The following is a 72,089-nucleotide window of genomic DNA, read 5'->3' on the forward strand; positions in this document are numbered from 1 at the left end:
TTAGCAAGCGTCGCGGATAAAAGCGGCTGTCTCACGACCGCGATTTGTGGTTCGCTCAAAGCTTTCCAAAGAGGGTGGGAGGGGGGGGGGGGATTGTACTGCAAGCTGTAAGCAGAGGAGGAGGGTGGGCTGGGCAAGGGAAAAAAGAAAATCCCGGTTGACCACAATGAGACTCACGCTTTCCGGCGGTCCGCCAACCTTTTTCTAGGGCTCTCTTCTTCGCCCACGGGTTTCGGGCATGAATTTATCATTTTACGAGCAGTGTGGGGAGGGGCGCCAGCGGGGGGGAGGGTGACCGATGGGCGAAACCTTGTGTGCAACATCGGTTAGTCACTCCATTCGAGCGAAATATATTTATGAGCGCCCATTTGCGATGTTGGGTGGGAAATTAATTTATCCAATCCAAAATGGTGGGGAGTGGGGGTGAGCATTAAGAGCAGATCAGCTATGCAGATCATGAACCTCTTCCTGGGTGGTTCGCATTTCACAACTCCTCCCCCCCCCGTCCCCTTTCTCCATCCCACTGTTCTTTTGCTTGGGGGAGGGAGGCCTGGACACGGAAAATCGTACGACAATGGCCGACGGCGACGACGATGGAGGATGTGGTTGAGCGTGCGAGGGAGGAGAAGGAGGGGAAACTTCGGTTTAGTTGCCAACTTTTCGTCGTCCGCTTGGCCCGGGATCAAAGCTCGGGCCTCTGATTGCCGGGTTTGTTGAAAAGCATCTTTCGGCTCCGGAGCACGGAGCACGGAGTTTTCCCTCGGAAAAATCGTGCAAGGTGCGGGCGGGGGGCACCTTGGGGAGTCGTGCTGGGTTGGCATGGCACCACCCTGGCGATGGTCAAAGGGGTCGGTTTTTGGGGTCAAAATATCGTCGTCCAGCAAAAGGGGGTTATTTTTTCGAGCACACATTTTTTTCATTTTTGGTTTTCCCTTTTTCGTATCCCGGGGGGGGCCCCCCCCCTCCGGTCCGGGGGAGTTTGAGGCTTCGTGCCTCAGGTGTGGTGAGGCCGGGTGGACATGCGAATCGAGCCGGGTGGGGACACGGGGACCTAAGACGAGTGCTCTTACGCGACAAATCCTCCCGGCAACAAACAACTTCCGCATTGCAGATGCGAGACGGAGTTTCCTTGCGGTTTTGCACCGAGAGCCTTTGGGAGGAAACCCGATAGCCACCGGCGAAAAGGGACGAGAAGAAGCAGACGAAACTACACCTCAGGCGCACTCCTCTCGCTCCCTCTCTCATTGACGTGCGGACGGCCTGCAGGATGGTAGGGATCGATGTAGCTGTCGATGAGAGATCACGTCACCGAGACCGAGACCCAGACCGAGGCCCCACGTACCACGTTGCAACACGGTCGACACATCAAACGGTTTGCGGCCTCGGCCTCGTGGCCGGAACGAGCTGTATTTATTTTATTTTATTATTTCTCGGAATGTCAGTTTTGATCCCCCCCTCTTCAACGCGAACACCCCGTCGTCCTGCGGCTGACCGTAGGTTGTTTAGCAATAATTCCCCCCCCCCCCGGTTGACAACACGACTGACTCTTTGGACGACTCTGGGGCGATGATGATGATGAGCGGCATGATTTGTTAGACGTTCGTTCGTTCATTATGGATGGTCGGTTGCGTTGCAGCCTCAAACCATTGCCACCGTATCGTCATGTGCGGATGCTGGCAAATTTCGCCCGAAGAGAAGGACAGGAAAGAAAAAACAACACATTACCATTTGTAGATTTGTTCCTCGCATCGTACGTACAGTCGTTGCCGTTAAACTTTCTCACGAAAGCAGGAGGAGAATTATCTTGAAGTCACATTTTTTCCCAACCACTTTTGTCCCAAAAGCATCCGGTTTGATAGAACTAGCTCATAACAGCTTCGGTATCTAACACACATGTGTTTGTCTCGCAGTCATTATATTTTTTTCCATCTTAGAACAAGAAAATAAAAAAGAGTGATATTGTTTCTAAACTTCCAAGTATGGAAATTACAAATCCGTGTTTGTCTCGTGTCTGATTTTTATATCTAGCCGAAACATATAAGCAAATAAAAAAGACATTTTTCTGCTATGTTCTGGAAGGTTTGTGTAAAAGTCGCGATATCTTTGCTTTAAGTTATACAAAACACTGAATACAAACAAGAAATTGGTAAAAAATCTGCAAACCCATCAAGAAGATGCTGGCTTTATTACACGCTTGGGAGTTTTACTTCCTGAATAGTAAAGTTACCTACGAAAGAGGAAAAAGATAAAATAGTTGGAAACGCATCGTTAAACTTTGGTAAATATTATTAAACTTATTTTCGTTGAAATTTAATTTTCCACATTTTAATTTTAGTTTGGTTTACTGTTAAGTAATTTCTTGAAACGTGATTGAAATTAATCTTCTACTTAAATTATGTTGAATGTTTTTTGTGATACTGCCATACTCTCAGCAACTAAAACTGCTTTGTTTTCAGAAGTTTCAGTATTCCGAGCATTATTTTATTTCTTAATGGCTATGAAATTGTCTTTGTTTTTTAAATGTAGCTATTTTGTATGCAATGTAAACGAACTTATGCGCCAGATTTCAAACGAGATTCACGAGATTGGGAAATGAAGGATCAATAATGCAAATACGATGAAAAGACTAACAAAAAGTATACGAGGAAGTCATCTCGTATTGAACACCTCGTTCAACAGTTTTGATTTTAATTTTTGGGAAGAAAACAAACCTGGCATCGTGAACAAACCTGATAATAATTGATATAGGTTTCAGGTTTCAAATTGCGGTTAGTACTTAACTGTTATAATGTTGCATAATGTTCTATTTGTAGTCAATAATATTCTTTAATTTTTACTCTGTTTTTAGCTCTCTCTCAACAATTCCCTGATGCTTCAAGTCCTAATATAACCAAACGACACATTCTCCGACTGTAACTTACAATATCGGATCACTTTCATTCGGGTATCAGAACTTTTATCAAATTATATAAAAAATGAAGTGGCTCGTGTCTTTACGTCTTACCGATTACTAAATCGTTTGTTAACCTGAATTGAACTTGAAGCTGTACCCTTGGACACCAGATATTGAATGGCATGTTGAAGGCGTATTTACAGTTAGCGTGACTTGAAGCATCTACCAGTCATTGAGATGAATTCCAAATGAGTGTTATGCTAGTAGTAATCTTCATGTAAACATTCGTGCAAAACAATCAAATTATTAGATCTTGTGAATATGGGTTTGTTGATTCCTTAATCTTGCCATGCCATAGATCGAGGGTACCTGGTGCGTGTTAGTTGTTTGCTGCAAATCTTGGCATTAAACGGCTTAAAATGCTGTAAGTGGCAAGGACTGTAAGTAGATGACTAGGCGCCTCCATCGGTAGTATGAATGACCAGGCGCCTCCATCGGTAGTATGAACAACCAGGCGCCTTCATCAGTGTTGTGAGCGACCAGGCGCCTCCATCTGCTTTTTCATATCTAGTAAACGGAATAGATGGCTTTTCTCAAGGCTTCCGCACGCTCTTTGTAGATGACATAGCTCCACTCTCCTCTCGAATGATGCCCAAAAAGACACATGTTCACAACCAAGCGTACCGCATAAGGGGTTGGAAAATCATATCAAAGATATTGACCAGGCAGCGGTGACATATATTTTATTGCCAACCGGGTTAAGTGGGTCATGTTTGTGTTCGCCTTCCTTCCCTTCCCCCCCTCTCCTACCACGACTTAGGTGTTAATCTTCGCTGCACGCGCAACAACGGCGTGGTCCCGACCAAACGGTGCAATTAGGTAAACCCACACAACTTGGCGACGTCGTTGAAATATGATATTTAGATGGAGGTGGATGTACTCCGACTAATACTTAGAGTCCCCCTCTCCCCGTCCCGTCCGCTGGCCACATTTCCAGGATAATTTTCCAGCACCAACCCTTCTCCCTCCGCCCCAGTGACGCTATTTGGAGCAATTATGGATTGATGAAAAATGGATGCTGGCGGCCGCAAACAATTTGAATAAAGTAAATCATCCCGTTTGGCTTAGGGATTGCGCACTTTTTGCCGACCGTTTTTCACCGCCGGTGCCGGTTCCCTCGTTTTTTGCTACTACTTTCCGGTCGGTCGATGGCTATGACCTATTATTGTCGCAGACAATAACGATAAAACTAACATTATTTTATGTAAAAACGCATCCCATCTGCAACCAATTAAAGCGATTAGCGAATCATAATAATCGCCACCCTGGATGCGGTGCTTCCTAGGAGGGGGATCAACGAATGGTGGATGGTAATTAATCGATTGATGTAAATCGTGGATTGCGTGTCGTGGATACCTGCGGGTCACAACCGTGTGGGGCAGGCGGGGGTGTTACCAAACAGGATCATAAATATATTTGTGCATTCAAAAACCTAGGCTCATCAGCGCACAATAGGGAAAATGCAATCATACGTAGATGAATAGTATGAGAATATCTGTAATAATAGTGACATGTTAACTAAGACCGATTGAAATTTTAAGCCCTCTAAAATAAAAAAAAGGCCTGGGGAGCCACTTTTAATGATGGCTTTACGCCGATCGTTTTTAGAGTATTTTAACGTGAATCTTACACTACTATGGATCATTTAAAAAAAAAACCTATCCATAGTTGATAAAAAATGCCCATGTAGAATTACTTTTGCCTTCAAGAGATTCGTCGAAAAAATGCAGTTTCTTTACTTTGGTATTGCTGAAAGGTATTTCGACGTATCAAGTTATAACAAATAAAATACGTATAATATTCACCAATTTTCAATCACCGCATGTACTAGGATCGATCATTAAACTTAATTAAAAAAATTCAACTAATATAACAGATCATTTCAGCTTCTAATCACAACATGGTATTATGAATAGATAGGACAAAAACAATAGATTACGGAAGTAAAAAAGGAAAACAGAAGAAAAAAAGCAAAAGGAAAAAAACTTAATCATGAACACAAAAACTAAAACCTCACAAATTAGTACTATATAGCAACTTAATGTTCGGTGTTTTTGTTCGTGTTCGACCAGATAAAGGTTTTTTCTGGGTTTTCTTTCGCTTTTTTCAAAGTATTTCAAAGTTTACTTTTTGTGTAGGCATCGTCGAGTAATTGACAGATCTTAACGAAACATCATCATGCCATCAATAGCAGTTTTCCTTCACATTATCTTTTTTTTTCGAAACATTTCACGGTTAAGTGCGGACTTAAATGGACTAATGGAATACTTAAAAGATAAAATCACTTTTCTTTTCTTGTTTTTTCCCAACATTGCTCCAGTCTGTTTACCTAAACGTATAATTGTTTTCAATGAAGTTGTTTTTCATCGATCATCAATAGATTTAATATAATCAAAAAATCACTTTTATCACCATTCATTAAATATCATTTTAAAAAAATCACATTAAATTTCTATAACAATGTGCTTGAATGATAAACTAATCTAATATCGTGTTGATTTAATACCCTTAGGTGTAAAAACGAATTAAGATATCAAAAATTAGCTTATTGAGTGTTGTTAAAGGCTTCATGTAAAAAACAACTTTGACAGTGACCAAAACACGTGGAAAGAGTACCGACGAAAAACCACTGATTCGCGCTAAAACTAATTATGACCGCTTGTTCCATACATGTTCCCCATTGTGGTGTGGTGGGTGCATAAGTTAATAAAAATCGGCGCTCTAATGAACAGCCAGTGGTGCTTGTTGTTCTAGAGCCATCTATTTGGATGCACTCAGGCAAGTGCGTGGTTCTACAAACTCGATGACTTCGTTTGTAATTGAAAATATTTTCGGGAAAATGTACTCTCCCGGATGCGCATTCGGCCGGAAACGGAGAAAGGGGTTTGCCTTTCGACGTGGGTAGGCAAACGCATCTCCGCGCGGTATTACAATGAGCCCAATCAGAAGCCCAATCATCGGTGTTGGCTGGCCCGGAATGCCGGCATATCGCCCGCGTCGTGGCGAGGAAAAGAATAAACAATAAAAGCAGCAACCGTTGCGCGGCAGCAAATCGCGTGGTCACGCAACAATGGCCATTTTAATTTGTAATTATGTGTGGGCCAGCAGCCTTTGCTGTGGGCATCCCTCGTGCAGCCAGCACACACACACTCACCAGGTGCGGCAATGTGCCGTGTGCGCCATCCGATCCGGGCGAGTGGTCGCCGCCCGGCAAACCCGAATCAATCGTCGAAAGCGTCGTTGGAAAAGCGCGAAAAACCACGCGGCTCGTTTTCCGTGCGCGGGTTTTCCGAGCCGGCAAATAATCAATCAACATAATAAACCACTCGTTGCGGATAAAACTCTCGCAACTCGTGTCCAGTGTCCAGGTGAAGGGGTTGGCGGGGTGGAAGAAAGGGAAGGGGGAGGGGCGCATGGCCTTTTGCGAGTGATAAGAACATACGGCTGGCCGTACGGCTTTTGAGTACTGGTTGAAAGCTTTCAAACCGGGTTTGGTCACGACACGACACTCGCCTGGCGTAAGCTTCATAAAAGCGAACGTTTAGTCGCCGCAAGCAGTGTGGGCTCAAGGAAAGGTCATGTATAGGTCGTACAGACACACATACATTCTTACATACAGCATATCCGACATATTCTCTTACAATTTTTTCCCGAACCTTAGCGAAGACGCTACTGTTACAGAACTTTCTAAAAATAATTAATAAGGCCTACTCTGTTCACAAAATTTACTAAAAGTTCTCTCTGTTCTAAAAACAACTAAATTTTTTTTCTTATCATAGCATTATTCGTCTCTGATAAAAATAAAAGGTACCGAAATGATATGAAAAACCCTGGAATGTTGTAGAAGAATTCATATAATCTAGCAACTAAATAAACGTTTTTGTTTAAAAGGAACATTGGGTTTTACTAGTTTGATGACGAAGTGGTTTAATTTAACCTTAAATGAGAGGTTAAAACCGTGCAGCATTAAAGCACTTAATATTAAATTGCTGAACTATACAGTACTGATTAGTTAGGTTTTAGTTTTTGTGTTCGTTAATAAGTTTGTTTGCTTCTGCTTTTTTTCTTTTGTTTTCATTTTTCACTTCAGTAATCTGTCATCTTTTCCTAGCTATTCCTAATATTACGTTATGATTAGGAGCTTTAATGAGCGGTTCTATTTCTTGAAGATTTTAAAAATAATTTTTATTCTTAAAGAGTTTAACGAAAAAGTTTCAAATAGTTTGACTTATTTAACTTTTTTATGTAGCCTTGCCTTTTAGTGAATTGATACTCCGCTCAAAAGGGGTTAATATTACTTAGAAAGCATCAAATCATCGGTTAAAGTATCCGGCCTTCGCTTTCAGGTTCATTGAATCACCTTGCCCTTTTTAGGAAATATATTCCGACCCCTCTTTTAAAGGAATATATTCGAAAAAAGTCAAATAGCACTCATTTTGATAAAAAAGGTGGTAATGTCGACGCTCAATAGAACAAACAAGCTGAAAAATAGAGACAAACTGTATGGGAAGGATAATAACGTGTCTTGAACAATGCGGAAAACGCCTTTGAACACAGATAATATGAAACAGATCCAAAACCGGGTCTTTTGTCTTATTTTTTATTCAAGAATTGGCCCCGGAGTTCATTAGATCTCAATGCAATAAGAGTGGCCGTATGTGCTTTCAACTAAAAACAAATGAAATATGTCCAGTGTAACCCGGTTCAAATGAATAACTATATTGAGTGACGGATTAAAATGTGTTGGAACATGTTAGAAGTAGGACTAAACAGATGAGTGATAGAGTGATTTTTAAAACATATCCTATTATGCTCAAAATATTCTTTCACTTGAAAATCTATCCTACAAAATCTGACTAAATTCTTTTAAAAAATTGACGTTTAAAAGCGTATGAGAATATATTCGACACGGTGTGTATACATGCGGCTACCTTGCCCTTAGCATCATCCTCATCCTGTGCCATTTCCATTACAATGGGCTCTCCGCATTCCCCCTGGAATACTCCCTCCCTCCTCCCCTGCCCACTAACCCGGCATAAAAGCATAATAACGGATGAAAAGTATGTCCGCGAACGCGCTCAATCGCCACTTTCGAGCCTTTCGTTTCCTTTCGGACTCGGTTTTTTTTTAATTTGTGGGTCACAGAAGTGTCCTAAGCTCTTTCTCTCCGTGTGTGTGTGTGTGTGTGTGCTTTTTTTTCGTGGTTATTGCTACTTTTCCCACCCCCTATTCCCCCCTACTTTATGGGTTCCGAATCCAAAATTTGAATGGTGGAAAACACCTCCGAGTGTTGAACCGAAGAAACAGTGTGTTGAGCTGGGGGAAAGCTAGCATGGCTAGAGGGTAAGGAGACGGGGGGCAAAGGGCGAAACAAATGAGCGACGAGAAAAGGCGAACGAACAGTCATTTCCATTCCGCTTCGCCTGGTAATGATAAAAATGGCAACAATAATCACAACGATTAATAATAATTACGATTGCAGAGGCCGTACGCCGAGGACACAAACCAGCCACGTTCCGCCCCTCCTCACCCCTCCCCCTTCCACTCTCTTTTCCTTTTACTTCACGCCAGTTTTTTTTCCTCGCGCGTACCATATTCTTTCCTTTTTTTCCCCGGCCTGGCGCTATTTTTATTGCTCGATTCCAACGGCCAAAAGTCGGATGACAGCCCAAAAACAGGGAGGTAATCGGTTTTCGGTGGTTCCAAGAAGTGAGTGGCAAGAGGGAGGGGGTTGTGGTGTGTGCAATTTTGTACCGCAATGAGACCGGAACTGTAATTCGGTGTCGCCTGGAATTGGTCACCGGAATTGCCGTAGCCCAAAATCCGACGCAATACAGGGAGGGAGGGTGGGAGGGTGAGGAGGGAGAAGAGGATTCGAGTGTGAGGGAATACGCAACGCCATACTAGCGCACACACACACTCACATCGAGGAGTGCACACAAAATGATATAAAATAAACCCCGCATGTGAAAGCTCGCGTTTATGATCGCGATTCCGCATGCTCCTTGTTGTTGTTTTATTGTTTCTCCTCATGATTTTTGGGGTGTATTCTTGTTTTTGTGTAGTTTCCTTCTTCTTTTTTTTCGTCGTGTTGCGATGTTCTTACCTCCGCGTTTCGCTTTCATTTCACCCTGCTAAAAAAACCCGAGTTTCGCTGCGGATGAATTCACATTTTTCAATTACGCAAAGACACTCGGAGGAAAAACCGCGAAACGCGTGTGCCCGCGTTCGCGCGTTTATGGATGTTGGATGTGACTCGCGCGAGTGTTGGTGCGGTCGGGTACTTAATGTGAGCGATGAGTGTGTGCGCCCGTGTGGCGGCGGGCACAATGCAGTGCCATATTTTATTTTATGGCCCGAAAAGGGAAAATAACGTCCGGTTAATGGCAGCGATTGGTTGGCATGCGGGTCGCCCCGGCGCTCCGTGCGTTCGTGGTGGGAAAGTAAAGTTTTTTTTTTTAAACCGCCTTACCTACGTTTGAATTCGCATTTGAAATGCGCTAGCACTGCCTGCTGCCTTGTAAGCTTCGTCCGTTCTCGTACCATCTCGAGCAAGAGCCGCTTATCGATGCTGCGGTGCACGATTAACGGTGACGTCTGCACTCACTCGAGCGTCAGCAGTTTCTCACGGCACGCAACGCTGTACGTGTTTGAAACCCGTAAGGTAACGTGGGGCAATGTGCACCACTTAAGCGAAGTGTTTATCTACGTTTTAATATGACCATTAATCATGTGTAAGTTAAGAATTAAAATGTATGTCCAATGTTAGTAATAGTTTGTTTACGTTTGTCATGCATGACAAAAAGAAAAAGTTCACTTTGAGCACGTTTTAATTTCACCAAAATTGCATATAAGTTGATCATATAAAAAGAAAAAAGGAACTAAAATAAAACAGAAGCAAACACAACGAAGAGAAGCAAGCTTCATTAGCAGTTGGGATGTAAACCATCAAACATAAATGCGTTCAAGCGAATAGTGAACAAACGAAATATGTTTGGAAAGCTCAGGTGTTTTATCAAACATTTTCAATTATGGAATCTATCTTTAAGGTTCAAATTTTAGTAAACACTTTATATCAAATAAGACTAGGGCTTTATATCAAATTTGATAAAGTTTTTAAAATAACAAACATTTAAGAGAAATATATATTGGACTCATGAAAAAACATATTCAACACCTATTGTAGAATATATTGGACTCATGAAAAAACATATTCAACACCTATTGTAGAATTAACCAGGGGTCGGCAATGTCCCACCCGCGTTCAAAATTCGGTTCGTCAGTATATTTTATCCAACCCGTAAGAAAATTTTAGAGCAGAAAACAAGCTATCTCAATTCTTGTTGGATTTGATCTCGATATCACACTATATTTACCTAACAATTTGCTAAAATTACTCACGCTTGGTAATCTCGTTCAGAATATACCGGGAAAATAACATGTTTACTTTGGATCCTCATTAACTTTATTTAGAGAATATAGATTTGAACAGTATTTAATATGCTTCAACATATTTAAACTGCTTGAAGCTGAGTTATTTTGATAACATACAGTTTGCCAGTGAAACCTGGCCATGGTCAGATAATTGAAGTTGATACTTCATGCTAAGTGTAATAAAAGAAAATAGTTTCAAACACAATGGACAAATGGTGATATGTTGAAAGAATGTAAAATTTTACGAATACAACTATTCAACCTACTGATTAAAAATGAAACTTTGAAACATGTTACCTTATGTTTAAGTTACTTTCCGGACTAGAAATTCCGAAAATAAATAAAAATGAAACATAAATGCTATAGCAGTTATAAAACAAGTTTTTTACCTAAGCTTCGTCTTTGATTTATTTTATTTTATTATACTTTGTACTTTGTGTAAATATTGTACTGTAATTGTTCTACATACTCTTGGCAGTCAACGTGATATAATAGCACACTAATATGGAAGAAATCCAGTTTAGATTGGTTTTCGCTAGCCATCGGTTTTATAACTATAATAATATAATAATATAATATCAATTTTCGGCGTCGAACGTGTTAACACGTTGACTACCAAGCGTTTTTAGCACACCTTTTTAGTACAATCGTTTTCAATAAAATTTGTTGAACAGTTTTTTCAAACCAACTGTTTTTGAAGGCTTTATAAAAACGTAGTTTCCCAAAAAATTGATATTGCGTATTACTACATTTTGTTCTGGCAGTATTATTTATTTCATGCCTCAAAAACTTTTTAGAGCTAATGACAACTGGCAAAAATGATAGCGATGGCTGTCAGCGTGTTAATAATACTTTCAAAACATTGAAACATAATTTGTGGCTTCGAACTGCGGGCTTTCAGGCTCTTAATTCGTTATTTTCTCCCTTTTACTAAATGTGTGCCGACCTCTGAGACATGTTATAGATGCAAATTGTTGCATGATTTCGAACTCAATTTGCATAACTCTGTTTCTCTTGTTTTATTTACGTAACAAACTTATTGGTAACAATTAGTCCATATATTTCAAAGTTGCATGTATTAATTTAACGTTTTGCTGAAACCATTTCGATGCAGCTTGCCCAAAGATTCCCTACCTGTTTCTTCGTGCTTCGTTGGAACCGGAAAACTCAGCGTTCTCTGCCCGGAAAGCAGGCCCGTGCATGCCAGGTGACAAAGGTGGCCCGGCGCCCAGGTCAAGGATGGCCTCGGTGGCAGTTTATTATGGTCGGTGATTTACCGCCGGGACCTGAGAGAGCCTGCCGGGACCAGGCTGCCGGACAAGAAAGTGCCATTGTTAATTTGAAGCGCTTGCCATCCGGCGCGCCGTATGGCGGCATTGGTCCGGCGCCAAACGACGACGACGATGATGATGATGATGATGGTAATGACCGGTAGGCACTCCTCGACTCCTGGACTACCTGGGGTTGGTTTCGGGGTCAAAACCAAGGAACCGTGAAGGCACGTGCTTCATTCGATGCAACAGCTTCCGACCGTCGGCGACAATGAGTGCACGTGGGTGCACACACTTATGTGTGTGGGGTGGGTCCTTACAAATCATCGAGCCCTCCAGCCAGGGCTCCCTCACCTGGCGCACAGAGGAACCACTCACCTTCAGAGCGTAGTGGAATCAGTAGATTAATTTATTAATAAACGCTGATTATTTATGAAGTATTAATGTGTTTGTTTACGTTTCGGGAGGTCGCTGGCCTGCTGACACTGGCCAACAAACAACCTGTACGAAGACACACGCTCTGACACATTTGGTCAACGACGAGGACGTTGTCGGGAACGCGGACTGTTTATCTTACTCCGAGCCGAGCGACTGATTGAACCGTTGCCTTTTTATCGATTACCGGATCCTTATCCGATGTCGAGATGGTGCTTCAAAAATGGTTTCAAGGGTGGGGGGAGGGGAGCTGGCTGGCCCGCGGAGACGACGGAAGCTGGTTCGACCGAGCGGCGGAACGGAAAGAATGGTAAAGTTCGTTCGTACGCCGGAAGTGCAACATCCGGATGCTTGCTTCCGAACCTCGGAGTCAACGAAAAGGGCTCCGGTGTATGTGTCTGTGTGTGTGTGTGTGTGTGTGTGTGTGTGTGTGTGTGTGTGTGTGTTTGTATGGCCAATAGTAGCGAGATAAAGATAGAGGGAGACAGCCAGAGAGAGAGAGAGAGAGAGGGAGGGAGAAAGTGTGAGTGTGGATCTTTATTGAAGAAACGATAGTCGACGTAAAATTAAACAAATAAGGAGAGCCCCAAACGATCCTTGAGCCTCCCCAAAGGGAAGGCGAGGGGGGGGGAGGGTGTAAGGGGGACACCGAAAGCCGGTAAAGTCGGCTGCACAAGTGCGGAAGCCCGGTTCAGTTCGCGCTTGCTTTCATAATTCATGTCAAATTTATGCTGTGCTTTCGTATCCGCACCGGCCTCGGAAAGGGTCCTCCCCCCCGAAATTCACCGCTACGTGGTGGTGGTGAGGGGAGGTGGTTGGAAGGAGAGTGGCGCAGCAACGCGGGATATTTTGCTATCATCGCCGAAGAATCTGAAACACCATAATCTCCACCGGAGCGTACAATTTTTGCACCGGAAGCCAACCGAACGAGCAGCGGCTGTGTGTAAGTGTGCATGTATGAGTATGTGTTGGTGTTTTTTTGCGTGTTCTCCATGGGGAGGTGTGTGTGTGTGTTAAAGAAAGTTTCACCCCCCCGTCGGTCAGTGCTTGCGGGGAAGGTTTTTCCGTTTTTTGTTTGCATTTTTATCTACGCTTTCCTTTATTCGCTAAGAAAATGCAAACCATTTGCATTCAAATTGATTCCGTTTCCGTTTGCCTGGGAGTCTTTCCGGCCATCAGTGAAGGGGTATGGGGGGGATGGATGTTGTTTTAGACGAGGCGCTCCGGCTTTCGCTCACCATTTGCAAAAGGATGTCACTTTGTCATCGCCAAGATATGGAAAGAGTTTACTCCGAGGTTGGTTTTTTCTTATTTCTGTTTCTGTTTTTAAAATCTGTTTCGTTTATTTCAATGAGATTCAATTGACTTTCAAATGCTTAACGTTAGTAAGGAATATGTACAAATTTACAATCGTTTTTTGTTGTTGTTTCTTCTTCTTACGTTTTCCCCCAAATTGTCCGTTCTCGCGCACACACACCTCTCCTATTTGTTTTTCTTCCTTACTTCCTTCCGGCAATACTTTCCACCCTTTCCCTTCGCTCCAAAACACATTTCGCGTGCCGTCGTGGGTAAGCCTAATAGTGGGGGGGGGGTTTTGAAGTTATAATAGTAATAATTATAACACTGGGCGGGCGAAAAATACCATTTTTGTTTTTTGCCCGCCGCGCGATCCTGCACTTCTGCTTGGGGGATTACTTGTATAATACATTTTTTCTCTATCTAAAAGCATATTCTCCTATATATATCTATAGGTCTATGTATATTTAAAACGTATCTGTAATGTGCGGTGCGCGCCCTCAGCACACATATATTTATGTATTGGATCTGCTTAGCTATAAATAGTCATATATTTTGTGTATGCATTTTTATACTGGCGTATATAAGTATCTATATATGTTTTCTTCTTTTCTTCTCTCAGTTACCGCTAGCCCGGTTGTGTGTTTTTTCAAGTAGTTTCCCTAAAATTGTATGCGACCGCCATGACGTGACGTGGTTTTTTTTTGCCTCCCCTTCCTTCGATATACACAAATTTGTTTTGTTTGCATTGAAATGGCCGCGATAGAGATGCACACACAACGCCCGTTTTGGTTTTTTCCCCTGTCCCCCTTTTTTTGTGTCCTTTCTCAGGCGTAATTAGTATAAAATTATTACCTTCCTTCGTAACGTTGTGTCGATGTTTGTTTTGAATGCTCGCTTGCTCGGTTTCTCAACGCGTAGAAAGGTACGGAAAAAGAGAGGCTTACGTTTTCCCTTTTCAGTTGTATGGGGATATGTGTAGGGTTGTTTTTCCTTGCTCAAACGGGGGAGGATATGTTCGGTATATGTTCGGAGCACCTGGGAGCAAAGAGTTTTGCCCGTGGGTGGCGGAGAGCGGGGAGGTTTTGTTGCTCCTAATTACAGTACAGCGCATCAAAAATGCAAGCGAAGCAGCAGCAACTCACAACCACACCCACCCACATACACACACACACGCACTACTCGCCTTGGACAACTCTTACTGCTCGCGACGACACTACGAAATACCTTACGCTCTACACGCTCCTGCAAGTACTTAGAGTTCTAGCTCGAAACGAACGCCTTAACGCTTTTATTTCTTTATATAACTGGTAAAGTAGATGTTGGTGCGGCGCGTGCACCACCTTAAAAATATTACGAGTTCAGTCGACTGGCCCGCGGCAAAGAGGGTGGGTTTTCCCCCTTCTTCACCCCGGGCTTAACGAACGGTTTGCTTCGTTTCGTTATTATTATTTCGCTTTGATTTATTTCTGTGCCTTTGCCTTCTCCGCTTCTCAAATCAATTCTGTCACTCTCAATGCACCAGTTATTGAAATCTTATCGAAGACGTAGTACACAACATAACATGCATATAAAGGGCAGGCGGGGTTGGTTTGGGTTTTTAAAAGTAAAATTATACATTAAAAAACAATTTGGTATATTCTCACATTGACACGCCTGTTCCGCCTGTCTCCACTCCCTCCGCCGATATTCGTACGTTCGTTGGAAAGCTTCCGGGAAAGTCCCGCTTTCGCTTCGCCTGAAACTGGCCGCACGGATGGCGACAAATGGCATACATATAGCTACGATTCCTTACGCGTTTTATGTATGTGTGTGTTATGTATCTTCCTATATCTCAGACAATCCTACCGCACAAAAAAAAAATAAACAGGGATAAAAACATTGCCTCGGCCGCGTCCTGCAATACAGGGGTTTTCAGATGATATCATAACAGTAGCAGAGTTTTTTATAACTGCCGCACTTGATATTGCAACAGTATCAGTTGATTTTATAACGCGATCATGTTTATCATAGCGTTGTCAGTAGAAATTATAACCGTAGCAATTAATACTATAATCCTAATACAGCAGTTTGAGTGGAATTCGTAAGTGTAAACGTATATCGCAACAATGACAACACAAGTTTTTACAACGTATCAGGTGGGCTAATCTCGAATGAAGCTCTTCGCTTTCATTAGAATAAACATATTCACTATCTAAATTTTCAAAAACGGTTTTGTAAACATGAAACGAAATTAGAACTGGATTAAAATTTCGTTTAGTTTTCTTATGAAATCAAAGCGGTTCATTTGAGGTTAATCCACCTCGTGTGTTCATTAATGCAATATATGTTTACACTCGCTAGTTACTTTATAATATCAACTGCTACGAATCTTATTTCAATTGACAAAGTTATAATAAACATGATTGTGCTATAAAACAAACTGGTATTGTTTTAATATCAATTGCTGCAGTTATAAAAAATTCTGCTACTGTTATGATATCATCTGGAAAACCCTGTAAGTCGGTTTTTACGAAGGCTCCAGCCCTAAAGCCCCTTTGCTTAACTAATAACTCCGATTGCTACCTTCCTTATCCACCGTTGGCGGTTTTCCATTCGGTGTGTGGAAATTCGCTCCACGCACGCGAATCTTAGACGCCACAAATCCTTAAGCAAAACAGGTGCGACAGACACACATCGAGGGGAAGCGATCGGCTAGTTTCGATTCTGTGTTTGTTTCGGCTCAGGGGGAGGAGGCCACCAAACGTGGAGAAAAAACGCATGCACACACTTGCACCACAAACACGCAAAACGGGAAATTCCTTATACACGCATCCTTAGTTTTATAAGGTTGAAGGGTGAAGGGGTGTTGGGAAGGGAGGAAGTGGCGCTTGTGGGACGTAGGCGGCAGGCCGTAAAGCTTCTCCCAGCGAGCGTTAAAATCGCCAACGAAGCGAAAGCATGCAGATTCGTCTAAATACTCGTTTTTCCCACTTTGGAATCGCTCCTTCCCCCTCCCTAAACCGTAAACTATTGTATGCAATTTTTTTCTAGCCTTATGTGTGTGTGTGTACTCGTTTGTGTGTGTGTATTTGTTCGTCGGGAAAGCCCTACACGCGAACCCGTGCGCCTTCAATTCAATTCGGTTTCATGTAGAGCTGGGCCTTTTTTAAAATCCTCTTTTAAAGCTAAAGCATTTATATATGTATATATATCAATCGTCTCCGCAATAGTATGTGTAATAGTACCTTTTTTCTTTATCGAATTAAAAACTGCCAATTTGTTGACTCGGTTACCGAACTCCGTAACAATACGAGGGGAGGTTTACTTGGGGGAGGTTTCGCTAAGGAGAAGACTTTCTTTTTGTATATCCCTTTTGCCATTCGTGTACACTTGCATTACGAGTGTATAAAGGGTACGCAAGATGTCCCCCGTACGTTTGTAGATTGGTTTAAAGTAGGTTGTATCCCTTTTGCCTATGTATATGCACTTCACGCGCACGCCTTTTGCTTTCAGCTTCGATTTCTATGCATGATTTTTTCTCGTTTGTTTTTTTTCTTAATAAGGCCACACATTTTGAATGAAAGTAGAACGTAAAAGGTCGAAAACGGTGTGCTGACAGCGAACATGATACGGCAGCATGCAATTTTTTTCATTTTTCAACTTTTTTTTTTATCTAACAGCCAGCATAAGCATCCATTTATCAATGCAATGGGGTGGGGGAGGGGGGAGTGGGTGAGGGGGAGGATGGACGATATTTCTAACAACGTTTGCAAGCGCTAACGAAACAGCATCCGGCGATCATTTAACGAGGTGTCCGCCGCCCAGTGTATAGTTGTGTGAGGAAAGACACACGCACACACGCACGGCGAGAGGAGGCAACGTACCTTTCTTGGCTCTTTGGGAGGTGTGTGGTTTGGTGTTGCGTCTCCCGAGGCGGGCCTGGGGCGGGGTGGGGCAAGAACAAACAAACAAACTAACTAACAGAAGAAACGCGAACGTCCGCACCAAAGGGTTTTTAATACTATCGTGGAGCCCTTCGTGTACCCCCGAACACTTCGGGAGGCCGAAGGATGAACCACCAACATTCAATGCCGACTAACCGACTAACATCAACACCTGTTTGGTCTTTGCACGTACGGTCGGCAGGCAGTCGAAGTCGAACCGCCGAAAATTGGACAATCTTAAGGTTTGGTTTTCCTCTTCCCTCAAGCAGATTGTAACATGAACCTACACAGGGAACTTTTCCTGCCTTTACTAATATGCAAAAAACTGTAAGCAGAAATGCTTTTTCTGTGGAAGAAATGACAAGAGAGTGAAGGAAAAACATGCCAATATTGGTTTTTGTTTTGTTTTAAACATATTATAAAAGTAAGAGTCAAGATAAAAATTTGTTTCATTCGTTTCCAATTACTTTTTTCGGGAAATGGGTAAATGAGGTCACGCCCGGGATTCTCTTCTCCCTGCGTTTTCACATTGGCGCCTGAAGGTATGCAAAGTGCGACACATGCATTCTTTTCGAACATTGAAAAGTTAATCATTGCGTTAAAAGAACAACACTGTTTTAAGCTAACCATGCTGTGGATGTTAACTGCAGGTTAAGTAGGTAGTATTTTACCTTGTAAACTACACAGGATGGGCGTAATGAACCAAGGAGTGCAGCAGAAGAAATTAATTTTAAATAGAGACGGCTGCGTTAGGTCTACAGAAGAAGGTAATTTTTTAGATCTTTTGTGGAATAAGACCTCAAACATGATTTCTAGGTTGATTCCGTAGAAGAATATAGAAGGTCCAAATAACATTTAAAGCACTCATAGCTGGAAATTAACTAATTAGTGTATCACCAATTGCATACATTCAGGCGCATCGTCGCACAACAGGTTGTAGCCACAAACTAAAAAGCCTCATTTACTCTTTCATTTTTAAAAACAAAGTAAGTATCTTCGAGCATCCTTTTTTGCAAATTCGTAAAGAGGAGAAACAGAAGAAATGTCCCTGAAGAAATTTCGTGTCGTTGGCAACACTCGGGGAAGAAGAGATCTCAACTCAAGGTGGAAAAGTTTGAGCGTCCGACTTCCGATCGCCCGCTTTTGTACATATTTTGGAGGGAATCGCGGGGGGTGGGAAATGAGGAGACAGTGTGGAGTGGTCGCCGTTCCGGGGCGACAACCTACTCAGATGGCAACGTGACCGGATGTTGACGCGCTTCGGACAACTCAAAGGCGCCCGTGGGTCGGGTTTCGGTGGATGAAGCTGCGGAAGGATCACTAGACGTGGGTTGCGAGCGCCCCCTTGCGGATGTCGCCGTTCGCCGGGAGGATGAACTGGCCCGGGGCCGGGCTGCCGGCGGTTTGACTCACGGCTTGTCCACTCTGTTGTTGCTGTTGCTGCTGTTGTTGTTGTTGCTGCTGTTGTTGCTGTTGCTGCTGCTGGTCACTGCCGGCGCTCGTCGAGCGGATGGACTCGGGGCTGGTGAGGCTCGAACCGATGCCCATCACGCTGCCCGAGTTGACACCGATGTTGACGCCCATCAGCAGCGAGGTGGCCGGATGCCGGCTGGCGCTGTACGGTGGTGGGGCAGGGGTGACCGCCGGGTTGGCCGTGCTGGGTGGCGGAAGTGGCGGGAGGTGGTTGGAGCTGCTGCGCAGGTACGGGTTGCCGTACGTCGCACTGTAGCGTGGATCTATGCTCGGTGCGTTCATCAGCGATGTATCTGCAGCCACATCCAACAAACCAACGTAAAGGCCGCGAAACAGATAGAGAGGGCAATGGAGAGAAGTAGGTAAATCAAGAACATAAAAGAAAGAAGGAAAGAAAGAAAGAAGGAAAAAAGAAAGAAAAAAGAGAAAAACAAACAAATGTCAATGAATAAAGTCAGCATCGAACGAACAAATCGCAGGTACAACATCTAACTAATAAGACTAAAGATAAGACAAGGAAACAGTTAAAGCCACTTACTCATCAAACCGCCCAACAGCGAACTCTGGATGCTCGGCAGCCCGTTGTCCTGGCGCAGTTCGCGGTTGCGCGTGAGGCTGAGGTTCCCGTTCGCCAGCTGCATGTTGTTCGTCATGTGCATCGGCAGGTTGTAGTCCTGGGCGTAGTCGACGTACGGCACGTACCCGCCATTGCTCTGGCCAATCTTGGCCGGAAACGCTCCGATGCCGTCGGAATAGTCACCAGAGTACCTGTTGCCAACGGGGAAGACATACGAAAAACCAATAACAGAACGAATCAGTACCGCAAGCCATAAGTCAGATCTCAATTGAAATTTATCATGAGTGCTTTTCTTATTGCAATGCTCACTCTAAAGAGAAACACTTCTTAAAACATTCATTCTTCACTCGACACACATCCTACAACTTGCTTTGTAACTCAATCAAAACAAACCATTACGTTGCAAACTGTGCAAACGATTGTACATAAACACTAGAATATAGTGCTTTAGAATCTTGAAATAACGCTTTGTTTTATAAGTTTTCCACTTTTGAAGAATTTTCGAATGTGTAAACAGGTACTTTTATATATTCTTGTAGTCTTTTCTTTTTACGGTTTTTTATTTGTTGATGCACCACTTCATCATTCCGCTAGTTCGGTGCGAATCAAAAAAGGTCGAATTGAATGCGGTTTGAATTTTTTCATGTTTTTTACCATATTTATTTTTTTCAAAATTTAAAAGGTAAATTAAAAACAAAAAAGTGGAATAGAAAGCTTTTTCTTATTTTATTTGTATTTTGAAGCAGTAATGATTTTTTAATTTTCTATAGCTTGTTTCCATCCTGTGCTTTATTCCATTATTTTTAATTCTCGGAACTCGTCCAGTAACAAAAATCGAAATTTTTGTTTTGGTTTAGTTTTGTTTTTGCGATATTATTGTTATTGTTATCGATACAAAAACAAACATTGTTAACTTTCGATGAAAAATCGAATATTTAGATTGTTGTCCGATATAGCATTTGTTTGATGTGTGTTAATCATAATGATTAAAAATTTTACCAAATTAGAGGTTCCGCTACTTTTCTGGTTTTGCAGCGCGAAATACCTACTTTTGTCCGCTTTATGGATTAGGAAGAGGTACTTAATCTTCGTGTCTTAAACTATTCGCTTATAACCCAGCAAGGGGACGTTTTAGCTTTAGAGGACGAACTAAGGTGGAGGTTCGAAATCATTTTGTTGCGCCTGAGAGGTATGCAACAAGCAGTACACAGCAGCAGATGAGAAAGGCGATAAAGGAAAGGACTTACCGATAGTCGCTGGGAATGCGCACCGGGCCGGCCAGTGGTACACCGCCACCGCCTCCACCGATGGGGCCGCCACCTCCGGGGCCGCCGCTGCCGCCACCTCCGCTGTTGTTGCTGCCCCCGCTCGACGAGCCGAGCATGTTCATGGCGAGGCGCGTGGCGATGCTGTCCGTGCCGGAGCACGTCTCCGAGTACTCGTGGTCCCGGTCGATCTTGAGGTCGCTCACGTTCGACGACCGGTCGCTCTCCTTGCACGTCTTCTCGGTGATGTAGTGCTGTTGGGAAAGTGGGAAACGTCTTGAGCTACTACTCTCGAGTGAGTCTTTCCTTCCATCGAAACTTACATCTGGAATGACGTCGGCCTGGGGTAGGTTCTTCTTGTCCTTCCGGTCACAGCAGCGCAGGCGGAAGATGAGGATCAGCACGATCAGGAAGATGACGATGACGACGAAACCGACGGCAGATGCGACGATGATCATCGGCACGGTGAATGCCTCCATCTGGGTGAACTGTATTTCGCGCGAGTCCGAGCCGTACTCGTTGACGACGGTGCAGTTGTAGACGCCGAAGTGCTGCCGCTGGCTGTTGTTGATGATGAGCGTCGAGCGGACGCCCTCGGGCGAGTGGTTCTCCAGGATGGTGTAGTCGTTCTCGTTGTTCACCTCCAGCCCGTTGTACGTCCACGTCACCAGGCGCGCCTTCGGGATGGAGATGGCGTCGCACTGGATCTGCGCGTTGTCGTTGACCGAGCCGGTCTGCTGGCGCGGCGAGCGGATCACCGGCGGGCCCTTCAGGTAGATGGTGGCCGACGCCTCGATCTCCGGGAAGCCGCGCACGCTCGCCTTGCAGCAGTAGCTGCCGACGGTGTCGCGGGTCGCGATCAGCGTGATGTTGGCTGCGTTCGAGACGATCCGGCTGGTCAGCTCGTGGATCCACATGATGTCTGGCGGCGGGTTCCCGTCGACGTCGCAGCTGAGCGTCACCTTCTGGTCCAGGTCGGTTTCGACGGGCTGGGGTCGTGTGCGAAACGTGGGCCCATAGCTGATGTCCAGGATCTCGCTCTCCTCGCTCTTGCCGACGGCGTTGTGCACCTCACACTTAATCACCACGTCGTGGTACTCCTTCGACACGTTGTGTATGATCTGTAGGAGCACACGGATACACGCTGCATGTTAGTATCCTCCCGCCATTGCTATTCTGGAGTCTCTCCAGCTCCACCCGCTACTTACCATCTCCGTCGTATAGTCGCCCACGATAAGCTCGTCACCCCGGTACCACTTGTACGTGACATCGCTCGGATTGGCATCTGCGTGGCAGGATAGGCGCACCTCGGCACCCTCCGGTATCCGGCCGCCGGCCAACGCCCCACCCACCACCGACACGCTCACCTTTGGTGCGTACTTCACCTCCAGCTTCAGCCGCACCGAGCGGTATGTCCGATCCGCCGTATTCTGCGCCTGACAGGTGAACGACGTGTTGTGGTGCTCCTTCTTCGGCGTCAGCTTCAAGATCGACTTAGCCGTGTAGCGGCCGGTATCCGTGATCGGCTCCTTCACGTACTCGATACCCTTCGTCAGCACATTGCCCGCACCGTCGATCCAGGTGATCTCGGCGGCCGGCTTCCCGCCCACCGACACGCACTCCAGCTCGATCTCCCGGTCCTCGGTGGTGACGAGAAAGTTGCCCTGCACGATTTTTGGCGGTTCCGGCGGAACTAATACTCTGAGCGTCGCAAATCGCGATCGAATGCCGGGCGTACCTGTATTCGGAGATAGGCAAGAAATCGAAGAATTAAATCACAGTCTTTATTCTGATGATTTTCTTCTGGTAATCGATTGATTTATAAAGTACAGGGACGAGTTTTTACAGTAAATCGTGTCAAACTTCATTAGAAAATTGTTAGACTAAAGGATAGCTTGGTTTTGTTTTAATACGTAATCTTGTTATAACTAGCTTATGAAGATAAAAAAAACCTTTCGGAGTTTATAGTTTAGCACCGAGGTTTAAAGTTGCCTTGATGTGTTTCACGGTGCCTTTACCATGTTTAATATATATTTTTCAATGACGAAGGGCACACTCAACCTTTTTAAAGCTTGTAAATCGATTTTTTTGACACATTTGCTGGTCAAATAAAATGCTTTGCAATTTTTCCTTCATCTTGTAACCTATACTTAAGTTATTCGTGCTACCCCTGTGATTATAATGAGCTCGTTTACCGTTGAGACATTACTTTCTATTTTGTTCGTATATTTTTACTGATTTATCCCAAACCTTAACTTAGAGCATCGGTTATTAAAACTCCATTTTGCTTTACTAAATCATGTAATGCTTTAATTGAGGCTTCCTGGGCTTTCGACATGTACTTGTTCGTTACGTCATAAATTTACTTGTAAAGCACTTTTTTTATGGGTCTCTGATAAATTAGTCGTTTTCTAAATCACGGTGGCACATGTTTATCGTTTTCAAAATGTTGTTATCTATTGCTTGCAGTGTTTGTTTTTGTAAAATATGTAATTTTGCTTTCATGTTTAGTTTAAATTTTGTTCTTACAAACGAAAAGAGCTTTTCAGTTAACTTATTCACCGTAAATATTGCATGTATTTTAGTGAGTGTTTTTGTTAGATGTAATTCTAGATATTTTATATTTGATCTCCTTGTTGGTGATAATATTTCTGTTTGGAAGTTTCCACGAGCAGTGGATTTTTGTTAACTAAAATAGCTTCCGAATTTTAATTATTTTCAATTCAATATCTAGTTATTGTAAAATATAAAGCATGTTTTAAGGGTCTTAATAAGCGATTTTATGATGCATTTAGCAGACTGTCTTGCTATCGGGAAATGTGGAAATTATGTAAAATGTATGTGTTAGGAATCATTTGAATAAATGACGCGAGTTGAGAGGTTGAATGTTATCAGTTTATAAATTAGACCGTCATGCTAAACGGTGGAAGCTCTATCACCATCTCTTGGGAGCATTCCAGTGGGATTTCGTTATTGTTTCCTATTTTCCAATCATCCTCCAGGGGTCAACTCACCGTCCTTGCCGCGCCCAACCTGACACTGGTACCGGGCCTCGTCGTCCAGCATCACCGGGTTGATCTCGAGCGAGTAGTCGCCCTCCTCGTCGCTGCCCACCATCGAGTAGCGGTCGAAACCGCTCAGGTTCCGGTGCCACCCGAGCCCGAAGTCGTCCTTGGTCCACTGCAGCTGGCCGACCTTCGACTCCACCCGGCAGGGCAGGGTTACCCGCGAGCCGACGATGGCCGTCTGGTCCTGGGGCTCCATGGCGAACTTCTGCACGCCCGCTCCTTCGCCCGCCCCACCGCTCGCGGCGGAGGTGGTGGCTGTCTTGGCAGCCTGTACCGTCCGGGTGACGGTGAGCGTCACCAGCAGCAGCGCCACCAGGCGTAAGCTCATTGTGGAGTTCGATAGTTTGTACATGGTGTTTGCGGGTCGACTTTCGTCCTCCGATTACGGATGAGGTGTATTGATGCTGGGTGCAGGTTCGTGTATGCGTTAGCTAGCGGTGCTTGTAGGTGCTCGATCGTTTGGTAGCTCGCTCCCGTTGTGTTTCCTCGGCGGCTACCGAGTACGATGCATCTCCTAGCTAGCGATCGGAACCGGATCGGATTCACCTCCCTACAGTCAGTCGCAGTTTCCTTGTGAACCTGTGTGTGGGAGAGAGAGAGAGAGAGAGTGTTTGAATAATTCTCGGTTAGTTCGTACGTTGTAGAATTGTTTTCACGCCCCTCGAACAAGCAGGAGGACACAAGTTAGCACCAACCCGTCGCCCATCGTTCATCATGCGGTGCGCACATCATTTGCAATCCCCCCCCGGACTTCCCCCTGCGGAGTGATAATTCAATTTTACGATGCGTTGCCATCTTCCCACCCCGACTGCTCGAGGACCCGAGCCGTACGGTGCTAAAACCAACAGGAAACCCATATACGATTTCACATCGTTCCGACAAAAAAAAAAACGAAAAAGGCTTACCGGGCAGGAGGATCCCCGGAGCGGAGTCGGAATCCCCGAGGCGCGTTTGTTCCAAGCCCACCAATTATCCGGGCTGGAAGTTGGCGATTTCGGTTCCGCCACACATTCGAGAATGTGCTCTCGAGAACTGGGGCACCGACACCCTGTACCGAAATGGCACCCAATCGCTCAATCGGCCCCGGGGAGTACCGCAAGGAGCGAGAGCGGGAGCGACGGAGCCAACGCGGAGCGGAGTCGGTAGTATGTAAATTACATTTTTACGACTATTCGATCGAGTTTCGGGGATTGTGATTTGATTTTATGCCTCCATCGGAGAGGCACCCGCCGCGGCCGGTTCCGGGACACTTCGGGCCGTATCCCACCCGCCGCATCTTCCCCTCCCTCCCCATCATTACCATCCGCTCGGCAATTCGATCGGCTCACCCTTAATGCTATCGGACGATTCGGTCGCTATTCTTCTCAACCGCCGCTTTACGAGCACATTTCCCGTGGGTGGTGGTGGTGGTGGGGCCGGTCGGAGTAAAAGAACGATTCGTTCGGTGCTTCCACTAACGGCATCCCCCCCCACCGAAATTTCCATCACACAATCGACAGTTGTTGATGGTATTATTATGTTTTTCGTCTATCTGCACTTTTCGTGTCTTAAAAATTTGATTTATTGCAAGTTTATTTATTTTAAACAGGATTTTATGTGCTCTCGAATCGCCTCCCCCTCCCCACCACTTCCACTACGCCAATCCCACGCGGTGCAGGTGGTGCCGGTTGCGGATGATTCCAGTTCCGAGGCGAGCGCTTGCGTTTGCGTTTGCGGAGCGGAGAAGGTTTTATGCCGTTGTAAACTTTTCCTTTAACAAGATTACTTCCCGGTACCGGGCGGGCGGTCTTCTGGGTAGGGGGGTGGTGGTGTCCCCTGAGGGAGGATAAAGAAAGAGCAGCAGGTCGAAGAAAAAAGTACACCCGGGGCCGGGGTGGTGCTGGGCTGCCATAAAACATTCGGGCGGGAGAGATCGAAGCAAATTGATTTCGGCTTCCCTTAACAATGCTAACAAGCGCGCTGTCGAGGGGGGGGGAAGAAAAAAAGAGGGAAAACGGGGCGCGTGTATTGATTCAATTTGGTGTATATACCCACTAGTTTGTGGTGGAAATGCCACAACCCCGGAACGCCCTGGCCCGGAAAGAGAGGGAGGGGGTGGGATCGGTTGATTTCTACCCAAAACCGTGGGGGAGGGCGGGGGGGGGGAAGTCAAAGAGTGCGGGATCGTATACCCTTTTGTTGTTTCGGAACGTGGCCGTTTTAAAATGGCACTGGCAAATGTATTTGCAGTAGAGTTGTGAAAATCTGATTCAGATTCATGAATCTGAATGAATCTCTGCCTTATAAGGGATTCATGAATCTTTCGTCGAGAGATTCATGAATCCTAAAGACACACCAACTAATGAAAAGTCACCAGCCAAAAATGGGCTGAGGGACCTTTTTTTTTTTTTTTTTTGGTTGCATTGTCCACGTCTATGAAAGAATCGGGGAGATTCGTGACAGATCCGTGAAAGATTCATGAAGATTCATTAAGGTTTCGAAAGATTCATTAAGCTTTGAAGATTCGAATCCGCAAAGATTCATGAATCCATCTGAATGAATCATAGGTGAAAGATTCATATGAATTAATCTCGCCAAAAGATTCATTAAGCACAACACTAATTTGCAGCCTTTATTTTGGAGGTTGTGGGACCCCGGGAAATTGATGTCTTAATTTCAATTTTGTTTATTCTGGGCAGTTTGTGTTGGGTAATGAGCAGTTGAGTCACTTCGCTCACTCACTCCGACTCACAGAGCACTGAGCCCAAGACAAACAAGCATGGTAGCGCAGTATCGACTTCACTGTGCAACATCTACTCTTTAAAGTCCATCCAGACTAATCCTCAATCGGTGCTAGGAGACGAAAACACACAAAACTTCACTATTACGAAATAAAATCTGACAGTTCATTGGATTGCTTCCGGATTGCATGTAAATGAGCAATCCTTTAATTTACCGATAACATTACAATTATATAAACAGGGTTGTTAATCAACAATTAGAATAGTTTAGCTCATTTAGAATAGTCAGACGAACCAGCTTTTATAGACAGTCGAGTGGAGATTATTTTTAGAAGTCAAAGTGCTTACAGTTATACAAGCTAAAACAACCAGTTCATAACATTTGTTGTGTAAACAAGAGCTACTATCACAAATCTTCTCCAGTTAATCATAAATCAGTCTTGAAATCAAGGTGCCCATTAGTGATGCGAATAACGAGCCAAAAAAGTGAGTAACAATTCGGTTTAAAGTGAGTGAGTTGGAATTGGAGTCCATTTTTTAATTCATTCATTCACAATTTGTGAGCCAAAGTATTCTGAGTGATCTTCCTGAATCACTTTAATTACAAATGAGTAAAAACAGACTTCTTGGAGGATTGAATTAATTCTCTTATCGGGAAGAATTGACTCACTTGCTCATTCTGACTCAATTTTGCACATCACTAGTGGAGGAACCAAATAATTCAGGATTCGACATGAGAAATGAAATTTCTTTCAACTGAATGTTTTGCTCGTGTTCTGAATACCATAAGGTGAGCTACCTGTACAGCTAAGTATATTGAGCCACCTGAGTAAATGAGTTAGGTGTGGCAGGACTAGGATGTTGCTACAGTTTATTGAGCTAGGTTGTTCAGCTCTGGCTCACCGAATGGAGTGAGGTGGCTCAGCTCTGTTTTACCTGATGGAGTGATGTGACTTAGCTTTGGCTCACTTGATAAAGTGAGGTAGCTCTGATCTAGCTCACCTAATGGAGTAAGATGGCTCAGCAATGACTCACTGAATATAATGAGGAGGCTCAGCGCTAGCTCACCTAATGGAGTAAGATGGCTCAGCTCAGGCTCACCGAATGGAGTGATGTGACTTAGCTCTGGCTCACCTGATGGAGTGAGGTGGCTCAGCAATGACTCACCGAATAGAATGAGGTGGTTCAGCTGATGCCACCTTAGCTCTGGCTCGCTGAAAAGAGCGACTTGACACAACACTATCACAGGTTTGGAATGCGGTTAGGACAGAATGCGAACCTAGGCAGCCCGAGGAACCATCACCATCGCCGGGCAACGTGGCGAACCTTGAGTGGCGATATCGGATTCGCGCGTGTTATCAGGCATCCCACATCGACACGTCGATGTCGTGTTGTCAAATTTCGTCCCACGACGGGCGGAAGTATTTCCCGATCAGTTGTGACATCCTTTCACGTGGTGCGGCGTGGGAGTCTGATAATCGGTGTACGCGCTGCTACCTCACCAGGTTCTTCGCGTCGTCCCGGGCGAACGTCAATTCCCGCAAGTGGCGGTCCTACTCCGAGGCCGAATCGGAAACCGAAAAGCGGTCAATTGTTTCCAAACTCCCGGACTCAGCCGTCGTCGTCGTCGTCGCACCCGCATGGAAAGCCGGATGGATTTTCGCCATTGCCTTTCCCGGAGCGCTCCGGGAAAACAGCACTACCTTGGCGGCCCTTTTGTTTCCAGCCGGAGAAAGGCGGCGCATTGTCACGCCTGAAACATCCGTAAAGTGCCGAACGGTGTCAGCGCGTCTAAGCCTTCGCCTTCGCCGTTCGAGGCTGGCAGGCCGAGTGTCATAAATGGTAACACCATTGTCAACCGGTCGGTGCGCCGGTACAACGGGAGCCGGGATTCCGAGAGCCAGTGTTCGCAGGCGCTTTCAAGCAAGCCCTGTATAGTCCTCTTTGCCCGGCTTAGCACGTGGACTGGACTCACAAAAACCCCCCGACGAGGCTCGAGCATATGCAGCCTAGAGCGTTGGGTTCCTTTGCGCCTATCGATGGCACCACCGGAAAGGACATGGACAGAGAGGACAGTTTCGCTTTCAGCTCGCAGCGCACGGAACAAAGGACTGGCTCGGCCAACCCGGGAGACAATTGGAACCGAAACTTTTCATTACATGTGTGCGCACACTGCGTCCTCGGGAAAGTCATCAGGGGAGGGTTTTTGGTCAGTTTTATGCCGCTTGACTTTGTGTACCGGTGGCTCGAAAAGCATCCCCCCCCCCTCCTTCCCATCGTTCTGTTTGTAAGCTGATCAACTCGAGGCACCAGGCACAACCGTACCACCTTCCGACACTCATATCTGAGGCAACGCGCGTTAACTATCGCTGCCAAGTCCGTGCTAGAGCACGGTTTTATCCTGCTTCGCCTTTTGTCGTACGGGTAACTTTTCAACCGCTCGCTCTACGTGTATTACCCTCCCTCAGATCCCTCACTGTAGGCGCATTGCCAAGGGTTTTTTTTTTCTTGTTTCCACCCCCCCGAAGCAGGAAAATGAAAACCTGCTAACACTCTCACTCTGGTTGTACAACACAGAGCAGGACTAAAGGAGGAAAAACGCCCGGGAAATCGCACCCAAATATTGGCACTATCGGGATTGCGTCGCTCCGGGAAAGGATTCCCGGCACGGGATCGTCCGATGCGATGCGTTTGAGTGCTTTTTTACCTCTACCTTTTACTTTCATGAAAGGACTAAAGTGAACCAAACCACAGAAAAAAAATGGTAAAACGCTAAAGTTAAAAAAACAAAAGTTGATGGGTTACAGGAAACGAAAGAATAAAAAAAAAGAGCTGGTGTCACTTCAAGCCGTCGTTGAACAATGCGAGACAGTGTGTGTCCAGGTGAATTCACAGTCTGAAACCAAAGTCCGCACAGTGGCTCGGAGTCGGAGGTGATTTAAATTTTTTTCATTTCACAAATAAAAATAGATTCTGGCACAGACAATTTATGCAACTTTTTCATTAAATCCAAAGGATTAAATTATATTCCTTGTTTTAACCATAATTGTTTTTTTTACTTTCTTCTTTGGTTTATTATCGCAAACTATCCGTGACTCATTAGTTGCTGCTTCAAAGACATTACTTAAGATGTTTTATTTTCATTTTGATATTATTTCGTTTTGGGTTATCCAAATTTGCACACTGAACATTTAAGTTAGTTTCTTTAAAAAAACTTATATGTCTGTAGAAATGCATAAATTTGTATCTTTTAAGGTTATATTGACATAACGAGACGAACTGTCATTTTTCTCGACAAGACACCTGTCAAAACCCCATGCAAGAAGTGAACAACACATGAAAAATCGCGAAATGTATGGCAGTTTGACAATACCTCGAATATGTTGGGCCAAAATATCAAATATACAACCAAATTCAAACAAAATGTATGAACAAAACCACACATTCGTCACGGTTCTTCAAGTCAGTACTTTGTTTTTGCTTTGCATTTGTTCTTTAAACTGAATTGAAGGGCTTAATATGAAACACCAACAGGAATAGAGGAATGACAACTAAAACGTCACATTTGCAGTAAGTATCATCTTCGAGTTTCTCTTTGATGATCGTTTGGGAACTTTGATGTCGAAAGCCATCTGTTGAACCATATGGGAAAATATGGAATTACGGTCTTCAACACTTCAGTTGACGTGACCACATAGGAGGTTTTATAGAAATTTAGTATACATAAAATATATTCAAAGTAAAAACAAATCGTACCGTAATACGTAGGCATCTTTTTGAATTAAATTTCACAAAAATTTAAGACAAACTCTACACCAATTTTCCAATGTTTACAAAATGCGTCAGTTTGACAGTTGCGCTTCGAAAAACTCGACGAGATGATGAGAATCGTAATAATACCAGAATCATAATAGACCAAAATATTCTAAATATGTCTTATCAAAATAGCTTTCCCACCGAAAATGTCCAACCTCGGAGCCACTGTGCTCCAGCGTCAACCGTTCTTATCAGGGGCCATGTCTCCGCCCCGGGGGAACCATTGCACTCGGTTTGAAGCGTGACGCTTGTTCGTTCAATCCCGGCCATGGGGGATGATTTTTGCCCGGACGATCCTTCGTCATATCGCCATCGAAAAAGCATTCGTTTGCGAGCCAGTTCCTCTTATCCGAAAAAAGGGGGTGAGGGGGGGGTCTCATTTTGGCATCGGTGGTTTGGCACCCGAAAGCAAACCGGCAACGGCTTCCCCGACCTCGACGATCGTAAATTAAGATAAACGGCAAACGTTGCTTAATTGAAACAATTTTGCGCGTTTGGCAATCGAATCTTACAATGAGTCGTCCACCCCGCAAAATCGCTGAGTGCGTGGGGGTAGGAGTGGGAGGTTGGGGGTAGGCTTTTCCTACGTTCTTTTGTGGTGAACAAAGGACCACGAGCGAGCGATATTGGCCATCGTCGGCAGGACTGTGCCGGAGTTCAGGACGAAATTGCACAACATCCAATTAGAGATCGATTACTGTCGCTCAATGGAAAATAACTAGGGGTGGGGGGGGAGGGCTGCGGGTGAGGAGGGAGGGTTTGGGTTGAAAAAGACACTCCATTCGTTTGGGCAGTTTGCTTACTAAGAAGCTTACCGGGGTACTTTTATGGGTTTTTAGCTCTCCACCACGACGTGCTTTCCTTGCTTCCTTCAAATGAAGGTTGAGAGCGCGTTACCCTCTCCACTCCTCACGCTCCCTCACGCCACCCACTCCGGGGCTGGCTTTTCCACTGCAAAGTTTGCTCTAAGAGGCTTACGAGTGATTTCGTGCGGGGGAGAGTTTTTCCGAGCGTACACGCAGAAGAGGAAATCGATCTTCCCGGAGTCCTCGTCGTCGACGTCGTCGTCAGCAAAACCACCTCCCGAAAACTCCGGTTAATGGAACCGGGCCCTGCCTTCAAACGTAAGCATTTTATATTTTACCTTCAGTCCCCGTAACCACCCGGTCCCTGCTCCCATCGTCGGTTGGTGCTGATGCTAGCAACAAATTTTCTGAAAAACCGAACCGAAATATGAATTCCGATACGGGTGCTTGTTTCTTCACAATTTTTCCACCCACGCAGCTCCTTCCCTTACCCGAAACGTCATCCAACCACTGTTGAGGGGACGGGGGGTGGTAATAGTTTGGACTGCTTCCCTCCCCCCACCTCCCTCGTAACATTCCTTTTCCCCCGTACCACACTTGTCCGTGCCAGTTTTCGTCACATCAGCGCTTCAACCGTTGCGGGATTTACATGGAACATCATACACGTGGCTCCAAGGGGTAGAGGGGAGGGAGGGAGGGGGGGGAAACACAACAGGCTCGTGTCATGTCGGTTTCGGTGCTAGTTTCCTCGCTCGCTGGCTCGCTGGGTGAGGGGGAAAGTTTTAATTTTCCCGAGCCAATTTTTGGTTGGCCTTCTGGAAGCAAATACACGACGTTCGTCGAGTGAGAAAGGGGCGGGGGGAAGGGGAGGGAAAAAAGAAAAACAGATGAGCTCCAACGGTGTGCCTTTTTCGGCAGGTTTTTCCGGATGTTTATTTTTCCCTCCCGCGTGACAATGGAAGGTGACACTGGGACTACGGTTGGGAGGCGACCTTGGGGTCACGAAGGCACACACACACACACGCTTAGAAATATGCATACGAGCATAGGACAGCATATAGTTGCCAACTTCTGCCGGAATCGGAAGCAGACGACATTTTGTGCGACGCCACACGCCAGTCAAAGTTTTTCCGCTGCGGAAATGCTACGAGCTCTGCACGTTTGGTTGACTGTTCTTTTTTCCACTTTAATTGTGTTGTCCCGCGATCGCTCCCTGCCTTTTGCCTGGATGCTGGGAAGGCTCCCAAAGGGGGCCGGTGCCGGGTTTTGATCTTTTTCGAATGTGCCAAAGTTTTGTGCACCACCTCCCCTTTCCCCGACATGCAAGCATGCATGCCTGTGTGTTTGGTTGTTCCCTTAATTTTTTGTTTTCACTAAGTAGTTGCTTCCTTCGAGCTCGTGTGCTGGATCTTGATCCGACTTAATATTTCCCAGCAACAAGTCAGTAATTAAAAACTCTCATCGTTCGCGCGTTCGAGTCGGTCGCAAACGGTTTGGGTTTTTCGATGCTGCTGACGATGATGATGGTGAGTGGCTCCGGGGTGGGGCCATCCACATCCGTGCGCAGACAGCAGCCCCGCAGGCATTTCCGGTTTACGTTTCTCGCTTCGATTCCGTCAGCTTTCGACCGGCTGTACGGGCTAATTTGAGCGTCACTGGCAAGATATTTAAAACGCTTTGTTCCTGCACGCCGCTCGCTTTACGCAAGGGAGAGAAGAGATGGGGGAGGGGAGTTGGTTCCTGTCGAGTGAAATGGGAATTGATTCAGCTTTTGTCAAAACAGCGCCTTTGAATCATATAATGGAACACTTGAATCACTTGGTTGGAATGTTACAAATCCATACAGAAATTTTTCAAACTCGTCGTGGAAGTTTTCAATCATATAATAGAATCTCTCAAAACGAGAAGAAGTTCATACACATAGCACTGAGTAAGAATGAGTGATCGAATCCCAAAAAAGTTGCTAGACATCACAGCGATTCGAATTCCTAGGAAGGTTCGAATCCAAACAGTGAGTAAATGAGTAAATAGTCACTACAAAGATTTGAATCTGTATTACGATATAGATCTCCATTGAAGATTCATAACGCAATCAAGGATTTGAATCTCAGTCGAGGATTTTATTTTTTAATCAAAAATTTGAATCTCAAACATTTGAATCTGTATTACGATTTAGATCTCCATTGGAGACTCATAACGCAATCAAGGATTTGAATCTTAGTCGAGGAATTGATTTTTCAATCAAAAACTCGAATCTCAAACAGGGACTCGAATCTCCAAAGAGTCATTACAAGAATAAATAAACTAACGAGAAAGTTTGTAAATACCTGTTTAGGATTCGATTCCATGTTACGGTTTTTCTGAGGAGGAAATTCTTATCCCCATTAGGGATTCCAGTATCCCGGGGGTTCGAATCCCGGGGAGGGCGATTGAGGGGACTAGCAACTCTTTTACTCGCTGGGTTACTCTTTTGAGATTTAGATTCCGATTTATGTAACAGTCGATGATTAGAATCATAGTTCGAGGATTTGAATCCCAAACTGGGACTCGATTCCCTCAAAACCGATTAAAGAGTATAAAAATGGTTAATCTCTGTTTAAGATCCGATTCCATGTTACGAATTCGTATCTCTGTGGTGACTGTAACTCTTTTAATTACTTCTGTAATTGGAATTTCCAGTATGGATTCTAGGGGCTTGGGACTCGAATCCCGGGGAGGCGACTGATAACTCATTGTTTCACTCTTTTGGAATTCGATCTCCGAGGCATCGAGTTATTAACTCGTGAAAGAGTGACTTAAAGATTCAAATTATCGGGATGCCCAGTCACATTCAAATCTCTAAAGCAAGTTGTCATTCTGATTACTCATGCAATCCTGCATGGATTTGGACCATTCTCCCAAGCTATTCAACAGTTCCATTTTATATTTCCAAGAAAATCGTATACTGAACTTTATGATGAGAAACTCAAATGCCTTTAAGGACTCAATGTGTCTAAAAGCTGCCTATACCTCGCTAGTTCACTCGATACTAAAATTTAGTTCTGTAACTAGGACGTCACATTCCGCAGTTTGGATAAATAGACTAAAGTCAATTCAGCGTAGGTTCACTAAGTTAGCTCTATTTTGGGCACCATCGTACAGGCCTATTAGTCAAATATGCTATAGTGATTGTTTTCCACCAGTAGGTTTACATCCTCTATCCCTTAGAGGTAGCCAAAGTATTGAATTGAACCTGGCCTAGGATTCAAGGAATTAGAGTTCCACATACAAGTGCGGTATATGCGAGTAAGGCACCGGTTTTTCCAATGTGCAAAATATATAATGTATTTAGTGTCCACCATGGTTTTTATGTCAGAACAAGTATCAAAAATGGATGTCTAACACTAATTAAAGGAAATTGTGTTCAATTTGTGATGTTTGTTTTGTTTATGATTAAGACAACTTAATAATTTTGACAAATGGAACCCTGAACAAATCTGTTTCCTCAACTTCTTCAACATTCGACATATTTTCGATTCGGTCGATGGAGATGGACACTTCATCCGTGGCGCTTCACGGGACGTCTTCGTGCAACGTGCAGCAAACGTCAAGCGACTTTCTAGCGCTTTTTTTTTTTCAGCGCGTCAGAACGGTCGCGAGTTGGCGAAACGGGAATTTGCATGCGTGGGCCGGGCCACCAGGGTCCATCAGGGCCCGTTTCACATCCTGCGTGCCCAAAAAACCCACGACAATCTCTCCGTGGAGCGTGGAGGCTCGTGGGCCTCGAGGTTTTGTCGTCGTCGTCGTCGTTGTTTTCCTTCGCTCCCCGGGTTTGGTTGTGTGTTTCTGTTTTGGCTTCGTGAAGCGTGTGGCCGGGGCGTTCAGTGACCCCCCCTTCTCACACCCCTCTCTCCACCACCACTGTGGCGGAAAGCCCTGCGGGTAACGGAGCACGTCATTCCAATCCGTCGTCGAAATAATTGCTCCACTCGTCACCGCGGCCGCCGCTTGAGCTCCACAACACTCCAACGGAAGCTGGGCAGCATCAGCAGCAGCAGCGTCAACAAGGCAAGAGTGAAGAACAGCCGAAGAAAACGAGACGAACGAGAGAGGGGGGAAAAAAGAACGAGAAAACACGCCCTCAAGGCGAACGTGGGGATGAAGAAGCAGAGCGCGAGAGAAAGCCACAACGTGGTAATAAAAAACAAAAAGAAAAAAAAAGAAAAACAAGGGAAGGCGAATGATGAAGAGCTTCAGGTTTTTCTGCCGGAGATTGGAAGATATTAATCACCTTTGGGGAGTGCGGCCCAAGAGCAGAGGCGCACGACGAACTCCCGGTTTTAGGGGCGAAAAAGGTTAGGCGTGTGGTGGTGGTGGTAGGGTAGAGGGGTTGAAACGCTGGGGTGAAGGATAGCGCCAACCGATGCTGCGGGGTTGGGTGGGTGACGACGCAAATCCGGTTCGCGTGGCTCTGCTTTGCGCCAATCGATGATGCGCGCGCTACTTCCAGAGTGGCGTCGGTCCAACTCCACCTCTTCCCAACCTCCCGCTCCTCCTTCCGCGGGCGCTTAGCTACCGTATTTTAACGGGAGTGGCTCAGCCTGTCCTGCCCGGGACTCTCGACTTAAGCGTGGCACAAAACCCCCCCCCCCCCTCTCCCGCTGGAAGAGGGAGAAAGCGCGAGCGGAAAAACAATCAGCATCGTGAGTGTCGTATCCGTCATTATACCGCGAGGGAAAGGGGGGCCGGGAGGAGGATCGTGGACGGACATGTTGGGTGTTGCCATGGTGTGGTTTTTAAAATATGTACACAGCACGCAGCATAATCAGCCCTTGCGACCGTTGCAGGAAAAATCGTTAAAAGATGGCTGCCACGCTCAGTATGTCCTGTTTTTTTATTTGTCAGGACCTTTGTTTGTAGTTGTGCAGCTTCAACGAGACACAAAAAACCGGGAGATCGAAAAATGCGGGAGGGATTAATAATGAGAACACGGTTTTACATATCGCTTTGATGGATGCATCCGATGTTTGATTTTATCCGCTTGCGTCTCCTTTGAGCTGTTGCTGTTCCACACACACACACACATAAGGCCTTCACACACCTGTGGTTTTGATCTGCGAACCAGGGAGGTGCAGTACGAAGGCAATGGATGGATAATCTTTTCCTTCGCAAAATGAAACAAAAACATCCAACCCCGAACGGGCATAAACAAAGTCGGGAAGTTCCCTCCGAACGGACGGATGAAGCGCATGAATGGACGCTCGAATGAACCCACGGGGGGAGACTGTACGAATGAAGGCACTCCGGAGTTGTTGCTGCTGCTGCAGGTGACCACTTATCTGATTCTCGGCCAACAAATCAATTCCGCATCCGAAAACGCACGAACTCGGGCGTCCAGCATGGGGTCGGGACTCCCCCCCTCCCATTTTCCCCCTCGCTTGGTTCATTGTTTTTTTTTCTCTTTGGACCTGAAAGCGACCAGGACCATCACATTACGCTTCCAGCTCGATTCTCCCGCGTGATGGCTGGAGATGGCTGGTTCTGGCAATTTGTGACGGGTTAGGTGAAGGAAACTGATGGGACGTGAGGTGGGGAAAAAAGGCCAAGAAAACAAGAAACATGCGAAGGGCATAGGGAGGTCCGCGGGATGGTTGGGATCACGTTTCTGAGTGAGATGTTGCTTCGCATGTTCGTACGTACACGTACGACCGTACGGGAAACGTCCATCCAGTGGACCGTAGGGAACGGGGTAGGGAGAGCGAGAGAAAGGGGAGAAGAAACACCGGCACAAGAGGCAGACACGGGACGACAATGGCCCCCGGACTGGTAGCCGCTGGCAGCATCGCCACGGCCACAAACGCAAAAGCGAACAACGAAACACATCCATTGAAGCAATCATTAGGGCGTGAAATCAATTCGGAATATGTTTGCCCGATGGAAATTGAGCTCAATTCAGTTGATCGCTGATCCCTTGATCAGCATCGAGCGCGCGCGGGCTCGCGTCTCTACGTTCGTTCGTGCCCGGGCCCACGACTCTACCAGGCGAAGTGCCACCAGTCTGTTCGGCCGAGGCAATTGCGGTTATGGTGGTATGAATTCCACGCGCTCTGGTCCTACACTTCATCGGGCAGTTCAGTGGGGAGGGGGGCGGGTGAAAAAAGGGCTGTGGGGATAGGCCAGACCTCATCAGCAGCTTCAGCTGGCAGCTTTCTGTTTCGGGAGTCGGATTCGTTTTGATACGCTGGACGGACGTGTTTATAAGAATCGCACAGTTCCGTTCGCAGATTGCAGCCTTGCTTTATGTCCCTCCCTTTTTTATGAGCTTGCCTACTTGTTTCCTCTGGTATTTGCCTTGTTGTTGTTGTTGAACGTACCTCGCAATTGCTCGTTATTTGACTCTGCGAGCGCAGTGTAAATGTTTTAAAACTCTCACTCGATTGTTTCATTAATGATGCGAGGAAAGAAAAATGTATATGCTTTAAATTTCTTAAACTAAACTAACTTTTGAAATAATGTATCCACTTTTGACAAAGCGCAGCAACTTTTATATCCAACGCATCCGTTTTTGTGCCTAATAGTAATCTATTTTTGACTCTGGTTGAAAACAATAAAATTCCTAATATTGATTTTCCACTTCCACTCGTAAACCAACACAGTTTTCTTGCGATTTCAAAGTAGGATGATTAATATAACAAATAAACCACATATAGATAAACGAAAAAAGGTAAAGGCCTCATAATACTTTGTACTTTGCATTCAAACATACTTCAAAATAATGTTTGTTTTAATAAAAATGTACATACAACATACTTCAAAATAATGTTTGTTTTAATAAAAATGTCCCTCAACTGTGAACTGTGCCTGTGTATCATTTTTATATGTATAGGAATGTGTACATGCTAGTCAGTAAAACTGAGTCTCAATTGTAAAATGTAGAGCAATCGAGATCAAAAGTTTTATAAAAACATAGTGATTAAACAAATCTTCAACAAAAACAAAGAAAGTGGAAAGTTTCCAAATCGACTTTTCACTATTGGTCAAGTTTTAAGTGTACAGGAAACTCCACACAAGAAAACGGAAATAGATAACAGACAACAGAGAGTAACTACAGAAATATATCCTTTGTGAAGTGTAGTCTTTATTTGATGAACTAAAATTGTTGGTTTGATGCATTTCTTAGTCAAATTTGATCAAACATTAAAATGTACTAAATGTTTCCATTTTTTATCAATTCGAAGCCTCTTTTAATTAATAATTTTGTGTGAATTTATCTTTGCGTGTCACTTATTTTATAAACCTCGATACAAAGAATAACTTTCATGTTTTTCCTCGGTTCTTGATATTCCAGCTGTAAATCAGCATTGAAATTTTGATCAGCATTGAAATTTTATTTTATCAAGAAGGAACATTTGCCAAAAACGGGTGTATGGAATTGAGAGTTTTTTATATTAGATAATGGGCCCTTCGATTCCAACAGGTGATCGTGACCAGGCTTAGTTTTCAGCTCACTTCCCCAAAAGACCAGTAACGTGACCTGTTCCCCAGTTTTTCCTCATTTCAGTCATTCGAATTAAATTAATAACAGCTAACGCTCGGACCTTCCACCTATTCCAGTCGGAACCACAAAGCACTTTCCGCATCAACATCATTTGCGTTCACTCCTCGACACACTTACACACACACACACACACACACATGCCGCAAATGAATCACTTGATTTCAAACATGTTTCTGTGGGGCGAACTTTCGCCGTTCGTTGTCGGATGGGAAAGTCACCCAGTCCCAGCACGTACGGCGAGTAGATTCTCCGAGGGCTCCGTTCTGCTGGTGTGCAATTCAAATTCCGCCGGCACCGCCCGGACTGACGGCGAGTGCCGCCCTGCACATCAAAAGCGGACTCACGTGCTCCGTTTTCCCGGTGTCCGTTTTCCAAGGGACGGAAACTGGAGTTCGCACACACAACCCGAGCGAGCGAGCGATTTGGCCTGTTGTAATCTCGGCGAACACTCGTGTCGTAAGCCGTGATAAGCTTATTCCAACCACAATCCTGCCGGGCGATGCTGGAAAAGTCACCACCCCAGGGGAGGGGGGTGGTGGGAAAAGCGACCGGTCAACGCTCGCCCTTCCGAGGAAGGAACATAATAAATAGTCATCGTGTTGCGCGCCGGCACGTCACGAGTAAGCCGAAAGCCTAAATCTATTGGCATCTGATTTGCTGAGAAACCGAACATTGCGAAAGGTTTCCCGTACGGCGGGAAAGATGACGCCCGGTTATCTCTGCTCCATCTTCTAAGCTTCACTTTACGGCCCAACGCCAAAAAGAAAGCAAGAAGATGCCGGGGCGTGCCTGGTATTTGGTAGCATCTATTTCGCCATGAAGTATTTATGGACGTGCGCCATATTTCACACGGCTCACAAGCGCCGTAGTGTGTGGCACCCTTTGACCTGTCGCTCGTTTCGTGTTGTGCCCGGTCGTTGGCGCTTACAGAGGTCACTTAATCAATTACGGCAACACGAGCATAACTTTACACTTGGTTACGTCGCGAGAGCGTGAAATAGCTGAACCCGGTGCCAACTGATGCTCCCCAAATAAATTGGATTGATTTCCTCACGCGATTCACCAAAAATGCAGCATAAACTTATGCATGTAAGCGTAAGACATCTTCCAAGACACATTCCTAGGGAACAAGAGCCTACTGAATCCCTCCCCAGAACCAGCAAATGTGTGAATGTGGCGCTGCCTGCGAGTTAAATTAAAGACAAACAGTTTTTCCCTCAGACGAGTTCCTACTATGAGGTTGAGGAAAGTGATGAGAGGTGGTAAGCGAGCGAGCTCGAGCTCCACGGAGCCTCTTAGTTCGCTTGAACCGAGAAAAGTTTATCAATCGACGGCACGTTGGCTTCCGCTCGGTTGTCATGTTTTATTTTAACCAGTCGTCGCGATGATGATGATAAAGATGATTATGATGACGATAATAACGAGACCCGCAGCATCAACGCCGTCGCCATCGTGCGGCAGAAGTGCTTCGCCGAATTGGTTCTCTGCCTCCATCGTGCGCAGAGGAAGAGGTGAACGCAGCAAAGCAGCCGGGTGCTTTAATAATAAGATAAAACATAGCCATTGGCGCTAATTTTTACTCACGCTTGAAATTGTACATCCGCTTTTGCCTCTGAAGCATCTGGTTTGTCGTCGTAATTCACCATTTTTTGACAGGTAACTCCTACATTTTCAGTTCGCAATCTGAACGTTTTTGTATGTAGCCAAAATTCAAAACATTCTGTTTGCATTTAAAACAAGTGGTCTAAGACTATTTAAAAACTTGGCATAGTCCAACAATTAGGTTAACTAAATCTTAAGTTGTTCGAAAGATCATCACGGTTTGGTAGTTGTCAGTCTGGAGACCCATACAATAATCCGACTCCTAAATAATTGGCGTTCCAGTGTACATATAACTCAAACAGTATAAAAGAATCAGCAATCCAGCTAAATCCCAAATTTCGACTAAAAAGTAAAAAAGAAGCAAAGAATTGGAGTCACAGTTCCCTTTTGAACTAGAATTCAACCGAAGAATTTTGGATTCAACCGGAGTATTAAGGATTCTTCCAAAACAACCCAGGAACTGGATGACTCTACGGATCAATCCAGTTTCAAAGTCGACAGTTTCAGTGTCGAATCCAGTATTCGCTCTGATTCGGATGAGGTTTCAAAAAGGTAAAATAGGAGTGAACTCGTTAATCCATTCCGGAGTCCCAGTTACTAATCCTTAATATACGGATTTTGGAAAGACGCAACGTTTTATCGTACACTGCAAAATGTAGGATAGTTGGTACAGCTTGTTATTCTATTGTTCTCGACAAGCAAAACAATATAGAAGCCTGAAAACAAACCAACGAGGTACAGCTAGAAGTGTTAGAGACAAAAATAAATGCACAATGTCAACAGAATAAACCCAAAGTACTTCTTAAAAACTGGTGCCTTAGAGACAACAAAACCTGCTGTGATATGAACAACGGTGATTCAGGACCCCATCTCCGTAAGGGCCTTCTCTGGAGGATTTGCCTTGGCTTGCGGTACCATCAGCTTCGATTATCTGCTAGTACCCCTTGCTTGCAATCGGGTTAGAGATCGTTAGGCAGTAAAAAACGATCAAATGCGTGAATATCACTCCACCATTGATGAAGCGTAAGAAGTATATCGTAGCTGCATATGTTGAAAGTATAGTGTTTATCTACGAGTACTTCCTTTTTCTACATGTGCTCTCTCACCGATCAGTGTCATAGGCTAAACACGCGCTGCCGGGACGTATCTGGTGGAATTATACCGATTGAAACCGATCGAAGGCAAAGGGAAAATGCATTGGATCGGAAACCAATAATTTTCCACCGGGCGCTCGCCAACCGAGTACCAGCGTGCGGATCGTACGCAAACCCCGATGACGCTTCTGCGGGAGCTGGTCCAGTCACTAGAGTCCAGCCAACGACAACGCGAAGCAAAGGAAACGGCGAAGAAATTGCTCAGAGGAGGATCGCCAGCGACGACCCCAGAGGGAAAAGCGGGGACGGGTAAAACAACAACATTAAACAAAAAAACAGGATCCCATCGAATCACCACTCCACGATCACCTGGGCTCCTCAAGCCACGTAATCTCTTCCTTCCGTTCCTCGTTCCCCCTCTCCCCTGAGGTCCCGAACCCAACGGTGTGCTCTTGATTTTTATGATCATTTTGTCCCGATCGCGTTTTTGCGCTTCGCCCTCTGCGTCTGCGGTCCGTCCTTTTTCTTTCTCCTTCTTTCGTTCTACTTTTCTTGTTTCTTCTTCTCTCGCTCTCTCCTTCTTTCTCTGTCTCTTTGGTTTGTTGTACACTTTGCTTCTTAATCCTTCCCCTTTTTCTTCTCGTTTTCTCCTCGTCCGTTCGTTCGTTTTCGTCACAGTTTTATTTTTCCTGTTTGCCACCGGTTTCCGTTGCGCTCCAATCTTCGTTGTCAAATGGTTTGAAGAAAAAAAAATAAAAGGTTAAAACCCGTGGTGGAAAAAACGACATCCCCGTGGCCCCGGCCACCCCTGTCCTTCCCTCTGCACCACCCTGTGATTTGTCTGCCCGGTTTCTCTTGTGTACTATTTTTTCTTCCACGTCTTTTAAAGTCACTTCACTTTATTTCTCCATCTTCTCGGCTCGCCCTCTCCGCTGCCTTCTCTTCCCGTTCCCTCCCTTTGCCTTTTCCTGTTTCGCTTTAATGATGAGGCTCCGCTCCACGGAGCCTCCGGGGCAGCGCGATCTGACTTGTGGCCGCAGCATCAGCGCTGTGTCGCTTCCTGCGTCCTCTTCTCAATTAACTCCCTTCCAAAGGAGAAGCGTTCCTCTTCGGGTTCTCTTCTGCTTCGCTCCTCGACCGATGGTGGCGTGCGCGTACACACACACACGCACACACAACGGACAGGTTCTTGCGCGTGGCCACGACGCGTCGGGTCGCCCTTTCTCCCTTTTCGGTGAGCGCGTCCAAACAGCGAGTCAATTGCGTCCATCATCATCGGCTGGTGGCGGCATCAGCATATCTTCAGGCAGCCTCCGGGGCATTCCGGCCTACCGCGCAATCAATCGGCGTCGAATGCGCCGGAAAAGAGGGGAGGGGGATCGAGGCAAGGGAAAATCCTGCTGGACGCCGCAACATTGGACCAAACAAACGAAGGATGCGATCGTTTCGTGGGGAGACCACTCCACAAGCAGCTGCGTCGAACGACACTGATAGCAAATTTGTTTGATGTTATACTCTGATGCGCAGTGAATCGTGTCTGTTCCGCACACGCATTTATTGCAACGAATGTTGGGAAACCTTCTCCAATCCTTTGATCGCCGCAAGTGTTCATTCTAACTAAGTCCTGAGCTATAGACTCCTCCTAAGAAGCTGGACCTGTTTGATCTTGTTAAAAAATGCATTCTGTATAATGTATCGACACATGCAGCACCTCAGATCTTGTCGCCTATATTGTGCTCCGAACTGCTGGTCTAGATACAACATCGGACTCGGCTTCGAAACGATCGCGCTGTCCGACGTTATCAGCCACAACCGCATCCAGCATCCGAAAGTCGTTGCGGACATTTTTTGTTTTCCTGTTTTCCCCTCTTCGATCATTTCGTCCTGGTCCCCTTCGTCACCCCGTTCCCCGGTTCACCCCACGAACTGTGCGACTGTGAGAATTTCTGGCAGGTGGTAAAACGTCTCTGCACTGTTTGAAGCCGTTTCTGCTTCTGGCTTCTTCACCTTGTCGTCGTCGTTGTCGTTGGCGTCCTCTGCCTTCGTTATTTGATTGCCGCTCGTTGCGGTTGTCGTTCATCTCTCCTTCACTTTTGCTCCGATTTCTTTTCTGACCTTTCCGCCGAACCACCGCCAACCCCGGGTTCGTCCCGAACACGAGCACGCAACAGACCAGGCGGGACAGGTCAGAAAAATAATTTCGGGGTTCGGGAGACCAATTTCGGTGCCGCTGTGCGTGTGTGTGTGTGTGCAAGCAGCATCCGATCGCACTTAACATGCATGACTTGAATGTCAGGCTCTGAGGGGTTCTAGAACTGTTACAGGTACCTTTTTCGGGTCCCGCAGACTAGATCGAATTCGAATCAAATTGTAGCGCATCTTTTGATACCATAAAACAAATAAAAGGTCCCGACGGGTATGTTCCAAAAGAGAGAAAGGGAAGTACTCCCTAGCTATCCAGTGTCAGCGTTACCGCAACCGATCGAGCCTAGGGGTTTCAAAATAATTCCATCCAAAGATATCTGGTTCTTGTGAAACGTGAGCCGTTTGCGATTAGTGTCTGCTTTATACGGCCGGTGTAGTTAACCTCAAATATGTCAATGTTATGCATAACAAAAAAAAATGAGATATCATCCACAGCACGTAACCAACACGATGTTGCGAAGCACAGCGCTTGTGTCTCGAGACGCAACGCGAGACACCGAAGGAAACACGGGGTAAGGGAAACACGCTAGAAAGTAGTATGTAAGTAAGTAAGCAAGAAACAGGCAGGAGAGTGGTAAGGAAAAAAGATCTTGCCCGCAAATCATAGCATAAGCATTATGAAACCACAAAGAAACCAATCCTGTTTGGTGCATCGAGGTGAAGTACAGCGTGCACCTGGACCGCAGGAGCAAAAAAAACCCTCCGGAGGGCAAATGCGATGCTCGGTGCGTGCGTGCAGCATTCGGGGGAAACAGGATGCGCGAACAAGAAGAAAGCAGACGGTGAGCAAGAAGGAGAAAAATCGTTGGAATCAGGTTGGAAGGAAAAATTAAAATAACCTGCATCCTGTTGATTACATGTTGCCAGCCACGATAATAGTCTTTTCGTTTGCCATTCAAGCCTTTTCCCAATGGCTTGAGGGAATGAAGTGGGGGGTTGGGGGGTTTGTGAGGTTACCCTTTCCTTCAACTTCTCCTCCATTCTGAGGTGCCAGCGGCAGTAAGCCGACAAGCCGACTCCTCGCCTCTTCGATCACCGATTACTGTTCGATTCTTCGGCCTGTTGCACATCGCAGCATCTCCCATGAAGCCCGCGTGACGCTGTGTGTGTGTGTAAGTGTGCGTGCCCCGTATCGTGTCATCGTACACCGGAGCGTCCGTACCTATCAATTGTCATAATTTTTCATCTCCTTCCGAGAGCCCTCCCGAAGGAAAACCCGATGGACCCGAATCGCTTGGGGCGCGGTGGAGGGGTTTTGACGAGCGAGAACCAGTTTTTATTACGATTCAGGTGGCAGGATGAGGCTGCCCACTCCTGCCTCTCGATTCTTACCCCAAGTCCCACAGAACCAACGGCCAGATGGTGGCCAGCGATGGCCCCAAGAATGGCGCACCGAATGAGGCGTAAGAGTGCTTTTAAAAGGTTGCTTTTAGGGTACGGGGGGAGAAAACAGTGCTCTCAGTTAAAAGCAGCCACGCGGTGCGTCCATGAAGTGCGCATCGCTTTTACTCCCTGGATCTATTCTCGGTTCGGTATCGGTGTTTGCCGAACCAAAAAAAAAAAAAAAACGGCTACGAAAGAATAAACTAACAGAAATTCTATCATGAAAGCGGGACCACCCTAAAATCACTGACACTGATAAAGTGTGTGTGTTTGTGTGTCCTCCCCTGTCCCGCACCAGGTCCAACACCGATCGGCGACATCCTGTTTTGATGCATTTTATGCGGGGCTTTTATCACTGAGGGGTTTTGGTGCTATCCTCCGATCGCACGGAGTGCACATTAAAGCTCCTCCAAGCTGTGTGTGTACAAACAAAATAACATCGACGACGACGAAGAGTTCGTGCGGGCAAAATTACGACGGGATACATGACACCACCAGATAAAGCTCTGCCCCCCCAAAACTTCCAGCCCTCCCATCGGCGTCGGTATGCTTGGGCGATACCGTGCCATTGGTGCAAGGGATGATGATCCTAGACGAGCTGCGCTATTGTGCGCTGCCAAATGGTGAAGATGCATGTTGTCAAACTTGCACTTACACTTATCTTGCCCATCAAGTGAGAGTGAGCAATCACGGGCGAAATCGGGCGACCCGTCCCCGAGCAAGCAGACTTTAGTGCTATCCTAAGCGTTAGTGTAAGTATCTCCGAAGAGCAGCACGGCGTCCGAGGCGGATGAAAAGAAGATGAAATCATTTCTCCCTATCCCCGTACATCTCCGGCATTGGCTCTCGGATGGCGAGACCGACGCTGGCTGCGCTTTTGGGTTTTTGTCCGTCCCGTCCCAGGACGACGACGACGTCTTAGGCGGTGGCGTGGTGTTGGAGTTGGCGAGCGGGCAACACTGCAGGACGTCCATCAACGTGACGATTTGCTTCGGTGATAAATCTTGCCGCTTTTGCTCGCTAGAGGAATCGGAGGTGCTATTTAGCAGTCCTCCACTACCGGAGGTCGCCGAGGTCATTCCATTCCAGCGACGGAACGAAGGACTCTTCAGAGGAAGCATCCTCAGTCCTCGTCGTCCTCGAGTGCCCGGATCGCGGTCAAATAATGTCGAAGAAAGGGCTCGAGACGCCGAAAAACTGGCAGACTACTGGGTAGTAAATGTCGAGTCGATGGTTCTTCGCCAGCAAGTAGGAGTAAATATGCGCCACGATGTGCTGCATGCTGTTGCTGCTATACTGTGCCAAAGGCGACAATAAATATTTTCGTGCCCCGGGAGCATTCGAAGTTTCGTTGCGCTTTTCTCCAACTCCAGCTTTTCTTTTCTTCCCTTTGCCTTTGCATACCACCTCTCCCAGATGGTGTCTCTGGGTAGAAAATTTGACCAAATGTTTGTGTAGAAATTGGCTGGCATCGCCACGTCAGATAACTTTCGCCGAATTTTCTCCCACCCCGAGGAGTTTTTGGAGGAAAAGGAAAAACCAAAGTATCAATGTAAAGAACACCCAACCGACAAGGGCGTCCCAGAGCGTCAATCGACGGTGATGAGCTCCGGGTATTGCTTGGACGCTGTTCGCCGTGCATAACGCTATCACATCGTTATTACAAACCAATTTTCCTCCTCCAGCTCCAGCACCACCACGCGTCTGGTGATGAAGTTCTGGTTTTTATTCGTGCTCTTCCTTCGCTACCTATTTATCGTAGGGCTTCTGGTGGATTGAGTGCAGAGTGTATCTGCAGGATTGGTAAATAGTTGCTGGTGTTGCGACAAGCGACGCTGCGGCTTACGGCATCCATGTATGCTGCATGCTGTAGTTAGCGGGTTCGATTAGACCAGCTCCACTTCGCCTCAGTTGGGTCCAGCACAAACCCACACACACACAAGCTCCCCCTGCAGAGGCTGAGACGTTGCTGTGGCGCAAGGTGAACGGCCGGATCATAACATTAAGCATTCATTAGCCCAGAATGCAGCGGAATCCTAGCTAGCGAGGCGTTCGGTTCACAGTTACTTCATCGCCAAGAAAGTCCGCGTGCCTTGCGACCGCCGCCGATGTCATCTAATATCGTGACAAATTTATTGCACCAGCGTGCGCGCGAAGGTAGCGTCAAATGGAAGCGAAACACAGTCGTTGCCGCTTACTTTTGCCTTAATTTCAGTCCATGATTTAACGTTTCTTTCGTTGGTGGCCCAAGTTTTATGACTTAACGCACGTCAATCTGGTTTTGAAATAACATATTACGTGTTGTCTATAAGGCAACTTTTTTTAACTCGCAGTTTTCTACTTTTGACTCTTAGTTTACTATTTTTGAATTTGAATATTCTGATTATTGTAAAGTACAAAAAGTAAATACAATGAAAGGCAAGAGCTGACCAGGTATTGAAAAATATAAAGCTAGAATTTCAACAAACTGTGCACGAGATGTTTGAAATTTACGAATAAAAGTTTGTATCACTTAGTTGAGCAGACTTTGAAAAACATAAACAAAATTGGACTAAGAATATCGGATAAACAATATCTAGCAATAGACTCAAAGTATGGTTAAAACCTTAAATTCAATAGTGTTTATTTTATTACAGAGTAATCATCCATAATTTATTAATTCGATCGAATCGAGCTGTCAAATTTCATACATATCATGTCAAAACTTAGATTATTTTAAAGTAATATGTATGAAAACTGATAGTTCGAATCAATCGGATCAATTTAATTCAGAGCTGATTATCTTTACTCTGTGGGTGTTTAAGTTAAGACTAGACACAAAATAGATGTCAACGAGTCAAAAACAGAAACGTTGGAAATAAATCACAATTCGCTATGTTGAAAAGAGATGGCTTTGAGACAAAAGTGGATGCAGTTAGTCAAAAACTGTTTCCTCACATCTCTTTGGATGTTTTGGTTGGCTAGAGACAGAAGTAGATGTCAATAAGTCGAAAACAGAAACGTTGGAAATAAACCACAATTCGCTATGTTGAAAACAGATGGCTTTGAGACAAAAGTGGATGCAGTTAGTCAAAAACTGTTTCCTCATATTCAAGAGCCAAGTTTACTGGCAACGGCTGTAAGATTTCGTGGCGTGTCATTGCCGTAACACTCAAATTACTCACGATATTTTGGATACGTTGCCCGAGCGCTGAGGGTGTTGGGCTCGGTGGTAGGGAGCTATCTGCGACTTCCGTACCTGTAAGGGCAGAAAATGGGAGAAAAGAAAAACACAATTAGCTATCAGGGCGCTTGCGTCAGCTCCTCGCATCGAAGCACGGTCGCCGTGAAGCGGTTTGGCACTTGTCCGTGCGCCTGTGGTCCGGCGTTAAGGCAGGTCCTTCACGGCCCGCAGCTACTCATTAGTGTCATTCACCACCGATTCCGCGAGGCCTTCCATCGATCTTCAAGCAGGCGATTAGAGTGTGGCGCGGTCCGGCTGACCTCTGCGCTGCTCGTAAGCACCACGAGAGCCCTATCTAGCTGCCCTGAAGGAGCCCCTCTCTGATTGCCTGTTGGCACTCGAGAAACAACGGTGTCTGCGGGGCCGGATGGCCAAATCCGGCGTTAAGCAAACACAAATGGCTCTCGGAGTCGTTTTGAGCGGGTTTAAAACCGTACAAGAAAAAAACAAAAAACAAAAAAAGAGACACACACTGGCACAGGTTCAGGGAGCAGTTAATAAATGGCCTCAAAAGCGATCGTAAAGCGAATTGAGATCCCGCTTAGGTGGCGATCGACAGCCGGCGATTATTTCTGCGCAACGTTTGCTACCAGACTCCCCCTCTCTTTCCCCTCCTCAAGTGCCCCTCCTGCCAAGTACCGTCGCCACTAATGGCGGTTGAATTGGTTCGATTTGATTGTTTTCTGTCGCAGACACAGCGCCGGCCGCAAACTCCAGCCGAGTTTGATGATATTTACCTCGCTCTCAGGTGCGTCTGGCGCAATCGATCGAAGCGCCCCTACTCGACTAATTGAACCCCATTACTGTTCCGGCCGGGCGTAAGTGTAGTTGGCCTCGCGGTGGGAAGCTTACAGTTGATCAATTTTCTGCTGCCATTAGGGCACGAGAAGCGCGCGCGTTTCCAATCGTTTATAGACCAGCGTTCGGCACACGGAAAGGGGGACAGATAATTAGAAAGAGTCCAAAAACACGTGTCAAATACCTCAAACGATGTTAAACCATTTTTGAATAGCTTTTTAGCTTTGGTAAAACCAAAAAACATAAATTATTAGACATCTTGAAAAGAAACATGTAAGAAAAGTAAATTCAACAAAAATAGTTATAAAAATGTTTTAAAAAGTTTAACAATAAAATTTAGAATATTTCATCTTAAGTAACTTAATATGTAACTTTACTGCTTGGAAAGTTAAAATTTCATTCAAATAGCATTACTTAGAAACCTTTAACTCGTCGTTTGTGGCATGTTTTTTTTATACTTACTTACATGAAGTTTGTATTTTTATTCAAATAATTCATCATTTGATTAATTTCGGTTTGATTTATTTTGTCATACTAGACAAAAGCAATTTCCAATTGGTAAACACTAAGGTTACGAACGTTTCTTACGTCAAACTGGTGGGAGGATGAAAAAACGCAATGCAATAAATTATTGTTGAGAGTGATTTTGATTTATCGCAGAAATGATAACAATAATTCAAAGTCTTCCATCAAAGTTAGAGGTTGGTCAAAATGATGATTGAATATAGTTTCACATTTCTCAATCGAAAAGTGACACAAAACAGTGAGAAAACGTATAATACTTCTTAGTTTTACCCTACACCATTAATTTTGATACATATTTTGCATAAATTAGTAGTTTTTAACAAATAAAAGTCCCTTCAAATACATTTTTTATCGTTCTTAAAATATTCCTCTAACTGTGTAAAACCCAATTATTATAATTACTCAGTTTCGGGAAGTTTTGCATACATATGGTTCGTTGATTTGATTTATGATTGTATTAAAAACTGAAATAGTAAAATTAGGATCTAAAATTGATGAGAAAAGCAAACAAAAAAGTCGCACCTGGTATTAAACACTTCGTTCAACAGTTTCTACGAAGCAGTGGTAAAAACAAGATGACAGTTTTTTTTTATTGCACTAAAATTTGCTCTCGGGTTTTTGCCAACCCCTGGTTTAAATGCGCAGCGAATGTAAAAGTATATATGAAAAATATTGCAGCGTCACGAGGAGGCACGAAGTCGAAAAGGACTCTAGCTCCCACTTTCCCCCCGCAAGTTTGCACGTCTTGACAATGTCGTCTACTACGTTAGAGTTGTTGACAAGAGTATGCCTCCGTGGTGGAACTGGTCGAAGGTTTTCGAAAAACCGCAGCACGGTGTCCTTGGGTCGAGGTTGTAAAGTAAATAGTGAAACCTTGTTTTGATGACGGAGAGCGAGTAGGACGAAACAATAAGACAAACGCACGCCATAGGCGTATGGTGGGAATGTCATCGTGAGGGTAATGTGTAGTACCGCAAAGGAACTAGCAAAAAGTTGAAAAGAGCGGCTCCTACGATAATTTAATACTTGCACGCGGTGCAACGGCATCAAAAACGACCAGTATGCAGCAACCTGTAAGACCGAGACCTCGAGCTCAGTAGAAGACAACGTTGACGAGAAGTCTTCCACGGTTTATTATTACCGTGCTGTTCAGTTTCACCCTCTCACCCCGACACGACATATAGTCGCTCTCGAGCAGGCTATTAATTATGATAATCGATTTGCGCGATCCATGAAAGTTGCCTCTGTTGCTCGTAAGAGGCTTTGCACGTCTGTGTGTACACGAGTCTTTCCAGTGAAAACCCGCTTTCAAGTAGTGCCTATGCTATGACCTACTTAAACCGCTGGTGGAGATCCTGAAGAGTCCTTGCGTAAAAGTGAAGCCCCGTCGACGGGGCAAAGTTCCTATACGTAACGCTGCTAATATCTCGCGAGAAACATAGGTTCGCACATGGTACCATTAAATCCTTTCTCTGTTTTCCGATAGTGAGGCGCGTAATAAAATCACGGGATTGAGTAACCGGTGTGTATGCGCGCTTCTAATCTTACTTTCATTTCCCGATTTTATTACTCGCTCATTAATGGCGAAGGCACCGGAGATGCACGGTTTTCCCTGCCCAATTTTCCACCCAGCGCCCGGCGAGTGGAAAAGACAACCACCAGCGGTGAAGAAGCGGTAGGAAATGATAGGCCGATATCCTTCGTAGCTCTGGCGAAGGCGCCTGACCTCGATTTTATTGACGAAAGGGCGACGGAGCTGGTGTGTCGGATTTTCGGAGGTCCATAGTCCCCCGTGGTGTGCGTGCGTGCGTGGGTATGAGATAGCGACAGAACCCGTGGAGCTCGGTGGGTTCCCCACGTGGCACACTACCACCTCCTCCTCTCCACTCCGCAACTCCGGAAGGAAGTTGCGGCGAGTGGCGAACCTCCGCAGTGTTGCATACCGTGTGCGTGGTATGAACCCACGGACGAATGGCCGCCCGTCACGGACTCTTGCCTTTCAGGGCTCCTATGAGCCCAACTATTAAGAATCCAGATAATGAGTACACCCAGGCAGCGCCCGGTGTTGGTTGGCGTAAAACGCGAACGTCAAGACTACCGTAAGTCCGTATAAGTCTGGTAAGATACGACGCCACTGTCTCTCGTGCGACTTGCCAGAAGTCTTGTGTGCCAGATATTGGAGCAGAGACAGTTGGGAGACGGGTGTAGAGGGCTTACGAGGGGACATCATTTAACTGTCCTATCGCCCAGCCCGGGGTAATATACCGAATTTTCTTTTCTGCCGCTGTGTTTTTACTGTGTCGGCATGCATGTGGCTCATCGCATTACGCTCACGAATCTCCTCGAAGTTGGGTGGCTTCACCCTAAAGGAAAAAAAAAAGAAATCCAAGAGCCAACCGTGTGTCTCCCCGAGGGCGAGTGTGTGTATGTGTGTGGGGGAGAAGTGTGCTCCATTAGTGTGTCGGTCGGTCGACGTCCGCATGCATACGAAATACACACACACACACACAAATACTTGATTACAACGAACGACTCTAAGACGCTGCCGCTTGTGGGATCGGGTGCGTTCTCCTCCGGAACATTTTCGGTTGTTTAGCTTTGCGTCAAACACACACACAAAGTAAAAAAAAAGGCGAACAGAGAGAACGCAAAAAGGCATGCGGACGCTCCTTCGTTCGTCGTCCTGCCTAATGATGTCACATCGTTGTGGTGGTTGGATTTTCATCCCTCCGCCACTGCTCTTCCTCCGGCGTGTGTGTGTGTGTCACCTGCTTCGCTGTGTTGTGCCTGTCGTCGTTATTGCGGGGGTTGTAAATTTTAACGACGTTTATTTGGGCCTCGATACCGCTGCGATGTGTGTCCTGGGTGTTTCTTATTAGACGAAAACAGATACTTTCTTCGTGCTGCAGGTCATCCCCTCGTGCGTCCCCCCGATTCCCCTTTCCGTAAGCCGCCGTGGTGGTCGCCGGTTGGACTCGACGCCTCATCCACCAACGGTTCGGTTTGGTTGGAGGAGGCTGTTCACACAGCTTTATGATAGTGATTTTGGACTGGCCGCAACGCCAGAACGGCCACAGGATATACGAGGCAATATTTTGCCTGATCAGGGATAGATAAAGTAATGCTGTGGCTTTATTTTGCCAGAACCCGGGCTACCCGGGGCCTCGTGCTCGCCCCGTGAGTCGATCTTGTCATCAAAGCTGGAGTCCCCCGAAGATCCGGAAGAGCTCCCACCCCCCCCCCCCCCCCCCCCCCCCCCCCCCCCCCCCAGGGGGCCAATAACACGGTTGACCTAGGGACGATGGTGGTGTGGCATTATCTGAACTGCCTTACGGCTATGCATCGGTCGCCGCCGACCGATGTTGAGAGCGAGTGAACGCCCCCTTTCTGCGCCATATATCTTAATCTTATTGAATGCCCACTGGCTACCGGCGGCGTCCGGTGTCCAAGTCCACCACTATCAGGTGGCCAGGCGATATCGGTGCAGAAGCATCAAGTACCACCAGAGCTTGTGTGTGTGTGTGTATGTGTCTGTATGAGCGGGGTATAACGAAAATCAAAAAATCCCTTAATGGAGGAATAAAAACATCCCGTGAACATCATCCCCTATGGTGAAAGTGAGGCCCCTCCGATGTCGTTTGGTGGTTTTGCCTACGACAGCCGCTTTTCCGGACGCCAACAAAAAAAAACACACTGTAAAAGACCCCCTTGGTTTTTTTGTTCACTCCTTCCACTCAATACTTTTTCCTTTCATCCCATCGAACCGAAGCGCGTCTTTGAACGACCGGATTCCGGCTTCCCAAGATCGGACAATCTCCAATCTGGTTCGGGGCTTTGGATAACTGCGGTTTTTGCTGCTGCTGCTGCTGCTTGATACCTTTGCTGTAATTTACCCTTTATCCCCGGTACCGGACCCTGAACGTGCAGCTCGTGAAAGGTTCTATATATCCTACGGTCAGAATGGCTGCCTCCTCCTACTGCGGCTATCGGTTCGGTAAAGATTCGGTTAGGATCCTTGTACATTGCACCACCTCTCCTTGGGCACACACACTCTTTTGGGGCGGGGGGAAATTTTCTAAGGTTTTAGTTGACATAATGTTTCCTTTCGGTAAAGAGAGGGTGAGAGAGAAAGGGACGGGAAGGGGGATCCTGTCGAGTTGAATTGACCTACCGGTTATTGGACGATATGCGATGGGCATCGCAAGGGTTTCAACGTTGGAGTTTTGCGGTTTTTCGGGGCACTCATGAGCATGATCTCATTTCAAAAGTTTGCGGTTTGCGGCGAGACTGGGAGGACTAGCAAGGGAGTTTTACGGTTTGACCGGCGGTTTGGTTGTTGCTGTACCAGTCAATCCGTGGACCGGCGTCCTTGGACCCGGTGACACCGAATACCAGCGTCGGGGAAAGGTGGCCTGAAGAACTGATACGGATGACTCCCCGAACGAAGACGTCTACCGTAGGGCTGGAGATCACCCGGTAGTTTTTTGTTTTTATTGCTCCAACTCCGAGTGAGGCAGCATAGGGGGGAAGACAATTGAAGTGTGAGATTAAATTACACTTTGGCTTAACCCCTTTAAGGCCGCAAGCTGAACGAATGCGAATATGCGTGCGATGACAGCAACCCTTTGGTTGCACAGTTGCTGTCAGTTGTCATTCGTCAACACGTTAAATTGGTTGGGTTCATCCGGATGCTGCAAAACCGACCTCGGAGACGGTGTTCGGAGCGACATAATATCATGCGTTGTTCATCATTTTCATTGAGCGACGGCAACATTTCATTTTTCCACCATGTTTCGGCACTCTCTCCTGAAGTCGATAGTTCGGTGTCTAATTTACTCTCATCCCTCGGCCAACCGATGGATGATCGATGATGGATGTCTTGGGCACGTGTCGAGAAGTACGTCCGACTGTGGACGTGGAACATCGATCCGTACGAGAGCGGGATTTGCCGACGTTCCGTGGCGTTAGAAACCGGGTTTTTCTTCGCGGGGACGTGTCGCGTAAATGATTTGTTTGCTTTGTTATTAGCATGATGTACCATCATCTCGGGCCCCGAAGTAGAGGTGGCGCGAGCGGGGCAGCCACGCGAGCAGGACCAGCGGCCTGAATAGTCTCCAAATTTGCATACCATTTCGTTTTTTTTTGGAGGGGCGCGAATTGGAACCTGGCGCTGTGTTCGCGTGCGCCGCGGCAGTGAGGCGCGAGTTTCGCCGTCACGAGAAGCTGAGGAAGAAGACAACCTCGCCAAGCAGCATTAAGACACGGATAGGTCCTAGAATAGGGGCAGCAGTGCCAGAGAGCTTCGCGCGATCCGACACACCTGAGGATACAGCCGTTACCAGCTAATTTTGTCTCCAAAGCGGGTGTCTCTAAGACATCAATTTTCGGAGAAGCTCATCGATTTTTGTTTTTAACACAACTAATTCGGTCTAGATAATATATCATTTCTAAAGCATCAACTTTTGTCTTTCAGGCATCTAGTTTTGTCTCTAGCAGACAATAAGAAAATAAACAAAGGTGCTATTTAATATTCTTACAATAATTAATGTGTGTTTTAAATGCTAAATAGCATCTTTTACCACGGTTTTGTTTCTAGTCTCTGTATCTAGTCTTTAGATAATACATTTCTAAGGCATACACTTTTGTCTTTCGGGCTTTAAATGTATGCTTCAATCACGATTTTCGTAGTTTTAAAGCCGCAGATACAAACTCTTGTCCGTAACTGTCGTGCTGTGCTAGAGAAATTTATATTTACTTTTATTTTGTCAATTACTTTGTCTTATTTTATTTTCGTAGGACACTTATCATAAAAATCTTAATGTAAATAATAGTCTACATGTGAACAATGAACAATTATTAGGACAAGGACAATAATCTTTGGATTAAAGGACAAAATTAAACTCTGAGACAATATCAGATCAGACTATGAAGAAAAAGATAACGCGTTGTGTCAAAAACAAATGAAAAGTTGACTACCATGGCAGGGATCGAAACAAGTTTCATGGAAGGGGCCAGATGATGGCCTTATCTTACAATACAATGATTTTTTGTTTTGAAAGTGATACTAAAGCTCTTTCAAATGGGCTGTCAATTTCTCATCCGATAATTCATTTTAATACTTATTATTTTCGTTTGAGTTCTGTCCCGTTTCTTCGTTGAGCTGTTAATTAATTATTTTTCTCTTGGTAATAAATACTCTACTAAAATTATTTTATTGTAGCGTAATGTTACTGCCATACACTCAGTTATTTAAAAAAATTCATTTTCTATATGTTGTTAATATTGTACTGCTTAAATTGTGGATGTAAAATCAACACATTATTTTGTCTCTTTCTTCTAAACGACATTTTCCAACCTGTGAAACTGAATAATCACATTTATAGGAAAAGTCTAATATAAGTAGACGAGAAAGTCTTCTGCTATTGCAATGTACGTTTTCAGGGAAAAAACATAAGTGTGATATCGTGAACGAATCAGAGAAGAATTTAGATTGTTGAATTGACCCCTGAATTAGAGACGCAAGTGGTTGCCACAACGACAAAAATGGATGCGTCCCGTCGAAAACAGATGCCTCATAGACAAAACTTGCTTGAAGGCGAAAAACAAGTGGCAACGACTGTAAACCAAAAGAAGTAAAAGATAGAAAATGTGGAACCTCTGAGCAGTTCTGTCAGCGCAGGCAACCGCGGGGTCGTAAACGGTGGAATATGCAAATGCAGTGGACCTAGAGAGGGAGCGCGCGTGTGTGTGCTGACCGTTTGGCGTATTCAGTGCCAGTGCCCCGATACGAGCGGCCGATAAACAGATAGGTAAATTATGTCGCCGTGAAGAATGTATGCTGTGGGTATAAATATGCACAGTTTTATTAGAAAATTTTGTTTCGGCAGACACCACCGGAGCGTTTTATAGCGCTCGATCGGAGGGGTTTCTTCCGGGGGACCGGCGGGCGAACTCCGGTCGGGCGGCAAATTAAATAGATTTCTTCTGCCCTCGCTGCAACATCGGGCTGTGTGTGTGTGTGTGTGCCAGGGAATCGGTGTCCGCCCGGGCCAGCTGACGATAATTAACCTTAAAAAAGCCAAACCACGAGAGGGCTTCCCCGGGCGTAATTAATATCGTCGATTAAGTGTGCTTTAGTGCCAGCCGCAACGCAAGAGCTTGGGAGAGGGGGGAGGGGCAAACCGAGAAGAAGGTCACGGGAGGAGCATATACCGGTACGTAATTATCGTTTGCTGCTCCCTTACAATTGATCTTGCAGTGCTGCGTGATCCCTGTTCGAACTTTTTGGCAAACCCGTTTGGAGCACGTGGTTGGGCGGGGAGGGGAGAGCGGGAGGGTTGGCGGTCCTGGGCACATCCAGCCTCCAGTGTGCGCGTGTCTTGTGGACATTTGGTGGTGAAAGCGGAAAGGAAAAAGGGACCGATTCCGTTGGCTTTTCTTTTTTTTTCCTTCTCGGAGCATTTTTCATTTACCTCTCAATCACCGGATGGTGTCCGGAAGGGTGATGGTGGTGGTGGTGGGGGAGGTCCGTAATGTGATTAAGGGTGGGCAATCAAAAATTAATTTAAACTACTCCCCCTACCCCGCACATCGTCGCACCTGGTGAGAGCCAACAGATGTGCAAGCGGAAAGACCGCCATCATGCGGCAAAACAATAATTCCCATAGAGTTGTAAAAAGCAACTCCTGACTACCGGAAGACGCCAGCGAGATTAAAGACGAGCGCCCCAAAATCCGAACCCATACGTCTAGGTACACCAGTTCCAAACGATCATTAATGTAATGGGACGCTGTTTGCTACATAGGACACTGGGCAGCTTGTGATTGAGCGGTTGCTCTCTGTCTGGTGCTAGACACACAAAACACCGGAATGTTAATGAAAGCGACAGTCCCAGTGAGTACGTGGCATCGGGGTTTAGGGGTCCCTAACGTTTGTTGAAACCGGCGTTGCTGAGGCGAGTTTGGCTGCAGCTCGAAATCAAAGCACGATTACGTGGTTTGTAGAAGCCGGGATGCAGACGACATAAATCCAGCGGCATCCCTACAGTCTCCCCCCCCCCTTGGTTGGTCGACCCAAAAATGCGTCATTGCGGTCCCCGGGTTCTAATCGATACGATGGACAGCTGGACGGACCTCACGGGACCTGTAAGGACCGGTAATTTAACCCCCTTTCACTGGTAGACATTTGTTGTTCGGGTCGGGTCGGGCAACATGCAACAGGGCCCACAATTTACATACGCCATACGTGTCGATGGTCTCGGTCTTCGGGCTAAGAATGTCCGGAGTTGTCATCGTGAACCGCAGGAACATTCCAACACTCCGCTCCGTTTCGTTTTGCGGTCTCCGGGGCGTACCCTCGGTGCTCCAGGGGTATGCATTACGAACAAGGTCGGGTGCCTGGTGTCGGACGTTTGGAGAGTCCCTCTTGATACTCCCGCGATACCTCCACCTTTGAACTCTCCCTGGGCCGGACGGGGGGAGCATTCCACAGCGTCCAAAAAGAATTTCCTCGACCTATCAATTTCCCGATAGCGCAAGAGCGGCGCTCCTGCTGCAGCTACGAAAGCCTGACGTTTCGAAAGACAAAAACCAAACCTTCACCCAAGTCCCAACCGAAACGTCAAACGTGAACCTGAGGGTGAGGGGGCACGAGGAACGCAAGAAAAGTATAAACAAAGAAAGCGTCCCAGCGCAACCGGGGCGCAAAAACCGATCGATGGAGACATTCCGCTGGGAAGCCTTAGCAAACGAGCCCGCAAAGACCGATTGGTCCCACTTTGATAATGCTTTCTCATCAACACCGACCGGTTGACGGTGGTCGGTGGCCACGTCGTCGTCCCGTCGTATAACTTTTGCCCCCCCCCCTCCCACCCCCCCACGGTATCTTATCGCCGTCTCCGTCTCCGTCCAAGAGTTTCGTGATAGGATCAGAGCCGTCTTATAGCCTTCGCCTCTTCACTCGCCGTGTGCGTGCGTTGTTCGTGCGTGGTTGATCGACCAGGACCAAACAATCGGGGCTTAGGACAAGCGGCTTAGGACTCACTGCACACACAGCTGCGGGAGAGGCGGTGAAGAGGCGAGTCGGAATGGAGAACAACAAAAAAGAATCCCAGTACGCACACACAGGCGAAAGGCTCCCTCGAGCGAAACCCGCGCTGACGACGTTCTGCGTCGACGGTTGGCCCTGTGTCGCAATGCGTGCCCAGCGACTTTTGCTTTGCCATTCCCCCCCCCCCCCTCCCCTCCACTCCCTGTTTTCGTTCCATCCGCAGGACGCGCATGAAAATGGAAGGAAAATGCTGCATACCGTGCTCGTGTGCCGGACGGACGATGTGTCGACAGCCCCGAACCTGCGAGTATTGCGACTGGAGGCTTGTAACTCACATATTAGATTATACTACGGGGGACATGAATGTCATATTTATAACGCACTTATAGCGTGATTCTCCCTGTGAGTTGATTTTATCCCCTCTCTCCCCCCTGCACGCTCCCGACCACGAAACACGCACGGGACTTAAAGCGTTGCTCGCTTTTCGCACTGTGTCTTGACCCGGGGCCCCTTTTTAGCATGGCTTTAAATTTGAATTCTTTAAACGCAGCACTAGCATATGCTCGCTCGCCTTCGTGCTATGAAGTTTCCTTTCACTGCGATTTTTTTTCCACGCGTCTTAGAAACATAAACCTCTTTCCCGTGTGTGTTTGTACAGTGCATGACACTCCTATAACCGGACCTATAGTTTTAAACTCTATTCTTATTGGTGATGTCGGTAGTACTTTGCCGTATTTTGAAGAATTAAAGATTCGGTTGAGGAGAAATACTCGTAAGTTACTTCATTAAAAAAGGCAAAACATACTATATACGGAAGAAAACAAGAGTCGGTAAGTTGAGTCGGTAGAGGTTGAGTATGGATTGAGTCCAAAGACCTAAGCTACCTCATTATCACATTTAGATGCGTTTGAACTGCAGCCTTCTCGCACTCGGATTGGAACATTATAGGGTATTCTGATATGATGACCCTGAACGCTGTACCTATTAAGAGCAATGTTTACGTAATAATCCAGAGTTTGAACAGAATCTCCTGGACTACGTTTTAACTAGAGTTGTGTCACTTCAATTCAGATTCATGAATCTGAATTACTCTTTGCTACGTTTTCGAGATTTGTGAATCTTTTAGTTAGAAATTTATGAATCCCAAAGATTCACTAGTGTTAAAAACACAGAGAAGTAAAACTCACAAAATCGGAAGAGAGTTCTTAGTTTTGTTTTTGGTCGAATCCCAAAAGATTCATGACTGAATCTGAATGAATCTTAGATGAAAGATGATTCATAAAGCACAAGACCAAGATTTGACCAGTATTACTGGAGCTACAGGTTGGATCGCCCTCAGCTTTTCAAGCCTCTTTACCTTGATGGTACTGATTACAAAAATGAACCAATTTTGAGGTTAGAACCACGCGACATACTACTCTTTTAGATTGGTTAGCACGAAATTCTGATTATAATGTGACTTCGGAGAATTCTGGAATATTCTGGGAATTCTGGACACATAAGTATACGTTCCTCAAAAGTTTTGAATCAGTTCTTGAAGATGGGAAACATACCAAATACTAAGTTAAGGAACATAGTAGTTCGGAGAGTAACTGTAGTGAAATATAACAAAGGGTGTTCAAAATCAGAAAAACCCACCATGCGCGTGTAGGAACTTCTAGCACTGTATTGGCGGTGGACTGGAAAGGAGACTACGACGCAGTCGTCATAAAGGCAGTCCGGATACCGTTCGGTTTTGCCTAGCCCACGGCGTTGCCTTGCACGTCTTTAGTGCGACGTGATGACATATCTCGTTTATCATTCTACACGTGGCGTAAACAATACGAAAAAACATACACAAACACACACACACACATACAAACACCACCCCAAGGTGGAAATGTATAATTGGTCCGCGCCCAGCTTGGGTGGTAAGGTGGTGTTGGAGACTGCCTGAGACTTACCCGAAACCGAAACAATAGTAGCTCATCCCGAGCCGTTCGCCGTTTCAAAGCCTTTCAAAGTAGCCTCACTCCGCACGCAGGACGGCCATTAAGGAAAGTTTTGCATTTTGGCGTGCCGGCCTGGTTTCCTCCCCCCTCTCATCCTCCCCACCCGGATCCAGTTATATTCTGCACAATTTCCGCGTACAACATGAATGACAAACGGCGTTTAGCGAACTGTCAGGCATGCGTCAGTGTGGGGCACGGTGGCTTCAGCTCGAGCCAATCGGTGGAATCTCCGCCTCGACTATAGACTATCACTTCCCTCCCAACTCCTCCCCCCGATCTATCCATGATTTGGTATAATAAGGGAAACCTCAACTATTGCTACAGTGCTTCTTGTGCTAGAGATATAGCAGCGCCTAACAGGAGTATGATGGTCCTGCGTATTAAGTGCAGTTCCTGCGGTGGGGAACATCCACGCTGGGGCTTATGTTGAACACCGTTTGGCAGTCGATGTTATCCGCATAATGGAAATTTATTGACAAAGTGCTCGTGGTTGGAGGCACGCACCCGATTGAACTTCGGCTTTCCCACCCCCCCTGAAAAAGAGGCGAGAAAGGTTTCGTCTGCATTTCGGTGTACTCTCAAGTTTACCGCAACTTCTCCACGGCGCTGTTGGGCTGTTGCGCAGCGGTAAGTTTCGCTAGATAAGATACCGAAAGAGGCGCACCGCACCGGGGGCAAATGTAGTTTTGGGGCGAAAAGTTTGCCTTTCCAGTTGTAACGGTCAGCGAGTGGGGGAAAAAACATAGGAAAAACCCCGCGCGCAGTTGAATAGCAGTTGATTCCGATTGGCCTAGCCGTCTTTATTAAATTTTCATCTAGTTCGCAAAACTTGTGTCATCGAATCGCCATGATAAATTTGTGTGTATATGTGTGTGCGGGGTGGTGGGATGGGGGAAACAAGCTAGCGAAAGTGTTTGTTCGTTTTTCGACAAAACTCACAAAAAAGTCGCCCCCCCCCCCCCCCCTCACCCCACCTTTGCACCGGAAAAGTCCATTGTACATGTTTTCGCTGGGGCGGGAGAGCGGTATATAAACTTAACTTCTTGCCTGGAAAAAGGAAAAGCGGCGTGGCTGGCACACGGGGGAGGGGCGATGGGGAAAACTTTCCACTTGACACTCGGGCAAAAGGGAAAATTCGGCACTGCACGTGTGTGTGTGTGTGTGTGCGATGAAATGTGCAGGACGTGTGACGAGCAGTGTGCGAAAAGTTTCGTGCTGATGTCCAATCCTGACCCGAAAAACAGCCCCCGGGGCCCAATAAGGTGTACCCGTTTGCGATGTTATTCTTGTTTTTTTCTCCCCCTACCCCACCCCTCCCCTCCACCCTACAACATTTTTCCTTTTCCATTTTTTTTATTTTTTTTTTTTAATCCGGCCTCGCCTTTTACACGACTCAACACTATCGACTTTCGCACCCGTATGTTCACACACACACACACACACCATCCGACACTCTATTTTACCATGCTGTGTGATGTCCCACGTCCTTCAAAAAACCCCCCCCGAACGTAGTTGTTTCCTTTCCTTTCCGTGTTTCCATTCTCTCGACGAAGTCCTGCAGGAACACGAAATTTTCTAGAAGGAAGCTTATTCTTGGTCGTTTTTCTTTTTTTTCCTGTTCCTTTTTTTTTTTTAGGCAAGTCCGCTTCTTTCGAGTGTACTTGTACGTGCTCATTTTTCAATTTGTATGCCCTTCCGAGTGGCCGACTATAGTGGCACTCGGAAAAGTTGCCCGCTGCAGTTAGCAAAAATGCGGGGGAAATGGGAATGTATAATACGGGTTTTCCTTGCCCGCGGGCGAACTAGGGGGAACACCAGGGATCGGAAACCGGTCTATCAGAGAGGGGGGGGGAAAGAGGCGGGCAGCAAAGCGGACACAAACTAAACGAAGCGACGGGCCGAAGCCGGGGCTGCGATTCAAAATGTTTCAATTAATTTACCATCCGTATTTTTTAATTCATTTATTTTTATTACCATCTTCTCCCGGTGGCCCTTTTTTTCTTCTTTCTCTCTCTCTCGCTCTCCTCTTTGACATTCCATGTGCCAGTGCCAGTGGCTGGACCTAGGTTTTTTTTTTCCCAAGAACGTTTCCTTCCGCCATGGGACCGTGGGTTCAGGTTCACGTTGGCGTTTAGAAGATTACTTTTGGTTCACTAGCTCGTGGACGAGTGCTTCAACTCAACTTCATTAGTGTCCTTCTCGAAGGAGCGAAAAACGGGTGGGAAGAAGCAGAAAACGATAGCAAAGTGAAAGCCAGAAAGGGGGGAAGGGAATAATATGTTACGCGGGAGGGAAGGAAAAAAAGATCGGGAATGAAGAAAAGAAAACCCGGTTGCGGTGGAGATGGAAGATTAATCAAATAATAAAAATGAAAATAAGTGAGCCCTATTGCAGCGGAACTATTCCACCCGGGGCGTGCGGCGAAGCACCGGAGAAGCATAACAAAAGCAAGAGCGGTCTTGAAATAAATTAAAATGTTCCACTTGCAGCAGGTCTTGGAAGTCGGAGGCTGGAAGTTAGAGCAATGGAAGTTGAAGAACGTTAGAGAAGGGACGACAAAAAAAAGAAAAAGAAAAGGCATAACAAAATATGGCAGCCGGAACGGAACGCGGGTGGCGGAGGGAAGGGAAGGGAAAGGGCTCACCACTCAAGACGCTGCTAACTGCCACCGCCCTCTCGTCCCTTTTTTTCCCTTCTCGACTTCGCTATCAGGTCGGCCGATCTGGGACGGTTTCGATATTTCCTCTCAATCCGATTTGACACGTTCGATTGGTCAAGGCGGGTGGTTTTGGGCCGGGGCCGTGGGAACTGAAGGGCCGAGGAAAATCGCCGAACCGGAGAACCTAAATTAATATTCAATTTCGAAACCACAAAAATATCACTCCGGAATGAAATGCTCCTCAAGCCCATCCAGCGGGCCAAAGATAAGATTCTTCTCAACGATGGCAAAAAACAGTGCCATAATAGGAAATCGGTACTCGGACGAGATAAATTAAAATGTGCACCGTAGCAGAATTACATTGCTATGCGCTTTGGCTCCCTTTTTTCCAACCCCCATCCCCCAAACATATGTGCAGCATACGTCGTACCGGCTTACGTAGACTTCAGCGGATTACAACATTCCGAGCGCTTCCTCGAGTGTTTTGCAACGAGTCACCCTTTTTGCCCCCGTTGCTCGGGAAAATGGGGGAATTCCTTCCGGCATCGAGGGAAAATCGTAAAGAATAAGAAAAGCCAGGCAACAACAACACCAACCAACTCGTAAAAGATTAGCTGGCTTCCCGAGAAGCCAAGCGGTAAAATTGAAATCCACTCCATGCGCCAATACACGAGGTTGCATGGATGGAAAGGCACGGCTCTCGTGAGCTCTTCTCTGCGGCAGGGGTCGGCAACGTTCGGCAGGAGCTTAAAAAAACATTAGTGCCACATACGAAAAAAAAATTTCAACTTTTGTCGGATTTATTCGCTTGCGTTTTTCTTGAAAATGTACATTGAAACCGTTAAACAAGGAGTTCAAAACCATACGACTTTCACGTATAGGTTTATTTGACATTTTGAAACGCATTTTTACTATTTATCAATCTCAACATTGCAAGTCTTCTTCTGAACCATCAGTTAAATACCATTAAGGCCCCCAATAAACGTACATTACTTTCAACATTCAACTTTAAATATAAAAATTTATGAATCTTCAACTACACTACAAACTAAAATTATCCTCTATATTATTCTAAATTTTAAAAGCCTTATATTACAAACCCATATTTCAAACCAAAGAGAATCATTTTTCACGAATAGTATTTAATAAGTATAAAATTGACGAATAGTTTAGTTTTTTTTTTCTTTTTAATCTAATTGGTTATTGAGTCTTTTAAAAACTGTAAAAGTTCTTTCCCACTCGAAAGTTACGAAAAGTTCTAAAAAGAAAATGTTTGTGCAATGCAAAGCATTAGAACTATGTTTGGAAATGGGCAGGGAATTACTTTTGCCAATCCATGTCCATTATTGCCAAACTGTTCTGAGAGTTTTCCTTTTCTGCAAAATAATCTTTATACCGATCGCTTTTCTATATGTTAGTGCATCAGTATTTTATAATTATACTTAAAAAATGTGACGTTTGGTTATCTTTTCATATTTTTTTTTATTTTATAATTATACTTTAAAAAAGGTGACGTTTGGTTATCTTGTCAATTTTCAACATTTTTGGAAAATTATAAAAATTATTACAACTTTCAAATCAAATAACATATGAGACCGAGAAAAAAGACCGAAACTGAGTTATTTTAATAACAGAAAGTACACCAGTAAAGCCTTTTCGTGATATAATAATATGAGAAAATGACTTATTTCATATATGATGAAAGAGAAAACATTAATTTAAAGAGAAGAAAAAAACCAATATGTTGTAAAAGTACGAAATTATACCGAAATAAGAATAAAAATCAATTGTAAAATTTATTTTACTTATGTCAAAAACAAAAATTATATTTTGAAATGAGCTAATATTACTTTCAAAATATCGTTTATGGTATATGGCCCGCAGGTTTTGTGCTCTTTTTCACCATTTGTCCCACACCAGGGAAAGTGTGCCGACCCCTGCTCCAGAGCGTTTGCTTCTTGTTGTCTTTTACCGCTGCAACCAGCATCGGCCTGGATGGTGCTACAATTTTTCGTTTTTCGCACCCGCGATGAAAAGACTTAATTTTACCCTCTGCTACCCCTCTCGCCCTCTCCCAATGGAACCCCCCGAAGAGGATGCTCTATCGACAACCATCGCCTCTCGGATGCTGCTTGGCGATCGGCTTCTCACGTTCTAACGCGCCCGGATTTCGCAGTCTGCTCGACGGGCGGGCAATTATGCTCATATCTTCCACATAGTTTCACACATAGTTGCACGATACCCGGTGGCCCCCAGGGGGGAAGGGGGGGTGGGGCTCGAATGCAACCGCTACGATCTGTCATTTGACGTTTGTCTATCGTGTGTAGCACAAAAACCAGGGCGAGCGAAGCGGAGTGTTTCGAGGAAATCGTTCGAGATTTATGTGTGGAAAATGTTTGAGGCAGAAAAGATGGAATGAACAAAACTAAAACCAAACCGAGGGGTGGGTGGAGGGATGGAGAAAAGGGTTTTCGGAGTGGACGGAACGGCTAGGAAGAAATCACGATGGAAATTGGACGGACAGGATTGATCCGTTTCGGAGCGTGAACGGATTTTTATCGGGAGAATTGATACGCTCCTCAGAGCATGAGGTAATTCCGATGGATGGAGCTTGCTCGTTTGCCTCTTTTTCTCTCCCCGACCGCTTAATCCCTTATCTGGCGGGGACGGGTGCCACCTCCCCTGTTGCCTTATCTCCTCCGGAAGCCAACGGCAAGGCGAGGGAATTTGGAATGGATATCCTCTGGTACTTGGCAGATATGTTCGATTTATACGACGCCTCCTAAATCTGTTCTCAATCACCTCCGGTGAAACCCTATTCAGGCACCCGGAGCAGTCGGGGGGGGCTGCTCGCACTCGCCATCGTGCGCAATATGATCCGAGTAAACCGATACCGGAGCCCCGACTCGTGCAACCCTTTTTTTTGCGAACACTTTGCCAAACGGGGCTGCATGCTGTAGTGTTATGGCTTCATCTCGACCCGCTCTCCCTACGCGATAGTTAGGGATATTGATTTTTTTTCGTGTCTCTGACTTTACTTCACTTGCATCGCCATTTGCTTTATTTTTTTGTTTTTTGTTATCATCTGTAAGGTGGTGTTTTGTTTACACTTGGAGGACCAACCTCAAAAATAGGACAGCACAAAAACGAAGGAGTAAACTCACTCGGTAATGCCTTTGCTTGCGAGCTGGCGTGTGTCTGTGTGTGTGTGTGAACAACACAAATTTCCTCTCCCTTTCCCCGTGAGCACACACAAACACATGTGCTTTTTAGGGGCTTCTTTCGGGCGGAATCCTCCCCGCCAAGGGTAGGAAAAGTAAAGGCGGAGGATACGAGAGGTTAAAAAAATCCTAACGGGGGCGCCTTAGCCCCAACCGCGTGTGTGTGTGCGATACGAGAAGGTAGAGCTTATGGGCAGCTTCTAAGGGTTGATTAGAGTGTGTATGGGTGTTCGTTTCTTGAAGAAAAAAAAACTGCAGTCAAATCAAAATGCTCCTTCGTCATGGTCAGGGTGGTATCGAACAGTCGGGCAAAAATAAAAGAGGGCGCTCAGGAAGGTGGTGGAGCGAGGGAGAGGGGAGGGAATGGGGTGAAGCGGCAGCTAGAAATAATTACACCATACATCAGCAAACTGTCTGTGACCTTTGGCGTGGCGAGTTTCAGAGGGTGGAGGCCAAACGGAATCCTTAAAAGGTTTTCGGCCCGAGACGTGCGGATTAGTTTAGTAGCCGTGCGGTCCATTACCTACTGCTGTGGTTTAATTTTGCTTGTTGGTTGTGTCTGCTCTCCCTTTTCTGCCTTCCCGATTTGCTTACACAACGAGGAACGGGTGTGTGTGTGGGGTTTTTACTCCTTGGTTTGTGTCCAGTAAAGGTGAGTGTACCACAACTTCTTTTTTTTTGTCAAACAGGACACACTGGTGCTAGTAATAAAATGTTCCAGAACAAACACAACATTTACGTAATTAATTCACAACCCCAAAATACCAGCAGCCTGTAGCATAGACACTTGTTTACATGAGTGACTTTAACCAGCTGGATTGATGAACATATTGAACATCAAAATTAACGTCATGAATGTTCTGATTAGGCACCGTCACCCAAAAATAGGCACAACTGCGCTTTTGATGTATACTAATTCCTCTTCCAAGAGCTGTTATTTGTCAAATTTAAAAGTATTACGGGCTGCAGACAATCCTATTTATAGGCGTTGCCACCTGTGTTAAGCTTTAACCCACCGATGATTGAAATAGCTCAACAAATTCTGTCTCTAACGCTTCTCAGCTTGTCTCTAACGCATCTGAGTTAGTCTCTAACGCATCTGAGTTAGTCTCTATTGCATCTGAGTTTGTCTTTAACACATCTGGGCTTGTATCAAGCCAAAAAACAGTGAGTAAACAAAGTATTTCTGGTTATGCTACATTTTAAAGCTCTAAGAACCATGAACATTTTCATTTGTGTATACTTTCAAGCTATTCTTATACATTTTTTTAACAACGTTACTTGTGCGTGTACTTTTTAAGAGTTCATGCAGACGTATTTGATATACGTATAGACACCATGGTGGTGTTTAACTCGGTGGCATAAATGCACTTGGTTAGCTGTCAAATGACATAGATTGAGATAAGCTAAAGCATACAAAAATAACACTGCTTAGGTTCTTGGTTTTTAGGTTCTTGGAGTTGTACAACGTAGCTTCTACGTATCTTCCCTACCATAATTTCTTTGTTTATACCCTGGTTTTGAGCGTGAGACAAACTCAGATGCGTTAGAGACAGAATGCGACGAGCTATTCCAATACCAGATGCTTTAGAGACTACAACATGTACTATTTTGTGGTGATTTCTATAAAATCTCCCAAAATATAGGAATCAAGCTTATGTTAGCATCAAGCACTTTTTTCCGTAGTTGTTGCACGTAAAATCTTTTCATTGGAATTAGAAGAACCATAGCACTTCGTGGACTAGGTAGTCATAAAAACACCGAAATCTGTTAGTGGCGCACGCGTGCTCTAGAGCGATAAGACTGACCTGCAGCAGAATGTTGCCCCAAAACCCCGCTCGATTGACAGTCGACGTGCCAAGGAAGCAAAGTGTGTGCCGAAAAGCCCACAAGACAACGTCGCAGCACATGAATAATATCCCCGCCAGGTCGCACCGACGACGCCACGATCAGTGGCGCCGACTGGACCAGGAGCGTTGCCTTCAGCAACTCAGACGAGCGGGGTGAACAATCCGCTCAACAAGTTATGCAGAGCGGCGTACGCGGTGATGTGATCAGCTTACTCGGCTTTTTTTTTCTTCTTTTTTGTTGTTTATTTGTCACCCGGGCGAGTTTCATCGAGCGCCGCGCCAGTTCGACAGGTCGCCGATTTATGAGTCTATAAGGCGCTCCAGCTGGAGGACGCCAACCCGGGGCAGGCTGGAGGAACTGTAGAACGCACAAATCATGTATAGCCTAGCCGCAGCCTTTAGGAAACCAAAGCCACCTAAATCTGCTTGCGGACTCACCTTGGCCGTTTGTCTACCCGGTGTTTCCGCCCGGCGTCCATTTGCAAAAAAAAAAAAAAATGGCGGTTAGAACGGGCGGGGAGAAAGGAAAAAAATGATTAATAATACGCCCGCATCCCGCACTTCCAACGTGACACACGCAGGCTGTTGGTCATTAAAATCATTCCTTCAACCCGGTTTGGCGGGGGAAGGGGCTTGACCCTGCTCCCCGGTGGACACGAAGGAGTCGTAGGCACAAAACCAAGCAAAAAACAACACGACACGAAAAGAAAACTAATAATAATATCGGTAATGGTGCCAGTAGAGAGTATCATTTAAAAGGGAGTTTAAGTTTTGCATACATAATAAAGTCCGTCCTGACGTCTGAGAGCTTTGCGTGGCTACTCCTCCACGTCTTCCCCTTTACCAACATGGTTATATTTTTGTTGGTGGTATTGCTACAGTACCTCCCTAGGTTTAGCCCTTTCCCGTCCAACCTTTATTGCTGAGGTTTCTTCCTCCGATAAGCTCTCTACCCTCACAACGCGTCACAAAACTTTGGCACAAACATCACGCTGCGCGTCCGAGAACATATAACACCGAAAAACAACCAAAAACGACCAAACAAGAAAAAAAATGGACGTAACTTGAACGCGAATAGCTCTTCCCACGCAAGGCATTGCCGAAACATCGACAACAAAATAGCCCATCCAGCCAGCCACGGACGGTGCTGTTTAAGAAATTTAAATAAGAAGGCGAGAAAAACGGCAACACCGCCGGGGTCCGGCAACAATCATACATGCATGTGGTGAGCGCGCGCGCGCACCTACGCAGTGCCACTCCGGCCAGAAGACAAGGTTGTGGAGCTCGGTTCGACCGAAAGCATAAGTTTGGTTTTGGTGGAGGAGAAGGAGGAGGAGGGAAGGAAAACAAAGCGGAGGGGACTTCAGGCACAAGTTCTCCAAACATTTCGATTCACACGTCGTAGCTGGGATAGGTTGCTCCTGGGACACCCGAAATCCATCGAAACGTCTTAGACGCCTCACGTAAGATCTAATGACCAGAAGTTGGCGGGAAGCGAAAAAAACAACCGAAAAGGTGAGAAAACCACAGCAACATTCGGGTCGGGTAGGGGGTAGGGGCACGGAGTGGGGAGGTGGCACAGAAATAAAACCACTAAATAAAAAAAAAGAAAAGAAAAACACGTCCCTACACAAAAACCCGATCTGGGCCATTCGGGGTAACGCGTGTTGTTGGACGTGCTGTTGGAGGTTGTTTTTGGCGAGCCGGTTCTCGCGTTGTCACCGGGACCGAACCGCCACCTTGGAATCCGCCTGCGTAGGCGTCTCCGCTGTCGACACAAAGTTGCGCCGCGGAAACGGATTGTGGCGATCTCCGCCGATCGCTTGTGGAGTTAAAATACGCGAACGCAGGGGAAGACCGTGGCGTTCAATGCGCTCGCACGAAAGGTAAAAAACGGAATCAGCGCGCACAAGCGCTTTTGGAAGGTGTCAAGATCAAGATGGCTGCCCGCTCTTGTAGCAGTGATGCTTTTGCAGTCGCTTTTGTTTCGCAGGCTCTCATCCATAGCGTTTCCAAACGGCTTAAGCTATTATGCTCAAACGATGGTTTGAGGGGGGGTACACAACATGGCGATGGCGGTTTTGCGCAAAACATCCCAGTCATCGGGCGAGAGAATCTCCACCATGGCAGACCGTTTTAAATGGCATGGAAGTATCCAACTCCTTACGTGAGAAATGCAAACTCACCCAATACTCGGTGGAAGGTGTTCAGGATTCATTAGGACACGGACTCAGGCTCTTACATTCATTACCTGGAGGCAGTTTGTGTTGTACCAGACCTCCGCAATCGATAGGCCGTGACCCGGGGTGAGCCGTCGACAATGCCTTCAGTTTCTCCAGAACTCCCCGAGAGATCCGAGGAGATATTGGACTGCGGGTTTTGGCTGGGAGGCGAGGTTCAGTGACTCCCCACCGGTGTACGCTGGCTGGGTGGTCGCCCATCGATAATACCTCGTCGCCAGCATTCCCGGGCGTTTGCTGTCTCGAATGCGTGGTAGCTGCTGCCGTACGCTTGCTGATCGATCAATTTTTAAGACGACTTTTAGTCAACTTTATTAGAAGGTGTCCGGCGTTTGGGGGGAACTTCGAAACGGAAGACGGGGGGAAGGCTAGTCAGCTTATTTTATTCTTTCTCTCCCCCTCCGTAATATCGACATTAACACGCGGGCGACGGGCTCTGGAAAGGGATTGATTTAAGCTTTCGATAGACTTCAAGCTGAGTAGAAATCCCACCATCCCCCGAATGTCGGACATTGGTCTGTCTATAAAAGCAAGGGAAGTTGGAGGAAATGCCGGAGATCCGAAAATCAATGCGTCGCGGTTTTCGTTTCCACGCGACACACCGCCCAGCTCGGGAGGCAAACGTGAGACGAAGCCGACGAGAAAAACTGCAGCCGAAGGCGATACCGAGTCACGCACCGGATCATGGGAGAATGATTATAACTTTTCCCTTTTTTTCAACCGATCCCGCCTCTGAGCCGTGGGCCCTATTAGAGGAAGCAGGCCTCCGGACGGAAGGCCCGAGCTCACATCTCAATTCCCACATCACATGTAATGATCTCCGACAAATCATCAACGGAAGCAGCGGGGGGCTGGTGGCGGTGGCGGGAGGTAGTTAATATTTTTGATGATTTTACAAAAAAAAAACCCCGAAAAGACGAACTCCGGGGGTGCGTCGGAAGGGCGCGCAAGACAACCCGATGAGTCGGGCTCATTAGGTCCTCATCCAAAAAGGTTTCGCCAAAGAGCTGCTGAGGAGAAGCTGGTGGGTTGCGACCGCGCGCGGGAATCGTAAAGCGAATGCTGGATGATTATTGGAAAACTTCTCCGGACGAACTTCTTTCCGGGGCTCCTGCCGAACAGATGAACCACAGCGACCGAGCGGACCACCCACCCTCGACGTGGCTGCGTGTGGCACAGAAAAGTGGAGGAGGGAAAAAATGCGCCCGACAGTGGAGGCGGTTCAGTGACTAGATCCCTTTTATTGGCGCTGTCCCGTAGCCTACTTTCTTCCAATCCCCTTTTTTCGGGACCTTTCCTCCCAAACGCGCCATAAGCGTTAGAGGTAGAAGTTCGGTTGCCTTCCAGCACGAGATTACCCGGGAGATGTCACCTTTATTTGGCTTCTGTGGCCAATTCGATCCAACTCAATGCAATCATAATCCTATTGGATTGTTCCTCCAACCCCAACCCCCGCAGCGGAGTTGGACTTTCTCCCGGGTCCCGGGTAAAGTTTTGGCTAAGTTTCCCTATAACTCGTCCTCGGGACTCTTGAGGCCTAAGTGTACGCTAGCGATTTGGAAAGGGTGTATCACGCAGGTACCGGGTACATACCCGCAACCCGTTTCGGTAAGGGATCAACATCTGGAGCTTCTGTTACATTAATTCATCCTATCAAAGGCTCATCGGAACGT

General features: G+C 45.9%; 1 protein-coding gene across 1 annotated transcript; it reads right to left on the minus strand.

Moving 5' to 3' along the window:
• Window positions 1–18,635: 18,635 nt before the first annotated feature.
• LOC131290669 (irregular chiasm C-roughest protein-like) lies at window positions 18,636–24,026 on the minus strand. The gene is made up of 6 exons (XM_058319832.1): window positions 23,645–24,026; window positions 21,839–22,368; window positions 20,954–21,751; window positions 20,613–20,884; window positions 19,327–19,556; window positions 18,636–19,081 (listed from the first exon to the last, which is right to left on the minus strand). The coding sequence occupies exons 1-6, from the start codon at window positions 24,024–24,026 to the stop codon at window positions 18,636–18,638; spliced, it is 2,658 nt and encodes an 885-aa protein (XP_058175815.1).
• Between the last annotated feature and the right edge of the window lie 48,063 nt (window positions 24,027–72,089).

Source organism: Anopheles ziemanni, chromosome X (assembly GCF_943734765.1).
Source record: "Anopheles ziemanni chromosome X, idAnoZiCoDA_A2_x.2, whole genome shotgun sequence".
In the NCBI taxonomy this organism is placed as follows: Eukaryota; Metazoa; Arthropoda; class Insecta; order Diptera; family Culicidae; genus Anopheles; species Anopheles ziemanni.

Coding starts and splice junctions, on each gene's coding strand:
- LOC131290669 (XM_058319832.1), bottom strand. CDS start 24,026: ATGAGCTTACGCCTGGTGGCGCTGCTGCTGGTGACGCTCACCGTCACC. Junction 22,369..23,644: donor GGTTGGGCGCGGCAAGGACG/GTGAGTTGACCC, acceptor CTCCGAATACAG/GTACGCCCGGCATTCGATCG. Junction 19,082..19,326: donor GCTGTTGGGCGGTTTGATGA/GTAAGTGGCTTT, acceptor ATGTGGCTGCAG/ATACATCGCTGATGAACGCA.